The sequence below is a fragment of the Scyliorhinus torazame genome, chromosome 1, assembly GCF_047496885.1.
Source record: "Scyliorhinus torazame isolate Kashiwa2021f chromosome 1, sScyTor2.1, whole genome shotgun sequence".
Lineage (NCBI taxonomy): Eukaryota > Metazoa > Chordata > Chondrichthyes > Carcharhiniformes > Scyliorhinidae > Scyliorhinus > Scyliorhinus torazame.
The window spans coordinates 215,286,686-215,358,402 of record NC_092707.1 but is presented as its reverse complement, the minus strand read 5'-3'; the positions used below and the strand labels follow the sequence as shown (position 1 = coordinate 215,358,402).

The following is a 71,717-nucleotide window of genomic DNA, read 5'->3' as shown; positions in this document are numbered from 1 at the left end:
TGAACAAGTTCCACATTTCACTTGTGTCCTTCCCTGACAGCCTATGTTCCCAACTTATGCACTTCAATTCTTGTCTGACAACATCGTATTTACCCTTCCCCCAATTGTAAACCTTGCCCTGTTGCATGCACCTATCCCTCTCCATTACTAAAGTGAAAGCCACAGAATTGTGGTCACTATCTCCAAAATGCTCCCCCACTAACAAATCTATCACTTGCCCTGGTTCATTACCAAGTACTAAATCCAATATTGCCCCTCCTCTGGTCGGACAATCTACATACTGTGTTAGAAAAGCTTCCTGGACACACTGCACAAACACCACCCCATCCAAACTATTTGATCTAAAGAGTTTCCACTCAATATTTGGGAAGTTGAAGTCACCCATGACTACTCCCCTGTGACTTCTGCACCTTTCCAAAATCTGTTCCTCCACATCTCTGCTACTATTGGGGGGCCTATAGAAAACTCCTAACAAGGTGACTGCTCCTTTCCTATTTCTGACTTCAACCCATACTACCTCAGTAGGCTGATACTCCTCAAACTGCCTTTCTGCAGCTGTTATACTATCTCTAATTAACAATGCCAGCCCCCCCCCCACCTCTTTTACCACCCTCCCTAATCTTATTGAAACATCTATAACCAGCGACCTCCAACAACCATTTCTGCCGCTCTTCTATCCAAATTTCCGTGATGGCCACCACATCGTAGTCCCAAGTACCGATCCATGCCTTAAGTTCACCCACCTGATGCTTCTTGCGTTGAAGTATACACACTTCAACCCATCTCCGTGCCTGCAAGTACTCTCCTTTGTCAGTGTTCCCTTCCCCACTGCCTCATTACACGCTTTGGCGTCCTGAATTTCGGCTACCTTAGTTGCTGGACTACAAATCCGGTTCCCATTCCCCTGCCAAATTAGTTTAAACCCTCCCGAAGAGTACTAGAAAATCTCCCTCCCAGGATATTGGTGCCCCTCTGGTTCAGATGCAACCCGTCCTGCTTGTACAGGTCCCACCTTCCCCAGAATGCGCTCCAATTATCCAAATACCTGAAGCCCTCCCTCCTACACCATTCCTGCAGCCACGTGTTCAGCTGCACTCTCTCCCTATTCCTAGCCTCGCTATCACGTGGCACCGGCAACAAACCAGAGATGACAACTCTGTCTGTCCTGGCTTTTAACTTCCAGCCTAACTCCCTAAACTCATTTATTACCTCCACACCCCTTTTCCTACCTACATCGTTGGTACCAATGTGCACGACTTCTGGCTGCTCCCCCTCCCCCTTAAGGATCCTGAAGACACGATCCGAGACATGCAGACTCAAAGGGCCGAATGGCCTCCTTCTGCATTGTAAATTCAATGATAATCTATGATTAATCTAGGACAAGGGTTCGGCACAACATCGTGGGCCGAAGGGCCTGTTCTGTGCTGTATTTTCTATGTTCTATGTTCTATGTTCTATCCCTGGCCCTGGCACCCGGGAGGCAACATACCTTCCGGGAGTCTCGCTCGCGACCACAGAATCTCCTATCTATTCCCCTAACCATTGAATCTCCTACAACTATTGCTTTTCTATTCTCCCCCCTTCCCTTCTGAGCCCCAGGGCCAGACTCAGTGCCAGAGACCTGGCCGCTAGGGCCTTCCCCCGGTAGGTCATCCCCCCCAACAGCATCCAAAACGGTATACTTGTTTTGAAGGGGAACGGCCACGAGGGATCCCTGCACTGTCTGCCTGTTTGTTTTCTTTCCCCTGACTGTAACCCAGCTATTCATGTCCTGTACCTTGGGTGTGGTTACCTCCCTCTAACTCTTCTCTATCACCCCCTCTGCCTCCCGGATGATCCGAAGTTCATCCAGCTTCAGCTCCAGTTCCCTAACACGGTCTTTGAGGAGCTGGAGTTGGGTGCACTTCCTGCAGGTATAGTCAGCGGGGACACCAGTGGTATCCCTCACCACCCACATCATACAGGAGGAGCATGCAACTGGCCTAGCCTCCATCCCCTCTTACCTTACAGAATATAGCTGCCCTGTGGACCAACAGGATCTCCGCCCTCCGACTCTGCTCCCAGTCACCTGCACTTTCTGTAAACTCCTGGCTCTCTTCTCACTCTTTGCGGAAATGTAGGAAACAAAATGAAAGGAGCACCTTACTCCCTCCTCACCTAACTCCCTCAGTCACCAAACTCTCACTATAGCACTCCCTCAGTCACCAAACTCTCACTATAGCACTCAAATGCACCAAATTCAGCACTCCCTCAGTCACCAAACTCTCACTATAGCACTCAAATGCACCAAATTCAGCACTCAGTGCAAACAAAGTCTGCACTGTAGGGGATCACTTTTATACTGTGAATCTAGCCTCTGAAAACTGGCCTAATCCAATTAACTAATTAACAAGCTCCAGCTGCAAGTGCCTACAAGTAGAAGCTTTGTTTAAAGCTGATTGAAAATTCACCTTCTTCTAAACCAAACAGCAATTTTTAAGTTAATTAACTAAATAAAAGAAAGACTAGACTTTCGATAAAAATGAAGCCTTATACTCCCTCAGTCACCAAACTCTCACTATAGCACTCAAATGCACCAAATTCAGCACTCAGTGCAAACCTTATCACAGCTTTCAGGCAGTCAAATGCCTGTTGAAACTCCACTGAAATTTTCGATGTTTCTTCAGCAAGTCCATCAGTTGCATTAAATGTTCTTTCCATGTCTGGCTGAAAATTATTAGATCATCGATGTATACCACACAACTGGGTAATCCTGAAACAACTTTGTTAGTTAACCTTTGAAATGTGGCTGGGATGTTTTTCATGCCAAATGGCATAACTTTGAATTGGTATACACCATCTGGAGTCACAAAAGCTGAAATCTCCTTCGCCCTTTCAGTAAAGGTACCTGCCAGTAAGCTTTAAGTAAATCCAGTTTGGAAATAAAAGCTAATTGTCCCACTTTCTCAATGCAATCCTCCAAACGTGGGATAGGATAAGAGTCTGTTCTTGTAACTGCATTAACCTTTCTATAGTCCACACACAACCGTTGGGTACCATCTGGTTTAGGTACCATCACGATGGGTGAGCTCCATTGGCTGCAACCCACTTCAATTACACTATTTTTAAGCATACTCTCAATTTCTTTGTTCACATGTGCCAAATTTAAAGGGTTAAGTCTATATGGATGCTGTTTGATTGGAACAGCATTTCCCACATCTACATCATGTATAGCCATTTTAATACTTCCCAATTTATCTCCACAATCTTGCCCATGTGATATCAGTAATTCTCTCAGGTCAGTCTGTTTTTCCTCTGGAAGGTAACTTGACAATTTATCCCAATCTTTAAGAACATCCTCATTTTCCAATTTAATTTGAGGTATGTCAAATTCACAGTCACCTGGATTTGGTTCGTCACCTTGAGTTAGAATCATTAAAACCTCCTTTTTCTCTCCGTCCCTTTCAAAGTACCTTTTAAGCATATTCACATGACACACACGGTGAGTTTTCCTTCTATTTACCACATAATTCACCTTACTTAATTTTCTTTCAATCTGATAAGGTCCACAAAACCTTGCTTTTAAACGTTCACCTACCACTGATAATAATAGTAAAACTTTATCTCCACTGGTAAAACTACGAACTTTGGATTTCTTGTCCGCTACCCGTTTCATCAAATTTTGTGCAACTTTTAAATGCTGTCCAGCCAATTCACCGCTCGATTTAATCGATCCCTAAAATTTGACACGTAATCCAATAATGTAAGTTCAGATTTCTCACTCACCAATTTTTCCTTAATCAATTTAAGTGGTCCTCTTACCTCATGACCAAAAATTAGTTCAAAAGGACTGAATTTGGTTGACTCATTAGGTGCATCCCTAATTGCAAACAGTACAAATCGAATTCCGTTATCCCAATCCTCTGGATAATCGTTGACAATAAGCCCTCAACATTGTCTTTAATGTCTGATGCCACCTTTCTAACGTTCCCTGCAATTCTGGATGGTACACAGTTGATTTAAATTGTTTTAATCCTAAGCTATCCATAACTTCTTTGAATAACATTGAAGTAAAATCTGATCCTTGATCCGATTGTATTTCTGTGGGTAGTCCATATCGAGTAAAGAATTGAAGTAACTCCTCCACAATCTTTTTAGCTGTAATATTGCGTACTGGAATGGCCTCTGGAAACCTAGTAGACACACCCATTATCGTCAAAAGATTTGATTCCCACTTTTCGTTTTAGGAAGCGGTCCTACGCAATCAATGAAGACCCTTGTAAAAGGTTCCTTAAATGCTGGAATGGGTAATAAGGGTGCTGGTTTTATCACTGCTTGAGGTTTCCCTATCACTTGACATGTGTGACATGATCAACAAAATTTAACTATATCTTTATGTAGTCCAGGCCAATAAAAATGTTTTTGTATTTTCGCTTGTGTTTTCCTTACTCCCAAATGACCTCCCACTGGTACCTCATGTGCAACTCGCAACACCTCCTTTCTATACCCTACCGGCAACACTACTTGATGAACTTCTGCCCACTTTTCATCCGCATGCATATGTAAAGGTCTCCATTTTCTCATCAAGACATCACTTTTATGATAATAACACTCTGGTATACACGCTGATTCCTCTTCCGTGTATGCTTTCTGATATCTTTCTGTTGTAACTCCGCCAATTTTCCTCAACTAAAAATATCCGCCTCAACCTCCACCTGTTCTTGTTCTTTTTCAACCATCTGATCAAAAATCGTTTCTGATAATTGCACTTCATCTTTATCTTCACTCTGATTTCTCCTCTTGTCTTAACCTGTGACTTTGCGACATTGTTACTACACAATCCAGAAAAATCCCAGGATATTCGTCCTTCAACACTTCAGTTGTCTGATTTTCCACTGGCTTATCAACCACAGTCGGCATCCCTCCCACCTGCTATCCAGCTATATCATTACCCAAGATGAACTGTATTCCTGGACAAGATAGTTTATCTATTACTCCTACTACCACTTCACCACTCTTCACTGGACTTTCCAACCTTACCTTGTATAATGGAACACTACTCCTCTCACCCTGAATTCCACATATTACCACCTTTTCTGGCAATATTCTACCCAAACTACATTACTCTTCATCTCTTACCATTAAAGATTGACTAGCTCCCGTATCTCTTAAAATTGCGACTTCTTTACCTGCCCCTCCTGATACACATGAGTAAACTTTACCCACACAAATAAATTCTTTAAAGAGATCTGGCACTTCTTATCAAGCACCTCTTGATCAGGCTGTACAATCTTTTGCACCTCCTTCACTTCACTTGGGCTTTTGTTTACCACTTTAACAAACCCCACTGTCTTATCCTGTTTTACCATATCAGCCTTCCCAGTGCTATTCTTCAACCACCAACACTGTGACTTTACATTTCCTAGTTTATTACAGTGAAAACATTTGAAACTTTTCATTTCTTTTCCACCCTCCTGGATTTCTTTTTTAATCGGAGGTACTCACTCATTATTGTAGCCATCTGGGATGGCCACGTCCCGATTACAAAATGGACACCCGCAAAAAATGCAGGGAAAGATGCTAATAAACAAGCTGGTGCAAGCTCTATCTGTTGATTAGAACCTTAAACTCTCAGACAGGACAGAAACTACCCAACAATCTACATACTAATGAGCCATCTCTGGGGACAAAGGGGAAACATTTAGATACACAATGTTAAGGCAGACTCCCCGGCGCCAGAAGAAGCTAAGACAAAGCAGACTGACAGTCACCAGGACACACCCAGCGATGAGGGAACCACCCCTCTATTGGAGGAAAATCGATACCGATGATTGGGAAAGACCCAATTAGTTGAGGTCAAGTTCAAGGCCCGCCCAAAAGCACTCGAAGCCCTTTTTGGTATAAACGGTATCCCCCAAGGGAGAACGCCCTCCTTTGGCTTTGGCTCTCACCGAAGAGAGAGACCAGCCTAGCAGCTGCATCAGATCAAGTAAGTCCCAAGTCAACGCACGTTACGAGATAGATGCTCCTAGTTGCTACCCTGTAAACAGCTCAACCCAGCAGCCTCAGAACCGAGCAACGGCCATTGTTCCTCTGACTGAGTGGGCACCCGAAGCTAAGTATATGCTTTAGTAATAGTGGTAGTTTAGTTTGTAGAGTTTATGCATGAGTAGATTTGACTGTGTGTAAATAAATGAGCATTGCTTTTGAGCTTACTAACTGGTGTATCGAGTCATTGATCAGTATTCGGTTCTGAACCTTGTGGCGGTGTCGAAAGATACCTGGCAACTCTTGAGCAAACGTGATTAAATGGAGCCAAATTAAGAGCCAACCAAAAGTTAGCAACATTATCTACCATCAGATCACCTTTACCTTTACCACTTGAGTATTTCTCATGTCCCCAGTTTCCATCCTTCACAGGCTGAAACTGATGTCGGAAACCAAGCTTTGATTTATGAACTAATTCATAATCATCTGCCATTTCTGCTGCTAATCTCACAGTTTTAACCCTCTGCTCTTCCACATGAGTTCTCACTACATCAGGAATTGAATTTCTAAACGCCACCAAAAGTATAATTTCTCTGAGAGCTTCATACGTTTGGTCTATTTTCAAAGCCCTTATCCACCTATCAAAATTACTCTGTTTGATCCTTTCAAACTCCATGTATGTTTAATGAAAAATTATTTCCTTAAATTTCTAAACCTTTGTCTGTAGGCTTCAGGCACCAGTTCATATGCACCTAAAATGGATTTTTTAACCTCCTCATACGTCCCAGATATCTCCTCCGATACTTATGCAAACACTTCACTACCCTACCTACCAGCTTTGTTTGAATCAGTAATACCCACATGACCTGTGGTCATTTCATTTGTTTAGCAACATTCTCAAATGAAATGAAAAAGGCTTTCCTCCTTTGCGCCAAACCTTGGACATATTTAAATAGATCCCCACCAAGCCTTCGACTTTGACGCTCTTTCTCTTTATCCTCATCACTGTCCTCAAACTGTTTGTTGCCCTTTAAATCCACCAATTTTAACTGATTGTCATCTTTGATGGCCATTTTCCGAAGTTCAAACTCGCTTGCTCTATCTTTTTCCTCTCTCTATTTCTTTTTCCTCTCTCTCTTTCTTTTGCTAGGGTGATTCTTTCCATTTTCCTTTCTTCTCTCTCTTTTTCTTTTCCCTCTCTATCTCTTTCGTATTCAAGCTGTTTTAATTCTTTCTCATGTTCTATTTGTTTAATTTGTAACTGAATTTTTGCCACTTCCAATGAGTCAGACTGTATCTCAGGCAACTTTAAATGCTTAGCCACCGCCATAATTACCTCATCTTTTTGCATTTTGTCAGGTAATGTTAACTGCAATGATTTGCCAAATCTAACAGTCTGAACAAACAAAGAAATGTACAGCACAGGAACAGGCCCTTCGGCCCTCCAAGCCCGTGCCGACCATACTGCCCGACTAAACTACAATCTTCTACACTTCCTGGGTCCGTATCCTTCTATTCCCATCCTATTCATATATTTGTCAAGATGCCCCTTAAATGTCCCTATCGTCCCTGCCTCCACTACCTCCTCCGGTAGTGAGTTCCAGGCACCCACTACCCTCTGCGTAAAAAACTTGCCTCGTACATCTACTCTAAACTTTGCCCCTCTCACCTTAAACCTATGCCCCCTAGTAATTGACCCCTCTACCCTGGGGAAAAGCCTCTGACTATCCACTCTGTCTATGCCCCTCATAATTTTGTATACCTCTATCAGGTCGCCCCTCAACCTCCTTCGTTCCAGTGAGAACAAACCGAGTTTATTCAATCGCTCCTCATAGCTTATGCCCTCCATACCAGGCAACATTCTGGTAAATCTCTTCTGCACCCTCTCTAAAGCCTCCACATCCTTCTGGTAGTGTGGCGACCAGAATTGAACACTATACTCCAAGTGTGGCCTAACTAAGGTTCTATACAGCTGCAACATGACTTGCCAATTCTTATACTCAATGCCCCGGCCAATGAAGGCAAGCATGCCGTATGCCTTCTTGACTACCTTCTCCACCTGTGTAGCCCCTTTCAATGACCTGTGGACCTGTACTCCTAGATCTCTTTGACTTTCAATACTCTTGAGGGTTCTACCATTCACTGTATATTCCCTACCTGCATTAGCCCTTCCAAAATGCACTACCTCACATTTGTCCAGGTTAAACTCCATCTGCCATCTCTCCGCCCAAGTCTCCAGACAATCTAAATCCTGCTGTATCCTCAGACAGTCCTCATCGCTATCCGCAATTCCACCAACCTTTGTGTCGTCTGCAAACTTACTAATCAGACCAGTTACATTTTCCTCCAAATCATTTATATATACTACAAAGAGCAAAGGTCCCAGCACTGATCCCTGTGGAACACCACTGGTCACAGCCCTCCAATTAGAAAAGCATCCCTCCATTGCTACCCTCTGCCTTCTATGGCCTAGCCAGTTCTGTATCCACCTTGCCAGTTCACCCCTGATCCCGTGTGACTTCACCTTTTGTACTAGTCTACCATGAGGGACCTTGTCAAAGGCCTTACTGAAGTCCATATAGACAACATCTACTGCCCTACCTGCATCAATCATCCTAGTGACCTCCTCGAAAAACTCTATCAAGTTAGTGAGACACGACCTCCCCTTCACAAAACCGTGCTGCCTCTCACTAATACGTCCATTTGCTTCCAAATGGGAGTAGATCCTGTCTCGAAGAATTCTCTCCAGTAATTTCCCTACCACTGAAGTAAGGCTCACCGGCCTGTAGTTCCCGGGATTATCCCTGCCACCCTTCTTAAACAGAGGAACAACATTGGCTATTCTCCAGTCCTCCGGGACATCCCCTGAAGACAGCGAGGATCCAAAGATTTCTGTCAAGGCCTCAGCAATTTCCTCTCCAGCCTCCTTCAGTATTCTGGGGTAGATCCCATCCGGCCCTGGGGACTTATCTACCTTAATATTTTTTAAGACACCCAACACCTCGTCTTTTTGGATCACAATGTGACCCAGGCTATCTACACCCCCTTCTCCAGACTCAACATCTACCAATTCCTTCTCTTTGGTGAATACTGATGCAAAGTATTCATTTAGTACCTCGCCCATTTCCTCTGGCTCCACACATAGATTCCCTTGCCTATCCTTCAGTGGGCCAACCCTTTCCCTGGCTACCCTCTTGCTTTTTATGTAAGTGTAAAAAGCCTTGGGATTTTCTTTAACCCTATTTGCCAATGACTTTTCATGACCCCTTCTAGCCCTCGTGACTCCCTGCTTAAGTTCCTTCCTACTTTCCTTATATGCCACACAGGCTTCGTCTGTTCCCAGCCTTTTAGCCCTGACAAATGCCTCCTTTTTCTTTTTGACGAGGCCTACAATATCATTCGTCATCCAAGGTTCCCGAAAATTGCCGTATTTATCTTTCTTCCTCACAGGAACATGCCTGTCCTGTATTCCTATCAACTGACACTTGAAAGCCTCCCACATGTCAGATGTTGATTTGCCCTCAAACATCCGCCCCCAATCTATGTTCTTCAGTTCCCGCCTAATATTGTTATAATTAGCCTTCCCCCAATTTAGCACATTCATCCTCGGACCACTCTTATCCTTGTCCACCAGTACTTTAAAACTTACTGAATTGTGGTCACTGTTACCGAAATGCTCCCCTACTGAAACATCTACCACCTGGCCGGGCTCATTCCCCAATACCAGGTCCAGTACCGCCTCTTCCCTAGTTGGACTGTTTACATATTGTTTTAAGAAGCCCTCCTGGATGCTCCTTACAAACTCTGCCCCGTCTAAGCCCCTGGCACTAAGTGAGTCCCAGTCAATATTGGGGAAGTTGAAGTCTCCCATCACCACAACCCTGTTGTTTTTACTCTTTTCCAAAATCTGTCTACCTATCTGCTCCTCTATCTCCCGCTGGCTGTTGGGAGGCCTGTAGTATACCCCCAACATTGTGACTGCACCCTTCTTATTCCTGATCTCTACCCATATAGCCTCACTGCCCTCTGAGGTGTCCTCTCGCTGTATAGCTGTGATACTCTCCTGAACAAGTAGCGCAACTCCGCCTCCCCTTTTACATCCCCCTCTATCCCGCCTGAAACATCTAAATCCTGGAACGTTTAGCTGCCAATCCTGCCCTTCCCTCAACCAGGTCTCTGTAATGGCAACAACATCATAGTTCCAAGTAGTAATCCAAGCTCTAAGTTCATCTGCCTTACCCGTAATGCTCCTTGCATTAAAACATATGCACTTCAGGCCACCAGACCCGCTGTGTTCAGCAACTTCTCCCCGTCTGCTCTGCCTCAGAGCCACACTGTCCCTATTCCCTAGTTCTCCCTCAACGCTCTCACCTTCTGACCTATTGCTCCCGTGCCCACCCCCCTGCCATACTAGTTTAAACCCTCCCGTGTGACACTAGCAAATCTCGCGGCCAGGATATTTATGCCTCTCCGGTTTAGATGCAACCCGTCCATCTTATACAGGTCACACCTGCCCCGGAAGAGCTCCCAGTGGTCCAGATAACAGAAACCCTCCCTCCTACACCAGCTGTTTAGCCACGTGTTTGTCTGCTCTATCTTCCTATTTCTAGCCTCACTGGCACGTGGCACAGGGAGTAATCCCGAGATTACAACCCTCGAGGTCCTGCCTTTTAACTTTCTGCCTAGCTCCCTGAACTCCTGCTGCAGGACCTCATGCCCCTTCCTGCCTATGTCGTTCGTACCAATATGTACAACGACCTCTACCTGTTTGCCCTCCCCCTTCAGGATTCCCTCTACCCGTTCGGAGACATCCTGGACCCTGGCACCAGGGAGGCAACATACCATCCTGGAGTCTCTTTCACGTCCACAGAAGCGCCTATCTGTTCCCCTGACTATAGAGTCCCCTATAACTATTACTCTTCTGCGCTTTGACCCTCCCTTCTGAACATCAGAGCCAGCCGTGGTGCCACTGCTCTGGCTGCTGCTGTTTTCCCCTGATAGGCTATCCCCCCCGACAGTATCCAAAGGGGTATATCTGTTCGAGAGGGGGACAACCACAGGGGATTCCTGCACTGACTGCCTGCCCTTTCTGGTGGTCACCCATTTCTCTGCCTGCACCTTGGGTGTGACCACACTTACATAACTGCGATCTATGACGCTTTCCGCCACCTGCATGCTCCTAAGTGCATCCAATTGCTGCTCCAACCGAACCATGCGGTCTGTGAGGAGCTGCAGTTGGGTGCACTTTCTGCAGATGAAGCCATCCGGGACGCTGGAAGCCTCCCGGACCTGCCACATCTCACAGTCAGAGCACAGCACCCCTCTAACTGACATTGCGTCAATTAATTAAAATTAAAATTTGTCTTTTTTTTTTATAAATACTTTTTTTAAATTACAAAGTTACTGTCAACTATCTGTTTCCTAGCACTAGATTTCTAATAGAAATGCGATAGCTAACTATAATATCCTCCGATCTCTGGCTTAGATATCCTCTAAATTATAATTAAGTTATTATGTTTAATTAGTTCCCAAATACTCAAAAAAATTGCTTTTAGTCTCTGTCGATATGATACTGTGTGTGACCGTCTCCACCCCCAAAAACGTCAGAGCCTCTGAAAGAGCCATTGTCCACAACACACTCCCTACTTAAACTGAAATACCACACCTGAAAAGCAACCACAATATGCTCACCTCACACTGTCTTTAAGTTCACTAAGCCAATCCAATAGATAGACTTTTATCCCGGACGAGCCCCCAATTTGTTATGGGCCAGGGTTTAGAGAACCCCAAAGTGTATCATGGAGTTCACCTGACCCACAACTTTTAATAGATTGTGGTTATGGGGAGCACATGGCCCACTCTGCAGGTGTGATGCAAACTGAGATCTGCAGTACTTTTAAATTAAAACAATGTTGATTTATGAAACCAGTTAACTCTTTATAAACCCACAGGAAACATCTGAACAACTTCCAACACCAATAAATTCCCAAAAGAATACAGTACTCTCTAAGTCATTCTTAAACTTTCCTTATTAACATACATAAGACAAAAGACCCTTTTGTCACAGAGATCAGGTTTAAATTTACTACTGAGAGAGTTTGAAAACACCAAATGAACATTCATAAGCTTGCAGAGATTCATACACATCCTGCTGTGATTTCAGCTTCTCCAAAACTAAAATGAAACCAAACACACCCTGCAGCAAAAAGCCTAAAACGAAAGTAAAAAGCTGACCGACAGCCCAGCTCCACCCACTCTCTGACATCACTGCAGTAGTAAACACCCATTTCTTAAAGGTACTCTCACTACAGATATTTATATACACACCCATTTCTTAAAGGTCCTCTTACATGACAATACCAGTACCAAAGAAGAACAAGGTAGCGTGCCTCAACGTCTATCGAAGGTGGTCCTGACGTGTGTTATCATGAAATGCTTCAAGCGGCTAGTCATGAGACGGATCAACACCAGCCTCCCAGATGGTCTCGATCCATTGCAGTTTGCCTATCGCTGCAACCGGTCCACCGCAGGTGCCATCGCCCTGGCCCTAGAATCAACACTCAATGATGCACCGTCAATTACCACAAGACGAGAATGGTGGAACAATCGAGGCTTTATTGAACAAGATGTTGTGCCTCCTGTAGCTGGAACCAGAATGGCTGCAGCGCCGGAGAGCACACACTTTTATACGCCGCCTGATGGGCGAGCCAGCAGGCAGGGATTTATCATTGTACCTCTAATATACGGGCAGTGCCGTAATACATGGTGGTGATGTGTCCGCCGACTTGGTCACCTGCGACTCCGGGAGCGTGTTGTCCTCATCACCCCTGAGTGGAACCAGTGGGGAGGACGGATCCTGCTGGGGTGGGGGTAGCGGTAAGGTTTGCTGGATGGAGGGTGAGTGGCGCAGGGGTGAATGAAGCAACCTGGGGGGAGGGGGGGGGGGTCAGGTCGGGGGTCGTGGGTGGGGATCCAGCGGGTACCAGGTCCCGGAGGGAGACGGTGTCTTGGCGCCCGTCGGGGTGTGCCACGTAGGCGTACTGCAGGTTTGCATGTAAGAGGTGGACTTTTTCGACCAAGGGGTCCGACTTATGGGTCCCCACATGCTTCAGGAGGAGGACGGGTCCAGGAACTGTCAGCCATGTTGGGAGCGAGACCCCGGAGGTGACTTCCTGGGGAAGGCAAACACACGTTCGTGAGGGGTCTCATTAGTCGCTGTGCAGAGGAGCAAATGGATGGAGTGGAGCGCGTCGGGGAGGACCACCTGCCAGCGGGGGCTTTTTAGACCGCAGGGCCAGCAGGACGGCCTTCCAGACCGTCCCGTTCTCCCTCTCCACCTGCCCGTTTCCCCAGGGGTTGTAGCTGGTCGTCCTGCTCGAGGCAATGCCCTTGCTGAGCAGGAACCGACGCAGCTCATCGCTCATGAACGAGGATCCACGATCGCTGTGGATGTAGGTGGGGAAACCGAACAGAGTGAAGATGCTGTGCAGGGATTTGATTACTGTGGCAGAAGTCATATCGGGGCATGGGATGGCGAAAGGGAACCGGGAGTACTCATCAATCACATTCAGGAAATATGGGTTGCGGTCGGTGGAGGGGAGGGGCCCTTTGAAGTCCACGCTGAGTCGTTCAAAGGGGCTGGAGGTCTTCACCAGGTGCGCTCGATCTGGCCAGTAGAAGTGCGGCTTGCACTCTGCGCAGACTCGGCAGTCTCTGGTGACGGTCCTGACCTCCTCAATCGAGTAGGGCAGGTTGTGGGCCTTGATAAAATGGAAGAACCGGGTGACCCCCGGGTGGCAGAGTCATAGGAGAGCCCGGAGTCGGTCCACTTGTGCGCTGGCACATGTACCGCAGGATAGAACATCAGGGGGCTCGTTGAGCTTCCCCGGGCAATACAAGATCTCATAATTATAGGTGGAGAGCTCGATCCTCCACCTCAAGATCTTGCCATTTTTGATCTTGCCCTGCTGTGTATTATTAAACATAAAGACAACCGACCGTTGGTCAGTGAGGAGAGTGAATCTCCTGTCGATCAGGTAATGCCTCCAATGACGCACAGCTTCCACAATGGCTTGGGCTTCCTTTTCGACAGAGGAGTGCTGAATTTCGGAGGCATGGAGGGTGTGGGAAAAGAAAGCCACGGGTCTGCCTACCTGGTCGAGTGTGGCGGCCAGAGCCACATCCGATACATCGTTCTCTACCTGAAAGGGGAGGGACTCGTCGATCGCGTGCATCGTGGCCTTGGCGATGTCTGCCTTGATGCAGTTGAAGGCCTGGCGGGCCTCAGCCGTCAGGGGGAAAACTGTGGACTGAATGAGTGGGCGGGCCTTGTGTGCATAATTAGGGACCCACTGGGCATAATAGGAGAAAAACCCCAGGCATCGTTTCAGGGCCTTGGGGCAGTGGGGGTGAGGGAGTTCCAGGAGGGATCGTATGCGGTCGGGGTCGGGCCCTAGGACTCCATTTTCCACTACATAGCCAAGGATGGCTAAGTGGTTGGTGCGGAACACGCATTTCTCCTCATTGTATGTGAGATTAAGGAGTTTGGCGGTATGGAGGTATTTTTGGAGGTTTGTATCGTGATCCTGCTGATCGTGGCCACAGATGGTGATGTTATCTAGGTACGGGAAGGTGGCCCGCAGTCCGTACCGGTCAACCATTCGGTCCATCTCTCGCTGGAAGACCAAGACCCCATTAGTGACGCCAAAGGGAACCCCAAGGAAGTGATAGAGGCGGCCATCTGCTTCAAATGCAGTGTATTGGCGGTCCTCCGGGCGGATGGGGAGCTGGTGGTAGGCAGACTTCAGGTCCACTGTGGAAAAGACTCGATACTGCGCAATCTGATTGACCATGTCAGATATGCGTGGGAAGGGGACGCGTCGAGCTGCGTGTACCGATTGATGGTCTGACTGTAGTCAATAACCATCCTGTGCTTCTCCCCAGTGTTCACTACCACTACTTGAGCTCTCCAGGGGCTGTTGCTGGCCTCAATGACCCCCTCCCGCAGAAGCCGTTGGACCTCCGACCTGATGAAGGTCCCGTCCTGGGCACTGTACCTAGTGGCGATGGGTTTTCAGTCCGGGGTGAGGTTCGCAAACAGGGAGGGGTGGATCGACCTTAAGGGTCGTGAGGCCGCAGACGGTGAGGGGCGGGTAGGGGTCTGCCGAATTTTAAAGTAAGGCTTTGGAGGTGGCACTGAAAATCCAGGCCAAGTAAGAGGGCAGCGCAGAGGTGGGGGCGGACGTAGAGCCGGAAGTTGCTGAACTCTACGCTTTGGACGGTGAGAGTCGCGATACAGTACCCCCGGATTTCAACGGAATGGGATCCGGAGGCCAGGGAGATTTTCTGGGTGATGGGGTGTACCGGGAGGGAGCAGCGCCTTACCGTAGTGGTGTGTATGAAGCTCTCTGTGCTCCCGGAGGCAAAGAGGCAGGTCGTCTCGTGCCTATTAATCTTCACCGTCGTCCTCGCGGTCGTGAGGTTGCGGGGCCGGGACTGATCCAGGGTGATAGAGGCGAGCTGTGGAAGATGCTGGGAGGTCCCGGGCTGGTCAGCGGTGGCAGAGCTGGCGATGGTGGATGTAGCGGTAGGCGATGAACGGCCAGACGAGCAGGGGTCCTGAGGCGCAGTCCAAAATGGTGCCGAAGATGGCGGCGCCCACAGGCCGCACGTGGCTTGCGGTGAGGAAGATGGCGGCGCCCCTGGGTCGCATGTGGGGGGTGTAGAAACGACGGGTCTGGAAACAGCGGCGACCGACCGGGCCTGGCAAACAGAAACAAAGTGTCCTTTCTTCCCACACCCGTTGCAGGTCGCGCTCCGCGCCGGGCAGCGCTGCCTGGGGTGTTTGTTTTTGTTTGCAAAAATAACACTTTGGCCCCCCAAAGTTGGCTGGCTGCCGCGCGGCGCAGGTTTGCGATGAGCTGGAGTCGGCAGCTGGTGGGGCCCACGATGCCCACGAGGGTGCCACGCGGTCGGCGGCGTAGGACTGAATGTTACGGGAGGCCACTTCTAACGAGTTAGCGAGCTGCCGAGTCCCTGAGTGTACCCACTTCCAGAAGCCGCTGGCGGACGTACGCAGACTTCATGCTCGTGACGTAAGCGTCTCTAATTAAGTTTGGTGTGCTGGACTGCCGAAACTGCCTGGCAGTCACAGTTCCTACCTAGGATCTGCAGGGCACGCAAGAAATCGTCCAGTCTCCTACCTAGGATCTGCAGGGCACGCAAGAAATCGTCCAGTCTCCTACCTAGGATCTGCAGGGCACGCAAGAAATCGTCCAGTCTCCCCGGGGAGTTGCTGTCTCGTGGCCAGGAGCTGCCTGGCGTACACTTAGGTTCACCGGTCGAACGTAATGTCTCTTCAAGGTAGACTACCCTTGCAGGTAGGGCAGTAGATGTTGTCTATATGGACTTCAGTAAGGCCTTTGACAAGGTCCCTCATGGTAGACTAGTACAAAAGGTGAGGTCACACGGGATGAGGGGTGAGCTGGCAAGGTGGATACAGAACTGGCTAGGTCATAGAAGGCAGAGAGTAGCAATGGAGGGATGCTTTTCTAATTGGAGGGCTGTGACCAGTGGTGTTCCATAGGGATCAGTGCTGGGACCTTTGCTCTTTGTAGTATATATAAATGATTTGGAGGAAAATGTAACTGGTCTGATTAGTAAGTTTGCAGACGACACAAAGGTTGGTGGAATTGCGGATAGCGATGAGGACTGTCGGAGGACACAGCAGGATTTAGATTGTCTGGAGACTTGGGCGGAGAGATGGCAGATGGAGTTTAATCCGGACAAATGTGAGGTAATGAATTTTGGAAGGTCTAATGCAGGTAGGGAATATACAGTGAATGGTAGAACCCTCAAGAGTATTGAAAGTCAAAGAGATCTAGGAGTACAGGTCCACAGGTCACTGAAAGGGACAACACAGGTGGAAAAGGGAGTCAAGAAGGCATACGGCATGCTTGCCTTCATTGGCCGGGGCATTGAGTATAAGAATTGGCAAGTCATGTTGCAGCTGTATAGAACCTTAGTTAGGCCATACTTGGAGTAGCGTTCAATTCTGGTCGCCACACTACCAGAAGGATGTGGAGGCTTTAGAGAGGGTGCAGAAGAGAATTACCAGAATGTTGCCTGGTGTGGAGGGCATTAGCTATGAGGAGCGGTTGAATAAACTCAGTTTGTTCTCACTGGAACGAAGGAGGTTGAGGGGAGACCTGATAGAGGTATACAAAATTATGAGGGGCAGAGACAGAGTGGATAGTCAGAGGCTTTTCCCCAGGGTAGAGGGGTCAATTCCTAGGGGGCATAGGTTTAAGGTGAGAGGGGCAAGGTTTAGAGTAGATGTACGAGGCAAGCTTTTTAGCAGAGGGTAGTGGGTGCCTGGAACTCGCTACCGGAGGAGGTAGTGGAAGCAGGGACGATAGTGACATTTAAGGGGCATCTTGACAAATATATGAATAGGATGGGAATAGAAGGATACGGACCCAGGAAGTGTAGAAGATTGTAGTTTAGTCGGGCAGCATGGTCGGCACGGGCTTGGAGGGCCGAAGGGCCTGTTCCTGTGCTGTACATTTCTTTGTTCTTTGTTGTTGTTTTGTAGACTAGTACAAAAGGTGAAGTCACACGGGATCAGGGGTGAGCTGGCAAGGTGGATACAGAACTGGCTAGGTCATAGAAGGCAGAGAGTAGCAATGGAAGGATGCTTTTCTAATTGGAGGGCTGTGACCAGTGGTGTTCCACAGGGATCAGTGCTGGGACCTTTGCTGTTTGTAGTATATATAAATGATTTAGAGGAAAATGTAACTGGTCTGATTAGTAAGTTTGCAGACGACACAAATGTTGGTGGAATTGCGGATAGCGATGAGGACTGTCAGAGGATACAGCAGGATTTAGATTGTTTGGAGACTTGGGCGGAGAGATGGCAGATGGAATTTAATCCGGACAAATGTGAGGAAATGCATTTTGGAAGGTCTAATGCAGGTAGGGAATATACAGTGAATGGTAGAACCCTCAAGAGTATTGAAAGTCAGAGAGATCTAGGAGTACAGGTCCACAGGTCACTGAAAGGGACAACACAGGTGGAGAAGGGAGTCAAGAAGGCATACGGCATGCTTGCCTTCATTGGCTGGGGCATGGAGTATAAGAATTGGCAAGTCATGTTGCAGCTGTATAGAACCTTAGTTAGGCCACACTTGGAGTATAGTGTTCAATTCTGGTCGCCACACTACCAGAAGGATGTGGAGGCTTTAGAGAGGGTGCAGAAGAGATTTGCCAGAATGTTGCCTGGTGTGGAGGGCATTAGCTATGAGGAGCGGTTGAATAAACTTGGTTTGTTCTAACTGGAACGACGGAGGTTGAGGTACCATTGATAGAGGTCTACAAAATTATGAGGGGCATAGACAGAGTGGATAGTCAGAGGCTTTTCCCCAGGGTAGAGGGGTCAATTGCTAGGGGGCATAGGTTTAAAGGTGAGAGGGGCAAGGTTTAGAGTAGCTGTACGAGGCAAGTTTTTTTTTTTTTTTACACAGAGGGTAGTGGGTGCCTGGAACCCGCTACCGGAGGAGGTGGTGGAAGCAGGGACGATAGTGACATTTAAGGGGTATCTTGACAAATACATGAATAGGATAGAGGGATACGGAGCCAGGAAGTGTAGAAGTTTGTAGTTTAGTCGTGCAAGCATGGTCGGCACGGGGTTGGAGGGCCAAAGGGCCTGTTCCTGTGCTGTACATTTCTTTGTTCTTTGTTCAGGAGCTCCATCGCTTCGGAGTAGGTGGGCGCATCCCGGATGAGGGGAAAAATGTCAGGGCTCACCCGTGTGTAGAGGACTTGGAGCTTCTGTGGTTCCGAGGGTTCTTCAGCGGCTGCTCTGAGGTAGCCTTCAAAGCAGACTAGCCAATGGTCGAAGGTGGACGTGGCATTGGCTGCTTGAGGGCTCAGCTGCAGGCGATCAGGCTTGATGCGCAGCTCCATCGTTTAAAAAATCTTGTTCAATAAATTGATGCACCGTCAATTACCACAAGACGAGAATGGTGGAACAATCGAGGCGGAGCCAGCAGGCAGGGATTTCCCATTGTACCTCTAATATACGGGCAGGGCCGTAATACATATAATATACCACTAGTGGTGACTACCACACTCAAACACGTCGACAACAAGGACACCTACGTCAGACCGCTGTTCATCAGTGACAGCTCCGCCTTCAACACCATTATCCCGACAAGACTAATAACCAAACTCTGCAATCTTGGACTTGATCCCTCACTGTGCAGCTGGATTCTTGGTTTCCTCACCAACAGGATGGGTAACAACACCTCCTCCACAATAGTCCTCAACACCAGACCCCCAAGGATGTATGCTCAGCCCTCTACTGTACTCCCTATACACACACGACTGTGTGGCAAGATTTAACTCCAAATCGATCTATAAGTTTGCGGATGATATGACTGTGGTGGGTTGTATCTCAAACAATGACGAATCAGACTACAGGAGGGAGATAGGTCACTTGGTTGCATGGTGTACCGAAAACAACCTTTCTCTAAATGTTGGAAAGACCAAGGAACTGATCATCGACTTCAGAAAGCATAGCACGACACACACACCCATCTGCATCAATGGCTCGAAGCAGAGATGGTCGAAAGCTTTAAGTTCCTGGAGGTCACCATCACCAACAGTCTGTCCTGGTCCACTCACGTTGATGCAACAGTCAAGAAAGCCCAACAACATCTCGACTTCCTACGGAAGCTAAAGAAATTCGGCATGTCTGCATCGACTCTCACAAACCTCGACAGATGTGCCATAGAGAGCATCCTATCCGGTTGCATCACAGCCTGGTATGGCAACTGTTCGGCCCAAGATCGCAAGAAACTGCAGAGTGTGGTGAACTCAGCTCAAAGCATCAAACAAGCTTTCCACCCCCATATTGATTCTGTATACATCCCCCGTTGCCTCAGGAAGGCAGAAGCATTGTCAGAGACCCCTTCCACACAGGCTTTGCCCTCTTCCAGACCCTTCCATCAGGCAGAAGATACAGAAGTCTGAAGACTCGCACATCCAGACATAGGAACAGCTTCTTCCCCATAGCTACTAGACTCCTCAACGACTCTCCCTCGGACTGATTTGTTCCCTGTAACAACACTATTCACAACACCCTATCTGTTCTTGCTCATGTATTTGCTTTGCTTGGCCATTGTTCCGAACTGTAGCCAATCACTTGCTGCTTTATGGGCTCTCATTCTCTCCAAATTCCAGCCATTCTATGACCTCTCTCTTGTTGCTTTATGGGTTCACTCTCTCATCCACCATACTCATGTTACTTTTGGGGTTCTCTTTTTCTCCAGACTCCAGCTACTCTCTCTCTCTCTCCAAACACTTGCTGCTTTACGCTCTCTCCCTCCAAACACCTGCTGCTTTATGGGCTCTCCTTCTCTCCAAACTCCAGCTACTTTATGTGAGAAATGAACATTTTTGTGTTGTTTTTACATGTATAAACTCTGGTTCACAATTAAGATGTCAACAATGAAGCATGATGGGAAAATGTACCAGGATGACCTTCGGGGAAGAACGGGATGTACAATAACAGAAATTGCTAAGCAAGGGGGAAGATAGCAGATGCAAGCAGGGGACCTCATTCTTATCTTTAACTGACGGTCCAAGGATATACCAGGAGCAGACAGAAATCACTATGCAAGGGGGAGGCCAAATAAGGGATCACTGATAAAGGAACTGCCTTTTCTACAGTTTGTGGGATGTGTTTCTCACGGATTGTATATAACAAAGTGATGCTGTGTGAATTCTTTGTGTCTGCTATTGCTTACTGGCGGCACCCGCTCTTGCAAGATCGAAAATAAATACTTCTTCAGAATTTGACTAAGTGTAAATCTTTTATTAAGTGAGCAGTGTTTCTCACATTTATGTGCTCTCTCTCCAAACTCCAGCTGCTTTATGCTCCCTATTTCCAAACTCCAGCTACTAGATGAGCTCTCTCTCCAAACTCAACTTATGCTGCTTTATGGGCTCTCTCTCTCTTCCACCATACTCACGTTGCTTTTGGGGCTCTCGTTCTCTCCAAACTCCACCTGCTATGAGACCTTCCTCTCTCCAAACGCTTGCTGCTTTATGCTCTCTCCATATTCTCAAATTCCTGCTGCTTTATGGGCTCTCTTTCTCTCCAAACTCCAGCTATTTTATTGGTTCCTTCTCTCTCTCTAAACTCCAGGTACTTTATGACCTCTCTCTCTAAATTGCTGCTTCTTTATTACTCGGTATTGTTGTGTTGGAGAGCGCAATGGAGCGTTCAGGGAACAGCATGTGGAGTGTCAATAGGATGAAGGAAACAGAGTATAAGTGAAGATATGTATCTGGAGTAAGTGTCTTTTACCTGAGCAATTCATTTGCTGGTGTCTCTCTCTTTTTCCTCACATTCAGTTAACATATGCTGCCTCATCTGCTGAATATTTCAGGCATTGTCTATTTTTATTTTCAGATTCTCGGTATTTTGCTTTTGGATCCAGAAGCTCATTAAATAAACAATTTCTTCCGTGACTTCGATTCAGATTTCAGGCCTGAGGCCTCCTCGTTGCCATGACACCGGCGCGGCGCAGGTGCGCATGCGCACTGGCCCCCGGAGCCGCTGAGTGACGCCGCCATTTTGGAGCCTCCTCTCCTTGGGTCAGTGACCTTTAACCCGACTCTGCCGGTCTGGCTCGCGCCGCCGGTTCCACGTGAGTTAACATTCGATTCCAGCTGCCCGCCCCGCCCCCTCCGGCCGCTTCCACCGGCCTCCGCCTGCCCGGCCCCGTCCCCTGGCTGCACCCGGCCTGCACCACTGCCCGGACTGCAGCACCAACACCAGGGACCCCCAAACCACAGACGCCCAACTCAGGGGACCCCTGACCCCTTTGCACTCCAAACCACAGACCACCAAGTCCCGGGACCCCAAAATCTCAGATCCCCAACTCCCGAGACGCCCAAACCACAGATCCCATGGGCGGCACGGCAGCACAGTGGTTAGCACTGTTGCTTCACAGCTCCATGGTCCCAGGTTCGATTCCGGCTTGGGTCACAGTGCGGAGTCTGCACGTTCTCCCCGTGTCTGCGTGGGTTTCCTCCGGGTGCACCGGTTTCCTCCCACAGTCCAAAGATGTGCTTTTAGGTAATTTGGACATTCTGAATTCTCCCTCTGTGAACCCGGACAGGCGCCAGAATGTGGCGACTCGGGGATTTTCACGGTAGCTTCACTGCAGTCTTAATGTAAGCATACTTGTGACAATAAAGATGGTTATTATTACAATTTCAGGGACCCCCAAACCACAGGCCCCAATTCCAGGAAGCACACCCCCCCCCCCCCCCCCTCAACGACAGAGCCCACCCCCTGATGACAGAGACCCCCTTCCCGCCGACTCCTCAGCCCTGCCCCACCGGGCCGACACCTCAGACCCTTCCCCCCCCCCCCCCACCCCTCTGCTCACACCACAGAGCCCCCCTCAGACGACAGAGCCCCCCCCGCAAACGACAGAGCCAACCCCCACACGACAGAGCCACAGCCCCCCCCCGGACGACAGAGCCCCCCCCCCCCCCCCACGGACGACAGAGGCCCCCCCCTCCCTCCCAGTCGACAGCACCCCCCCCCCCCCCCACCGGACGACAGAGCACCCCGCCGACACCCCAGACCCCCCCCCCCCCAGCCGAATCCCATGACCCCTCTGCCGACACTCCAGACTCCCCTGCTGACTCCCCAAACCTCCCTGCCGACTCCCCAGACCCCCTGCCGACTCCCCAGACCCCCTGCCGACTCCCCTGGCCCCCTGTCGACTCCCCAGGCCCCCCTGTCGACTCCCCAGGCCCCCCTGTCGACTCCCCAGGTCCCCCGCCGACTCCCCAGGCCCCCCGCCGACTCCCCAGCCCCCCGCCGACTCCCCAGCCCCCCCTGCCGACTCCCCAGCCCCCCCTGCCGACTCCCCAGCCCCCCCTGCCGACTCCCCAGCCCCCCCTGCCGACTCCCCAGCCCCCCCTGCCGACTCCCCAGCCCCCCTGCCGACTCCCCAGCCCCCGCTGCCGACTCCCCAGCCCCCCCTGCCGACTCCCCAGCCCCCCCTTCCGACTCCCCAGCCCCCCCTTCCGACTCCCCAGCCCCCCCTGCCGACTCCCCAGCCCCCCCTGCCGACTCCCCAGCCCCCCCTGCCGACTCCCCAGCCCCCCCTGCCGACTCCCCAGCCCCCCCTGCCGACTCCCCAGCCCCCCCTGCCGACTCCCCAGCCCCCCCTGCCGACTCCCCAGCCCCCCCTGCCGACTCCCCAGCCCCCCCTGCCGACTCCCCAGCCCCCCCTGCCGACTCCCCAGCCCCCCCTGCCGACTCCCCAGCCCCCCCTGCCGACTCCCCAGCCCCCCCTGCCGACTCCCCAGCCCCCCCTGCCGACTCCCCAGCCCCCCCTGCCGACTCCCCAGCCCCCCCTGCCGACTCCCCAGCCCCCCCTGCCGACTCCCCAGCCCCCCCTGCCGACTCCCCAGCCCCCCCTGCCGACTCCCCAGCCCCCCCTGCCGACTCCCCAGCCCCCCCTGCCGACTCCCCAGCCCCCCCTGCCGACTCCCCAGCCCCCCCTGCCGACTCCCCAGCCCCCCCTGCCGACTCCCCAGCCCCCCCTGCCGACTCCCCAGCCCCCCCTGCCGACTCCCCAGCCCCCCCTGCCGACTCCCCAGCCCCCCCTGCCGACTCCCCAGCCCCCCCTGCCGACTCCCCAGCCCCCCCTGCCGACTCCCCAGCCCCCCCTGCCGACTCCCCAGCCCCCCCTGCCGACTCCCCAGCCCCCCCTGCCGACTCCCCAGCCCCCCCTGCCGACTCCCCAGCCCCCCCTGCCGACTCCCCAGCCCCCCCTGCCGACTCCCCAGCCCCCCCTGCCGACTCCCCAGCCCCCCCTGCCGACTCCCCAGCCCCCCTGCCGACTCCCCAGCCCCCCCTGCCGACTCCCCAGCCCCCCCTGCCGACTCCCCAGCCCCCCCTGCCGACTCCCCAGCCCCCCCTGCCGACTCCCCAGCCCCCCCTGCCGACTCCCCAGCCCCCCCTGCCGACTCCCCAGCCCCCCCGCCGACTCCCCAGCCCCCCCGCCGACTCCCCAGCCCCCCCGCCGACTCCCCAGCCCCCCCGCCGACTCCCCAGCCCCCCCGCCGACTCCCCAGGCCCCCCGTCGACTCCCCAGGCCCCCCTGCCGACTCCCCAGGCCCCCCTGCCGACTCCCCAGGCCCCCCTGCCGACTCCCCAGGCCCCCCTGCCGACTCCCCAGACCGCCCAGCCGACTCCCCAGACCGCCCTGCCGACTCTCCAGACCGCCCTGCCGACTCCCCCGACCGACTCCCCAGACCCCCCCTTCCGACTCCCCAGAACCCCTACAACTCCCCAGACCCGACTCCCCAGCCCCCCCTCCCGACTCCCCAGGCCCCCCTCCCGACTCCCCAGGCCCCCCTCCCGACTCCCCAGGCCCCCCTTCCGACTCCCCAGGCCCCCCTTCCTACTCCCCAGGCCCCTCTTCCGACTCCCCAGACGCCCCTGCCGACTCCCCAGACCCCCCTGCCGACTCCCCAGACCCGCCTGCCGACTCCCCAGACCCGCCTGCCGACTCCCCAGACCCGCCTGCCGACTCCCCAGACCCGCCTGCCGACTCCCCAGACCCGCCTGCCGACTCCCCAGACCCGCCTGCCGACTCCCCAGACCCGCCTGCCGACTCCCCAGACCCGCCTGCCGACTCCCCAGACCCGCCTGCCGACTCCCCAGACCCGCCTGCCGACTCCCCAGCCCCCCCTGCCGACTCCCCCGACCCCCCTGCCGACTCCCCCGTCCCCCCTGCCGACTCCCCAGACCCCCCTGCCGACTCCCCAGAACCCCTCCAACTTCCCAGACCCGACTCCCCAGGCCCCCCTCCCGACTCCCCAGCCCCCCCTGCCGACTCCCCAGGCCCCCCTGCCGACTCCCCAGGCACCCCCTTCCGACTCCCCAGAACCCCTACAACTCCCCAGACCCGACTCCCCAGGGCCCCCTCCCGACTCCCCAGGGCCCCCTCCCGACTCCCCAGGCGCCCCTCCCGACTCCCCAGGCCCCCCTCCCGACTCCCCAGGCCCCCCTCCCGACTCCCCAGGCCCCCCTCCCGACTCCCCAGGCCCCCCTCCCGACTCCCCAGGCCCCCCTCCCGACTCCCCAGGCCCCCCTCCCGACTCCCCAGGCCCCCCTCCCGACTCCCCAGGCCCCCCTCCCGACTCCCCAGGCCCCCCACCCGACACCCCAGACGCCCCTGCCGACTCCCCAGACCCGCCTGCCGACTCCCCAGACCCGCCTGCCGACTCCCCAGACCCGCCTGCCGACTCCCCAGACCCGCCTGCCGACTCCCCAGACCCGCCTGCCGACTCCCCAGACCCGCCTGCCGACTCCCCAGACCCGCCTGCCGACTCCCCAGACCCGCCTGCCGACTCCCCAGACCCGCCTGCCGACTCCCCAGACCCGCCTGCCGACTCCCCAGACCCGCCTGCCGACTCCCCAGACCCGCCTGCCGACTCCCCAGACCCGCCTGCCGACTCCCCAGACCCGCCTGCCGACTCCCCAGACCCGCCTGCCGACTCCCCAGACCCGCCTGCCGACTCCCCAGACCCGCCTGCCGACTCCCCAGACCCGCCTGCCGACTCCCCAGACCCGCCTGCCGACTCCCCAGACCCGCCTGCCGACTCCCCAGACCCGCGTGCCGACTCCCCAGACCCGCCTGCCGACTCCCCAGACCCGCCTGCCGACTCCCCAGACCCGCCTGCCGACTCCCCAGACCCGCCTGCCGACTCCCCAGACCCGCCTGCCGACTCCCCAGACCCGCCTGCCGACTCCCCAGACCCGCCTGCCGACTCCCCAGACCCGCCTGCCGACTCCCCAGACCCGCCTGCCGACTCCCCAGACCCGCCTGCCGACTCCCCAGACCCGCCTGCCGACTCCCCAGACCCCCCTGCCGACTCCCCAGACCCCCCTGCCGACTCCCCAGACCCCCCTTCCGACTCCCCAGACCCCACTGCCGACTCCCCAGGCCCCCCTGCCGACTCCCCAGGCCCCCCTGCCGACTCCCCAGCCCCCCCTTCCGACTCCCCAGACCCCCCTTCCGACTCCCCAGACCCCCCTTCCGACTCCCCAGACCCCCCCCCTCCGACTCCCCAGACCCCCCCTCCGACTCCCCAGACCCCCACTGCTGACTCCCCAGATCCCCCTGCCGACTCCCCAGGCCCCCCTGCCGACTCCCCAGGCCCCCCTGCCGACTCCCCAGGCCCCCCTGCCGACTCCCCAGGCCCCCCTGCCGACTCCCCAGGCCCCCCTGCCGACTCCCCAGGCCCCCCTGCCGACTCCCCAGGCCCCCCTGCCGACTCCCCAGGCCCCCCTGCCGACTCCCCAGGCCCCCCTGCCGACTCCCCAGGCCCCCCTGCCGACTCCCCAGGCCCCCCTGCCGACTCCCCAGGCCCCCCTGCCGACTCCCCAGGCCCCCCTGCCGACTCCCCAGGCCCCCCTGCCGACTCCCCAGGCCCCCCTGCCGACTCCCCAGGCCCCCCTGCCGACTCCCCAGACCCCCCTGCCGACTCCCCAGACCCCCCTGCCGACTCCCCAGACCCCCCTGCCGACTCCCCAGACCCCCCTGCCGTCTCCCCAGACCCCCCTGCCGACTCCCCAGGCCCCCTTGCCGACTCCCCAGGCCCCCCTGCCGACTCCCCAGGCCCCCCTGCCGACTCCCCCGACCCCCCTGCCGACTCCCCCGACCCCCCTGCCGACTCCCCCGACCCCCCTGCCGACTCCCCAGAACCCCTCCGACTTCCCAGACCCGACTCCCCAGGCCCCCCTGCCGACTCCCCAGACCCCCTGCCGACTCCCCAGACCCCCGCCGACTCCCCAGCCCCCCCTGCCGACTCCCCAGAACCCCTCCAACTTCCCAGACCCGACTCCCCAGGCCCCCCTCCCGACTCCCCAGGCCCCCCTGCCGACTCCCCAGCCCCCCCTGCCGACTCCCCTGCCGACTCCCCTGCCCCCCCTGCCGACTCCCCAGCCCCCCCCGCCGACTCCCCAGCCCCCCCCGCCGACTCCCCAGCCCCCCCCTGCCGACTCCCCAGCCCCCCCTGCCGACTCCCCAGCCCCCCCTGCCGACTCCCTAGCCCCCCCTGCCGACTCCCCAGCCCCCCCTGCCGACTCCCCAGCCCCCCTGCCGACTCCCCAGCCCCCCCTGCCGACTCCCCAGCCCCCCCGCCGAATTCCCAGCCCCCCCGCCGAATTCCCAGCCCCCCCGCCGACTCCCCAGCCCCCCCGCCGACTCCCCAGCCCCCCCGCCGACTCCCCAGCCCCCCCTGCCGACTCCCCAGCCCCCCCTGCCGACTCCCCAGCCCCCCCTGCCGACTCCCCAGCCCCCCCTGCCGACTCCCCAGCCCCCCCTGCCGACTCCCTAGGGCCCCCTGCCGACTCCCCAGCCCCCCCTGCCGACTCCCCAGCCCCCCCTGCCGACTCCCCAGCCCCCCCTGCCGACTCCCCAGCCCCCCCTGCCGACTCCCCAGCCCCCCCTGCCGACTCCCCAGCCCCCCCTGCCGACTCCCCAGCCCCCCCTGCCGACTCCCCAGCCCCCCCTGCCGACTCCCCAGCCCCCCCTGCCGACTCCCCAGCCCCCCCTGCCGACTCCCCGGCCCCCCCTGCCGACTCCCCGGCCCCCCCTGCCGACTCCCCGGCCCCCCCTGCCGACTCCCCAGCCCCCCCTGCCGACTCCCCGGCCCCCCCTGCCGACTCCCCAGGGCCCCCTGCCGACTCCCCAGGGCCCCCTGCCGACTCCCCAGCCCCCCCTGCCGACTCCCCAGCCGCCCCTGCCGACTCCCCAGCCCCCCCTGCCGACTCCCCAGCCCCCCCTGCCGACTCCCCAGGGCCCCCTGCCGACTCCCCGGGCCCCCCTGCCGTCTCCCCGGGCCCCCCTGCCGTCTCCCCGGGCCCCCCTGCCGTCTCCCCGGGCCCCCCTGCCGTCTCCCCGGGCCCCCCTGCCGTCTCCCCGGGCCCCCCTGCCGTCTCCCCGGGCCCCCCTGCCGTCTCCCCGGGCCTCCCTGCCGTCTCCCCGGGCCCCCCTGCCGTCTCCCCGGGCCCCCCTGCCGTCTCCCCGGGCCCCCCTGCCGTCTCCCCGGGCCCCCCTGCCGTCTCCCCGGGCCCCCCTGCCGTCTCCCCGGGCCCCCCTGCCGTCTCCCCGGGCCCCCCTGCCGACTCCCCAGGCCCCCTCACGACTCCCCAGGCCCCCCTGCCGACTCCCCAGACGCCTCTGCCGCCTCCCCAGACCCCCCCCCCCCGCCGACTCTCCAGACCTCCGCCGACTCCCCAGACCCCCCCCCCCCCCCCCCCCCGCCGACTCCCCAGACCTCCACCCCCCCCCCCCGCCGACTCCCCAGACCCTCCCTGGTCTCCACCCCCACTGAGTCCCCAGGCCCCCCCCCCGTCTGCTGACTCCCCAGACCCCCCCTCCCACCGACTCCCTAGACCCCCCCAATCCCACACAACCCAGATGCACAAAACACCGATCCTCCAAACCACAGATCCCCAGCACCCCAGACCCACAAATCTCGCTCAGCTTCCCCCCGCCCCTCCCCAAGCTCTCTGCCCCCTTCACATTCACTTGCCCAACCCTCCTCTCCACAATCCGACCTGTCCCTCTTCCCCTTTCATCTGTCCAGCTCCTTTGATTCATTACAACAATGATTATACTACAAAAGTATTTCAGTTCCTCGAAAGAGTTTTGGCGTGGCTAGTGTTTGTGAAAGGGCTATATAAATTCAAGTTCTTTTTCTTCACCTGGACTCTCTTTCCCCCTCTCTATTTCTCCAGCTTCGCTCTACTCCCCTTATTTTACCCTTCTCCGCCCCTGGACTCTCCCATCTCTCCCCTCCTGTCTCATATCCCTCCCCCCTCCATATCCCCACCCCATAACCCTCCCAATTCACACCTCCCCCTTCCTCTGTGTCTCTTCATACCACATGTATTATGAAATCATAAGAGCACTGGACGGAGTAGATATGGGGAAACTGATCCCATTGGTGTTAGAACCAGAGGACACTGTTTTAAGGCAACAAAAAAAACTTCATGCAGCGAGTGCTTGGGATCTGGAATGCACTTGAAAAAAATAAACTTTAGAGTAGCCAATGATTTTTCTTTTCCAATAAAGGGGCAAATTTGTGTGGCCTATCCACCTAACCAGCACATCTTTGGGTTGTGGGGGTGAAACCCACGCAAACATGGGGAGAATGTGCAAACTTCACACAGACAGTAACCCAGGGCCGGGATTCGAACCCGGGTCCTCAGCGCTGCAGTTGCAGTGCTAACCATTGTGCCACATGCCGCCCTTGGAATGCACTTTGAGGGTAGTGGAAGCAAATTCAATTGTGGCTTTAAAAGGGCACTTGAATGAGCTAATGAAGGGAAGGGTTTTGCAGGGAAAGGGAGGGGTGTGGGACTAGCTCAATAGTTCTTGCCTCCCCCGTTGTAATCATTTTATGAACATCAGCTTCTTTAATCTCACCACAAAACTGAAATCTCATATCTGCAGAATGGTAGCACTGGTTAGCACTGCTGCCTCACAGCATCAGGAACCCGGTCCAATTCAGGCTTTGGGTGTGTGGAGTTTGCACTTTCTTCCTGTGTCTGGGTTTCCTCCGGGTGCTCACCCGGTTTCCACCCACAGTCCAAAGATGTGCAGTTTAGGTGGATTGGTCAGGCTAAATTGCCCCTTAGTGTTCAGGGATGTGCAGGTTAGATGGGGTTACTGGGATAGGGTGAGGGAGTGGGCCTAGTTTGGTTGCTCTTTCCAAGGGTTGGTGCAGACTCGATGGGCCGAATGGCCTCCTTCTGCACTGTATGGATTCTCAGAAAATTGCATCATCTCTGAAACATTAACATCCTTCTCAAACCGATGTTCTCCCAAATTGAACACCATACCAGTTGAGGCTGAACTAGTGTTATAAAGGTTCATTATAACCTCATTGCTTTTAGACTTTATTCTGCTATTTAGGAAGCCTGGATCCCATTTGCCATTTTCATGATTTTCACCATCTGCCCTGACACCTTCAACAATTAGTGCACAGTTGGCTGGACAGCTAGTTTGTGATGCAGAGCGAGGCAGCAGTGCAGGTTCAGTTACTGAATTGACTGAGGTTATTCATGAAGGCCCCGCTTTCTCAAACTTGCCCCTCGCCTGAGGTGTGGTGATCCTCAGGCTAAATCACCACCAGTCAGCTCTCCCCCCTCAAAGGGGAAAGCAGTCCTTTGGTCTGCTGGTCATCTGGGACTATGTCAACTTTACTTTTACTTTACCCTAGGTATCTGTTTCTATAGCAACTTTACAAATGTACCCTTTATTTTATATTGTGCATCCTCTTTCTTCCTACTAAAGTATCATTTCAAACTCTGCATTAAATTTCACCTGCCACCTGTCTGTCCATTCCAGCCTGTCTATATTCTTTTGAAGTCTATAAGTATCCTCCTCACAGTTCACAATTCACGTTATGTAAAATTGCAACTTTAAGTGAAATGACTTCATGTGAATCATAGGTTCCCATGGGAATCGACGTTAAAGTCAGAGTTAGCTTCCTTTGAACATTTCTCAATGGAAAAAAACAATGTACAAGTTGAAATACTGCACCGTGCATTCTTAGCTGAAATAACTATAAATTGTATAAAGAAACAATAAACTGTGCCAAATACTGCATAAGTTCTAATTACATAACACTCACCAGTCCCTCTTGGGCAATTTGTCGGGGTGGTGGATGTCTTGTTTCCACTACAGTTGGTTGGGCTTGAGATGGCTGATTATCCAATGTGTGATCTCTAGACTCTGCTACTATACATGTGGGTCAGGTGTTGTTTGGAAGGTCAGTTCGATGAATAATTTGTAGGCCTTTGCACCCGCTGTCATTTTCACTTCACCCCTGAACATTCAAAGGTCACTGCTGCCTGGTGAACATGACCTTTAGTCTTGGGTTTCTGACCCTGGTCCTCAAATGCTTTTATCCGCAGTCGGCAGAGGGCTTAGTTAACATATTGTCAACAACAATGAATTCCGTGCTCAATGTTTGTCCCAAATTGATCTTTATTGACTAAGGCTGATGTGCTGTGGGGACTGCTTGTTTTCTGGGTGTAGATAGTAAAGGGCCCATTTTCTCATAGTTTTTATCTTCTGCATACTCAATGACTAAATTTGGAGCGATTTTAGTTTTGAATTGATGGTGTAGGTTGAACAGTCAGTTCCTGGTGGAGTTAATGGAACAATGAGTCATGATCGCTAACAAGCTTGAATATGTTTTCCATGGACTGTTGGACGGTTTTCTTCTGGTGAATCTGCTTGGAGCAGTTAATACCATCATTGATCACACCGTTCACCTTGACACTCATTTGGGTTATCTTCTGTGAAGATTTCCACTGCCTGCTCCATGAGTTCGGAAGCTCTTGTTAGCTGTTGTGGTGACAAAATTCGCAGAGTCTTCTCGTCAGTTTCTGACTCTCTAGTTTCAAAGGACTGACTTCTTTGCCTCACCTTCAGCCTGACTCGGGGCTCAAAGATTAATCACAATCAGGCTCCTGAAGAGTATTTTTGACCCAAACAAGCTCTGAGATATGGAAAACAATTTTACTTGTTACAGTATCAAATGCTTCTCTCGCACAGACTTTAAAATGGCTGTGGAAGGGTCATTTGCACCCGAAACATTAACTCTGTTTCTCTCCACAGATGTTACTAGACCTGCTGAGTTTATGCAGCATTTTCTGTTTTTATTTCAAATGTCTTGGCTGCCTCACCTGATGAAAAACTCCACAGCATGTGCAAAATCTAAATCAGCTTGCAGAATCAAGAGATGGGCCTTTTCTGCACAGAAATTAACTGCCTAGCTTCTACTTCCTCCTTGCAAAATAAACCTTTTGGTTTGAATGTTTTTTGTTGCGAAATTTGATTCCAAATTATTTTGAAGAAAAAAAACATTCCCTGGAGTGCAAATGTCTCCAGTCGCACTTGCTTCAGAATGGCGGCAATCAGGTCACGGGACCCAATGTCACATTGATGCACAACAACATTGTGAAATGACACAAACAATTGAAGTCACAAATCAAGAATATTTGCCATAAAACTACGCAACTTCAAAACAATGATTGAAAGGGGCTTAATGCACTTCCAGGTTTTGGACCATCTGCAAATTTTGAAACTCGTGTACACCCAGGTCTTGATAGTTAACGTATATCAAGAAAAGGAATGGTTCTCATATCAACCCCTGGGAGCTCCACTGTGTACATTCCTCCAAACTGCAAAACTGCCATTCACCATTCTGATATAGAAGCAAAATACTGCGGATGCTGTACATCTAAAATAAGAACAAAGTGCTGGAAAAAATTCAGCAGGCCTGGTAGTTTCAAGACCATTTTGACTCTTCGGAACACAGCCTTTTGGAAATCCCTATACACCAACTTACCCTCTACTCGCATCAGAAACTCAAATCAGATTTGCGTTCAACAGGTCTTAATAGATCTGTTCTGGGCTTTCCTTCATTAATCCATACTTGTCCACGTGACTGTTAATTTTACCCCATATTATTGTTATTAAACGCTTTTCCATTACCAAGATTGCCAGTAGATGTTGGGTTTTTCCTCAGAGCCTTTGTTGTTTATGGTACAACATTTCTAAAACTCCAATTGTCTGGCAGTGTAACAAAGGAAGAATGGAGAATTATGGCCCATGCGTCTGCAATTTCTGCTGTTGCTTTCCTTAGCATTTTCAGATGCATCCCATCCAGTCCAGGTGACTTATCAACTTTAAATACAGCTAGCCTTTCTAATACCTCTTGATCATAGTTTTTTGAAGAATAAAGGGTTATGGTGTTCGGGTGGGAAAGTGGAGCTGAGTCCACAAAAGATCAGCCATGATCTCATTGAATGGCGGAACAGACTCGAAGGGCCAGATGGCCTACTCCTGCTCCTAGTCCTTATGTTTTTATGCCTGTGCTTCACCATGGGAGAGCAGCTCATTGTGTATTTAAATTCTTGTCCATTCACAATCTTCCTATTCTCAAAACATTTTGGTGTCCTGATTTTTGAGTCATCAATGGGCTGTTAAGATTCAGAGCTGCAAACCAGCTGGTAGCCTCTATTCATCTTCCAGCACCTTTTTACACCTTGTGTGTACCTGCATCATTGCATTGCATACTGTCTGCTTGAACTTCTTCTGACTCTAATTCGGGGAACTATTTTCAGAGCTTTTTGTAAGCCATTTTCTATACATTCTCTGTAACTTTCTCTTTTATTTCTTCAAATTCGATCTATGACAGTCTTATTCTTTCATGTTACCCCATCCCATACTTAACCAACATTGCTCCAAGGTTCACTTCAACTCAATCTACACCACGATCACACTTCCCAGCTCGCCCAGTCGGGAATCAATTTGGTTGTAGGGGACAGAGAGCAAGGAGTATAGGTATTGCTGAGAAAAAGGAGACATGCTGTGGAAATGTTTTTATTTTCATCAGGACACAACCACAAGAATACCAAATTTTAATGGGAACAACAATTTATATTGCATGAACAAAGGGTGCTGATTGGTTGGCAAGTGGACTCTGATTGGTAGAGTTATTGGTGTCGAGAATGCACCAGAGAACATGTAACACCAAGCTTTTGTTTAAATTCAAAAAAGGCTTTGGTTGTGGAATTGCCACGAGCAATAAACCAGGGAACAGATTTCCCCTGTGCTTTTGTCCCATTGAAAAATATGCGATGCCCAGACATATTTTTTCAGTTTGCAAAAGAGAGCCCTGTGTATATTACCTGTTGTGAACAGCCAAAGGGACATGCTGTTTAATACAATCCACCAGTCATTGGGACATACAGGCTACACACCTGCTATCAAAGCAGCAGTCAACTTTATATACCACTTTGCTGTTAAGTGCGGTAGGCAGGACATTTTTTTGTATTACCGGCAACATCCTGTTAGTGGAGAATACCACTCGTGAAGGGTCTGCATAAATGTTTGAGACCCCTTTCAAGGATAATCTGAGGTACTAAAGCTCAAAGCTACCAAACGACTAATGATAATAAGCATGTGCACCAATTAGCAAAATGTGGGTTCTGCACTAAGACCTCAACTATTATGAATATTACGAAGGGTTACAGAATCAAGATGACCAGGTGGAGTTAAGGTGCAGATCAGCCATGATATGGTGAAACATGCTTGGGGCCTGAATGACCTCTTCCAATCCCTGTGTTACCCTCACTATCGAATTGCCTGGCCTGGCTCCAATCTATAGGAGATGTCCTAATCATAGAATTTACATTGCAGAAGGAGGCCATTCGGCCCATTGAGTCTGAACCAGCCCCTGGAAAGAGCACCCCAATTAAGCCCAGGCCTCCACCCTATCCCAGTAATCCCACCTAACCTTTTTGGACACTAAGGGCAATTTATCATGGTCAGTCCACCTAATGTGCACGTCTTTGGACTGTGGGAGGAAATCGGAGCACCCGGAGGAAACCCACGCACACACGGGGAGAACTTGCAGACTCCGCACAGACAGTGACCCAAGCCGGAATCGAACCTGGGACCCTGGAGCTGTGAAGCAATTGTGCTAACCACTATGCTACTGTGCCGACCATTGTATCAAGGGTCTACCTCACTCTCCTCTTTCACTCTGCGCACCATCCCATCTAGGCACCACCTTCTCCCATCTGCTCCTGATTCACTTTTTGGATTTCTTCATCATGTGGTTTATATCCCGATTACGTCTCCTACATCCTTACCTCAAAGGTTCGATATTTCATAGAATTTCATAGAATTTACAGTGCAGAAGGAGGCCATTCGGCCCATCAAGTCTGCACCGGCTCTTGGAAAGAGCAACCTACCCAAGGTCCACACCTCCACCCTATCCCCATAACCCAGTAACCCCACCCAACACTAAGGGCAATTTTGGACACAAAGGGCAATTCTGGACATTAAGGGCAATTTTATCATGGCCAATCCACCTAACCTGCACATCTTTGGACTGTGGGAGGAAACCGGAGCACCCGGAGGAAACCCACGCAGACACGGGGAGGATGTGCAGACTCCGCACAGACAGTGACCCAAGCCGGAATCGAACCTGGGACCTTGGAGCTGTGAAGCAATTGTGCTATCCACAATGCTACCGTGCTGCCCTAAATATTAATTCAAGTTATTTTAATTTCCCACGTAAACATTCTTATCCTGCTTTGCTCCTGACCCCAACCCTACCCCAGCCCCTATTTTGTCCGCTTTTTTCTTTTAAACTCAGCCAGCTCTTTACTTACTGTGGGTAATGTTTAGAATTATGTGGGTATTATGAATTTAGCCATGCAGTATCCCTTGTGGGATCATGCTGCTGTGATTTGCCTGCTCCTCGAGGTAGGCAATATAACAGTCCAATGAAGTAGATCCTGAAGCTGTTTGGAACCTTCACTTTCTGACTGCTGGGAGATACACATGAGGACATGTGTAACTTGATGTATTTTCTTATATAGGGAGGCAGATGGAGACTCCAGACAGCTTCGATCAGCTGACAAACTGCCTGAAACCAGTGGAGCTTTTAAATGGGTAAGTACTCATTGAGCTCCCCAGAATAATTTATGGCGCTTAATACCCTTTTATAATCGGCACTTTGATGATAACATACGGTCTGTGCCATTTTCCTAACGTAGGGGGCTAGTCCGGTTGGTATAAGTGGTGGGGGTTGTATTTATAATTTGCTAAGCTATTTTTAGAGATTTTATGGGTCTGCTCATGAGTGCAGTGAATGTGGAAGAGTTGCGCTGTTTACAGTACTACACCGTGACCCATATTGACTCAATCCAGGAAGTCCAGCGTGCCGGGCAAGAGACTCTGGGCAATCATCCCCTCTCTCTATATTCACATCTAATGACTGACATAGCTTGTTAGATAGCTATACATTTAATTGCCAATGTGTCTGGTTAGAGTTTCCTGGCCATTCACTCTAGTCTGTACACTGCAACCAGGACTGCTCAGCGCAAATCCCACATGCTGTTTAGTGTTTCTGTATTATGAATCCTGTGTACGATAGGAGTATTGCTTTGCAGTTCCGGCTCCAAATAGGCTGAAGCCTTTATTGGCAGGCTGGATTACAATAACTGGGCTAACTATCAGGTAGCTGTTATTACTCGTGGGGGGGCACGAGTGGGAAATTTGCAGACGACACAGAAATTGGCCATGTAATGGATAGTGTAGAGGATAGCTCCAAAATGATACAGATGGGTTGGTGGAGTGTGCAGGAAAATGACAGAAGGAGTACTACTTGGATAAGTGTGAGGTAATGCATTTAGGGATGTCAAATAGTACAAGGGAATACACAATAAACGGGAATATACTGAGAGGGGCAGATGAAGTGAGAGATTTTGGCGTTCAAGTGCACAGGTCCCTAAAGAGAGCAGTACAAGTAGATAAGGTTATAAAGAAGGCATATGGAATGCTCTCCTTCATTGACAGAGGTATAGAATCCAATAGTAGGGCTATAATGATGGAGCAGTATGAGACACTGGTGAGGCCACAACTGGGGTATTGTGTGCAGTTCTGATCACCACCTTACAGGAAGGATGCAATTGCTCTGGAGAGAATGCAGAGAAGATTTACTAGAATGTTGCCAGGGCTGGAGAATTATAACTATGAGGTGTTTGGATAGGTTGGGGTTGATTTCCTTGGAACAGAAAAGGCTGAGGGGTGACACGATTGAGATATACAAAATTGTGAGGGGTAGAGATAGAGAAGGCAGGAGGAACCTTGGTAGATATGGACAGGATGGCAAGTGGGCGGATAAGTGGCAGATGGAATTTAACCCTGAAATGTGTGAGGTGATACACTTTGGAAGGAGTAATTTGACGAGGAAATATTCAATGAAAGGTCTGACACTGGGAAGTTCCGAAGAACAAAGGGACTTTGGCGTGTTTGCCTATATATCCCTGAATGCAAAAGGGCAGGTTAATAGGGTGGTGAAAAAGGCATATGGGACACTCGTTTTTATTAATTGGGACATAGATTACATAAGCAGGGAGGTCAAGATAGAGCTGTGTAGAACTTTGGTGAGGCCACAGCTGGAGTTCTGTGTGCAATTCTGGTTGCCACATTGTCGGAAGGATGTGATTGCACTGGAGGAGGTGCAGAGAAGATTCACCAGAATGTTGTCTGGGATGGAACATTAAGTTATGAAGAGAGGTTGGATAGGCTTGGGTTGTTTTCTGTGGAGCAGAGAAGACTGAGGGGCGACCTGATTGAAGTGTACATAATTATGAGGGGCACGGACAGGGTGGATAGGGAGCAGCTGTTCCTCTTAGTTGAAGAGTCAGTTACGAGGGGGCACAAGTTCAAAATGAGAGGCAGGAGGTTTAGGGGGGATTTGAGGAAAAGCTTTTTTACCCAGAGGGTGAAGACGGTCTGGAATGCACTCCCTGGGAGGGTGGTAGAGGAGGGTTGCCTTACATCCTTTAAAACGTACCTGGATGAGTACTTAGTATGTCATAACATTCAAGGCTATGGGCTAAGTGCTGGCAAGTGAGATTAGGTGGGCAGGTGAGGTCCTTTCATGCGTTGGTGCAGACTCGATGGGCCGAAGGGCCTCTTCTGCACTGTGGTATTCTGTGTTTGGGAGTTCAAAAGCATGGGGTTATCGATTCAAACTAAGTGGCAGAAGGATTGGAGGGGACATGAGGGAAAACCTTTTTACACAGAGGGCACTAGGGGTCTAGAATTCGCTGCCTGAGTTGACCCTAAACTTTTTAAAGAGTACTTGGATCTGTAGGGCATTGGGCCGTGTGCAGAAAGATGGGATTAAAAAGGGTACTGGGGTTGGCATGGACAAGATAGGCTGAGTGGCCTTTTTCTGTGTTCAATCTTTTCTGTGGTTCTATCGGCTCACGTGTCATTTTTTTCCCACTTTTTAAAGCTTGTCTTCTAATGGAGGACCTGGGATCAACAGCCAAACAAGAGAGCATTGCAGTTCAAAGAGACAGAGAAGAAGAGCTCAAAATTTCACAGACAACGATTTACAAACCCTCCTGAATGAGATACAACCAAGGAGAGACAGATTGCTTGGTGTGCATGGCAGGAAACCTCAGAAACCTATTTCTCGTGCCATGTGGAGGGAGGTGGCAATGACGCTGAATGCCACCTCTCTCACCTCCAGGACTGCAGACCAGTGCCGAAAAAAGTTTAATGACCTGACGAGGGCAGGCAAGGTAACACACTGGACAAAAACAGAAAATGCTGGAAATACTCAGGTCAGGTATACAAAATTGTATGGGGTAGAGATAGAGTAGATAGGAGGAGCCTGTTTCCCTTGGCAGAGAGTTCAAAAACCAGGGGTTATAGATTCAAGCTGAGTGGCAGAAGGATTAGAGGGAACATGGGAGGAACACATTTTTACGCAGAAGGTGGTGGGTGCCTGGAATTCATGCCTGGGTTGATGGTGGAGGCAGAGACCCGAAACTCTTTTAACAAGTACCTGGATCTGCACCTTAAGTACTGTAAACTGCAGGCAATGGGCCGTGTACGGGAAGATGGGATTAAAAAGGAACCTGGCTGTCTTTGGATCGGCATGAACATGATGGGCTGAATGGCCCCCTGCTGTTCTGTGTCATTTCTATGGTTCTAGGTGGCATCTGTGGAGGGAGAAAAATTTGCCTTTTCATGTTGAAGTCTTTTCATCAGAACTTTAAAAGTTAAAAACACTGAACAAGTGAAAGGAGAGAGGCCGGGAAAAACAACAAGATTGTTGAACTCAATTTTTAGTGTCCAATCCAAATCACAACCTTTGCCTTCAATTTGTTCTCTTTCTCTTTGCAGCATTTGGTTTTACTTTCAATTTTCTCTTGTTTTTGCTTTTGGACAGTCATCAGTCCGCCATTCACACCTCCTCCAGGCACATCTTGACTCAAAGACAGAAAATGCTGGAAAATCTCAGCAGGTCTGTAAGGAGAAAAGAGCTAACGTTTTGAGTCCAGATATCCCTTTGTCAAGCTAAAAGGCATAGAAAGTGGGAGATATTTATACTGTAGGGTGAGGGAATGAAAGATGAATCATAGCCACAGAAACCAAGGGAACACCGTGCTAATGGCAGTCCCCAGAGAGAACTCTTTCCCTTTGGTTTCTGTGGCTATGACTCATCTTTCATTCCCTCACCCTACAGTATAAATATCTCCCACTTTCTATGCATTTTATCTTTGACAAAGGGACATCTGGACTCAAAACGTTAGCTCTTTTCTCTCCTTACAGATGCTGCCAGACCTGCTGAGATTTTCCAGCATTTTCTCTTTTGGTTTCAGATTCCAGGATCTGCAGTAATTTGCTTTTATCCAGTGGCTTTTTGTTCTGTTACCAGTTCCTTCGGACATTCTCCAACATCTCTGTTGTTGTCTAATCTTTTCTGTCTTCCCTGCTTCTCTTAAAGCCTGATGTTATCTTTTTTTCTACTTTTCTTGAAAATTCATCAAACTGGACAATAACCTTGATTCTCTCTCCAGTGAACTGAGTATTTTTGTTGTTTTTATTTCAGATTTCCAGCATCCACAGTGTTTTGCTTTTGTAACACACTGGGCACTTTGGTGCCATCATGTTGTTCATCCTCCATTACTACATAGCTACTCATGCACACGACATGTGGTAAAAGGGAGGTGGGGGCTCTGACTTGGGGTCTCATAGTATGTGTTGTCCAGTCCCTGACTGTAGTTCCTTGCATGCAAAACCTTAAACATCTTCCAGAACTTTAACTACAAGATCTAGAACTCCAGTTGTTTGATTCCAAATGGGAAAGCGTTCTCAAATGCTCACTGAAACCTCATGACCCATGCTTTTTACAGGAGAAACTTATGCACAATGCCCGTGAGAGGCAGGAATGCAGAGGAGGCATCCCCAACATTAAGGAGCTCACCCCATATGAGGAGCAGGCTGTGGAGCTGCTGGGCAGGCAGTGTGGTCTTGCCGTGGTGGCAGATGGAGAAATCGGTGTAACAGTGCAGACTTCAGGTTAGTGTCAATGCCTCTGGAGAGACACTGTAGTATCCCAGTGCACAGCGGTTAGCACTGCTGCCTCACAGCACCAGGGACCCGGGTTCAATTCCAGCCTTGTCTGTGTGGAGTTTGTACGTTCTCCTGTGTCTGTGTGGGTTACCTCCGTACTGTAGTATCCCAGTGCACAGCGGTTAGCACTGCTGCCTCACAGCACCAGGGACCCGGGTTCAATTCCAGCCTTGTCTGTGTGGAGTTTGTACGTTCTCCTGTGTCTGTGTGGGTTACCTCCGGGTGCTCCGGTTTCCTCCCACAGTCCAAAGATGTGCAGGTTAGGTGGATTGGCCATGCTAAATTGCCCCTTAATGTCCAGGGATGTGCAGGTTAGGTTATGGGGATAGTGTGGGGGAGTGGGGCTTGGGTGGAATGCTCTTTCGGAGGATCGGTGCAAACTCGATGGGCAAATGGCCTCCTTCTGCATTGTAGGGATTCTATAATTCTATACTCCAACCGCTTACCACAGGCTCACTCCTCAAACCCTTGGGCGTTATGTTCAGAGATTCTTAGTTTATTCTCTTTTCCTGCAGAGCCTTCACAGCAGTGGGGGCCAGAGGATGATGATGACGATGATGATGATGATGAGGACGAGGAGAAGCTATGCTTCCTCATTGATTATGATGATGAGGAAGAGGATGATGAGAACAAGCCAGATCGTGAGTCCTTGCAACTTGATTCAGCTCCATGTTCCTCTGTCCCGATCCCCTCAGTCTCGCCACCTCCATCTCTGGCTTTCTCACTCCCACGCTCGGGCTCAGATATGGTCACACGAGCACAGTTAGATGACGTTAGCGAGGAAGTGGCACTGGGTGATTCCCAAGGCATGAGGGAAACGGAGGAGTGGGGAATGGGTGATGATATACCACTTCCCCAGAGGAGGCCGAGGAGAAGGATGCCCCTGACTTCAGAGCCCTGGGAGTCTGATTTCATTGGCACTCGCCCAAAGAGAAGGATGTTCAGTGAGCATCATACTTATGTGCAGGCTCTGCGTTCTGTCTTCGAAGATGTGCAACATCTGACGGCTGTGACTTTGGAGTCTACAGCCCTCATTTGCAACAGCATCAAGGAAGCTTTCACATCACTGCAGACATCAATGGAACATGTGGCAGCTTCATTGGAATCTGCAGCTCACCCCCACCTCAGAAATATCCAGGAACCAGTCCATGCCCCCACCCCCACAGAAGTGCAAAGTGCTGCACTGGCAGTAATAGGGGAGCGAATAGACAGTACCCTACGTGTTGGTTTTCAGACTCTGGGGGCTGGGATACAAACTGCTGTGTCTCAGGGTTTTCAGGATTTGATAGCTGTAATTAGACCAACCATCCCACTAGTTAATGGGAATGGAAATCAAGGTCCTAGTGCAATGGCGATGCCTGAAGGTAACCTGCCCAGAGCAGCTGGCTCTCAGGTCAGCCACACCTGGCAGGCCTCTGACCTATCATCTCACAGGAGCAGGCCAGCAGACTTTAGAAGGCGATACCAAACTGCCCATGATGAATCTCAAGAGATACAACCAGCGGCGGCTCCCTGCCAGGAGCAAGCTGCCCTAGGAGGAGGGCCACCACAGTCCCATGAGCCTTTTGTAGCACAGGAGCAGCCAATCACCTCCTGTGATACTCACGTTGCACCGAGGAGAAACAGTAGAATAGGAGACAGAAAAGCCCGTTTAGGTACTCCGGGAAAACACTCTGTGAAAAGAAAGTAGGATGAAGTGTTTACTTTTGGTTGATTAGAGAAAAAAAAGGAGAAAGTGGACTTACTTTGTGCTCAGATATTCAATCAAATAAGATTTGAATGGTCATGTAGAGCCAACAAAGTATCATGTGACGATGTAAGATGAGGACCAGAGTGAAGCAGTTATGAAGGAAAGGAGGACGAATTCTTGAGTTGTGATAAAGGTGCTGGCCTAAGATGAGAAGACTTCAGTGCTCAGTTTCGTGTAGTCACCAAGATGTCCTTGCAGCAAGCGTCAGCCTGATGCTCTCCTCCATATTGGTCTGCCTCCAGAACAGCAAGGCTTAACTCCCATGACATGTACCTGGCCTCTTTGTTTAGATTGCTATGTGTGCAGGCCACAGCAAGCATTTGCTGTATGGAGTACATGAGCTAGAGTGTACTGAAGAGCCCTGCTGCTTTTACGACCTGGATGGTCTTGTCAGTGACCATTCTGGTAAAATTATTGATCCTCACCACTCACCTCTCAGTGAGGTCATTAACCATGGAAGCAAGGCCTAGACTTTGTCCCTCAAAGCTATCATTGACCCTATTGATGAACAAGAATTCCTCTGAATGTATTCATCATGGCAACTTCATGCACATCTCTCATTGAGAATTTTTTGCATGCTGTTACACATAACCTTAGCATTCACCCAGTGAAAGCTACATCTACTCATGAAACTGAGTTGGTGGGGCAGTCCGGAATATCAGTGACAGCAGGGGTTCCTGGTGACCATGGGAGCTTGTAAAGCCACATTGATGCCAAGCTGGGCTATATTACACTGATCCCCTGTGCTTTCCTGAAATGACCGAGACAACTCAAAAGTTAAATATGGTCATCACTTTCACAGTTGCAGACAGAGCTGTGTGGACTAGTGATCTTGGCTGTAGATCTTCACACAATAACTGCCTTGTTCTTCTACGGACTGCTTGAAAGGTGCTCTCCTCACACAGTACTCCTCATTAAAGTCTGCATAAACTGTGTAGCCTGTAAATTATTTAAGGGGAGGGTAATATATTCTCAGAAGCTGCCTCAGTCTTCTTTCTTTCATCCTCTCCTGCTCCTATTCTGCCATTATAATGGAAGATAAAGGTTCAAACCTGGTTCTGAATATCTCATTGGGGGACAAAAGCATTCTTGGGGCTTCAGACCCTCAGGCCATTAGAAACATATCTAGTGTCGGGGGGGGGAGCAAAATCTCAATGTACTTCACAAATCATCCAGCTGCAGGAACTTGCTGACTAAGTTCTTGTCCCTCGTAAGGGTCAAAGATTCTTCACTTCCACCAGTCTCAGTTGATCCTTGGAGCCACTGAGCTTCCAGAAAATTTGTTTCTGTTTTCAGATTTAGCACATTGGAAGTGTCACTCGCAGAAATCCGCTGCTCCAATTCTGCTGCCCTCATACCAATAAATTCAAATGATTAACCATGATCTAATTGAATGGCGGAGCAGGCATGTCAGGCTAAATGACCTATTCCTGTTCCTATCTTCCTCACTTCAATGGGGCTTGGTGGTGGAATGTTGGGAGGACCAGCACGCGATCAGGAACTGGGCTCCACTGATTTGAAGTTGAAAAACCAGCAGAATTAGCTTCTGCCTCAATCTGTAGGATACTACATTCAATTGTCCTGATTTGGCACCTCATAACGGCAAGAAATCTCAGGGCTCGACTTTATTGAGCTTCTGTTTACACATATGCCTTTACCACCTCAACGCTTCATTTCTGTAATGCCATTTTTGCTTGTCTCCTTGATTCCACTTTTCATAAGTTACAGCAAGTTCTGAATGCCATTCCGTGTTTCTGATCCACACACATTCTCATACTCCCATCATCCTACCTTTTCTAAGATCCACTGCCTCCCTGTCCCTCTTTGAAACAGTTATAGGATTATTAATCATACTTCTAAGTCCCACTCTTTACCCTAACACTACCTTCCTGATCTCTCAGTCATATATTCATGACCTCCACACCTTATCAAATGCCTACTGTTCCAACAATTATATCCTTACCCTCCTGTTTTATTACCTCCCTGCTCTCAAAAGTTGTCTCAGAGCACATATTCTGACCCTTCCTTAATTCCTAATGAATCATTCCCAAGGAAGTTGGGGATTTTTTTTTTTGGAACATCAAATGTTTTGGCCCAGTACGCAGTCCTGTCTGTTTTCTGTCCTGCTCAGAGTTGCAGTCTTACAGACAATTTTTAAAGTATACAGAAAGACTTATGTGAACTATTAGAGTTCAGGAGAAAAAACTGGCCAAAGATTAACAGTGTGAGATGAACAGTCACATTGCCACATTAAATTTAGTGCCGCCTCTCCTCAGGAAATTCAATACATTGGATAGAGTTCATCGTAGCTGGTCTATGAAGAAGTGGGTTACAATGGCCCAATGGCTGGACAGCCCAAAATTAGATTTTGCATTAAATGCATCTGCTATTGTTTTGCCCATTTAATTGACGGCTCTGATGTCTTGATTACTCTAATTTCAACTGCACTGCTCCCTTGCAATCAGCTTTTTTAATAATATCAGAATCATAGAATCATACAGTACAGAAGAGACCCCTTCGGCCTGTCAAAACTTCACCGACAAAAACAAAACAACACTGGATTTCAAAGAATTTACAGTGCAGAAGGAGGCCATTCGGCCCATCGAGTCTGCACCGGCTCTTGGAAAGAGCACCCTACCCAAGGTCCACACCTCCACCCTATCCCAGTAACCCCACCCAACACTAAGGGCAATTTTGGACACTTAAGGGCAATTTATCATGGCCAATCCACCTAATCTGCACATCTTTGGACTGTGGGAGGAAACCGGAGCACCCGGAGGAAACCCACGCAGACACGGGGAGGATGTGCAGACTCCACACAGACAGTGACCCAAGCCAGAATCGAACCTGGGACCCTGGAGCTGTGAAGCAATTGTGCTATCCACAATGCTACTGTGCTGCCCTAATCCCACTTCCCAGCATTTGGCCCACAGCCTTGACTGTTATGACATTTCAAGTGCTCATCCAAGTACTTTTTAAAGATTGTGAAGTTTCCTGCCTCAGCTACCCCGCTAGTCAGTGAATTCCAGATTCCCACCACCTTCTGGGTGAAAAACCCTTTCCTCCAATCCCCTCCTGCCTTTCACCTTAAAATTATGCCCCATTGTTATTGACCCTTCAACTGAGGGGAATAGCTGCTTTATATCCACCTTGTCCATGCCCCTCATTATATTACACCTCAAACAGCTCCATTCTCAGCCTTCTGTGCACCAAAGATAACAACCTGAGCTTACCCAGCCTCTCTTCATAGCTAAAATGCTCCATCCCAGGCAACATCCTGTTGAATCTCCTCTGCACCCTCTCTAGTGCAATTACACCTTTCCTATACTGTAGTGTCCAGAATTGAACACAATACTCCAGCTGTGGTCTACCCAAAGTTTAATACAGCTCCAACATAACCTCCCTACTCTTATGATCTATGCCACGACTGACAAAGGCAAGTGTCCTGTGTGACTTCTTAACTACCCCATTAACTTGCCCTACCACTTCAGGGATCTGTGGACAAGCACCCCAAGATTCCTCTGAGATTTTGAGTGTCCTGGCATTAATTGAATACTTCCTTGTCATCTTACTCCTTCCTTTTCAAGGTTAAGTTCCATCTGCCATTGATCGGAGCAATCCACCGAAATCCTCCTGTAGCCTAAGACCTTCTTCACTGTCAACCACCCGGCCAATATTCGTGTCATTTGCAAACTTCCTTTTCACCGTCTGCCCATATTTTCTTCTATGTCGTTTACATATATCACAATTATCATAGAATCGTAGAATTTATAGTGCAGAAGGGAGGCCATTCAGCCCATCAAGTCTGCACCGGCTCTTGGAAAGAGCACACTACTTAAGCCCACACCTCCACTCGATCCCAGTAACCCCAGCTAATCTTTTTTTTTTGGACACTATGGGAAATTTAGCATGGTCAATCCACCTAACCTGCACATCTTTGGACTGTGGGAGGAAGCCAGAGCACCCGGAGGAAACCCACAGTTACTGGAGTTACTGTTTAAGTTTGACACAACATTGTAGTAATCAGGAAACATTGCACTTCCTGCTCCATTGTGATACTCGTGACCTCGTGCCCCGCCCAGAGTCATGAGATATTCCCATTGTGTACACCAGAGTCGGTGTCATCGTCTTCAATCTCTGTCCCAGGGACAGTGCAATATTCCGCATCCCATACCCCAGGTTCAGTGCAATACGCCTTTTCCATACACCAGGGTCCATGTGATACTGGCCACTCCATATGCTAGGATCAGAGCGATACTCCCCACTCCCTGCCCCAGGGTCAGTGTAATACTCCCCACTTCCTGCCCCAGGGTCAGTGTGATACTCCCCACTTCCTGCTTCAGGGTCAGTGTGATACTCCCCACTTCCTGCCCTGGGGCCAGTGTGATACTTCCCAATCCCTGCCCCAGGGTCAGTGTGAAACTCCCCACTCCCTGCCCCAGGGTCAGTGTGATACTCCCCACTTCCTGCCCCAGGGTCAGTGTGATACTCCCCACCCCCTGCCCCACGGTCAGTGCGATACTCCCCACTTCCTGCCCCAGGGTCAGTGTGATACTCCGCATTCCCTGCCCCAGGGTCAGTGTGATACTCCCCACTTCCTGCCCTGGGGTCAGTGTGATACTCCCCACTCCCTGCCCCAGGGTCAGTGTGATACTCCCCACTCCCTGCCCCAGGGTCAGTGTGATACTCCCCACTCCCTGCCCCAGGGTCAGTGTGATACTCCCCACTCCCTGCCCCAGGGTCAGTGTGATACTCCCCACTCCCTGCCCCAGGGTCAGTGTGATACTCCCCACTCCCTGCCCCAGGGTCAGTGTGATACTCCCCACTCCCTGCCCCAGGGTCAGTGTGATACTCCCCACTTCCTGCCCCAGGGTCAGTGTGATACTCCCCACTTCCTGCCCCAGGGTCAGTGTGATACTGCCCACTCCCTGCCCCAGGGTCAGTGTGATACTCCGCACTTCCTGCCCTGGGGTCAGTGTGATACTTCCCACTTCCTGCCCAGGGTCATTGTGATACTCCCCACTCCCTGCCCTGCAGTCAGTGTGATACTCCCCACTCCTTTCCCCATGGCCAGTGTGATACCCCTCACTCCCTTCCCTGCGTTCAGTGTGATACTCCTCACTTCCTGCCCCAAGGTCAGTGTGATACTCCCCACTCCCTGCCCCAGGGTCAGTGTAATACTCCCCACTCCCTGCTCGAGGGTCAGTGTGATACTCCCCACTCCGTGCCCCCGGGTCAGTGTGATACTCCCCACTCCCTGCCCCAGGGCCAGTGTGAAACTCCCCACTCCCTGCCCCAGGGTCAGTGTTATACTCCCCACTCCCTGCCCCAGGGGTCAGTGTAATACTCCCCACTCCCTGCCCCAGGGTCAGTGTGATACTCCCCACTTCCTGCCCCAGGGTCAGTGTGATACTCCCCACTTCCTGCCCCAGGGTCAGTGTGATACTCCCCACTTCCTGCCCCAGGGTCAGTGTGATACTCCCCACTTCCTGCCCCAAGGTCAGTGTGATACTCCCCACTCCCTGCCCCAGGGTCAGTGTAATACTCCCCACTCCCTGCTCCAGGGTCAGTGTGATACTCCCCACTCCGTGCCCCCGGGTCAGTGTGATACTCCCCACTCCCTGCCCCAGGGCCAGTGTGAAACTCCCCACTCCCTGCCCCAGGGTCAGTGTTATACTCCCCACTCCCTGCCCCAGGGGTCAGTGTAATACTCCCCACTCCCTGCCCCAGGGTCAGTGTGATACTCCCCACTTCCTGCCCCAGGGTCAGTGTGATACTCCCCACTTCCTGCCCCAGGGTCAGTGTGATACTCCCCACTTCCTGCCCCAGGGTCAGTGTGATACTCCCCACTTCCTGCCCTGGGGCCAGTGTGATACTTCCCAATCCCTGCCCCAGGGTCAGTGTGATACTCCCCACTCCCTGCCCCAGGGTCAGTGTGATACTCCCCACTCCCTGCCCCAGGGTCAGTGTGATACTCCCCACTTCCTGCCCAGGGTCAGTGAGATACGTCCTGCCCCAGCGTCAGTGTGATACTCCCCACTCCCTGCCCCAGGGTCAGTGTGATACTCCCCACTCTGTGCCCCAGGGTCAGTGCGATACTCCCCACTTCCTGCCCCAGGGTCAGTGTGATACTCCCTGCCCCAGGGTCAGTGTGATGCTCCCCACTTCCTGCCCCAGGGGCAGTGTGATACTCCCCACTCCATGCCCCAGGGTCAGTGTGATACACCCCCTCCCTGCCTCAGGGTCACTGTAATACGCCCCACTCCCTGCCCCAGGGTCAGTGTGATACTCCCCACTTCCTGCCCCAGGGTCAGTGTGATACTCCCCACTTCCTGCCCTGGGGCCAGTGTGATACTTCCCAATCCCTGCCCCAGGGTCAGTGTGATACTCCCCACTCCCTGCCCCAGGGTCAGTGTGATACTCCCCACTCCCTGCCCCAGGGTCAGTGTGATACTCCCCACTTCCTGCCCAGGGTCAGTGAGATACGTCCTGCCCCAGCGTCAGTGTGATACTCCCCACTCCCTGCCCCAGGGTCAGTGTGATACTCCCCACTCTGTGCCCCAGGGTCAGTGCGATACTCCCCACTTCCTGCCCCAGGGTCAGGGTGATACTCCCTGCCCCAGGGTCAGTGTGATGCTCCCCACTTCCTGCCCCAGGGGCAGTGTGATACTCCCCACTCCCTGCCCCAGGGTCAGTGTGATACACCCCCTCCCTGCCTCAGGGTCAGTGTAATACTCCCCACTCCCTGCCCCAGGGTCAGTGTGATACTCCCCACTTCCTGCCCCAGGGTCAGTGTGATACTCCCCACTTCCTGCCCCAGGGTCAGTGTGATACTCTCCACTTCCTGCCCTGGGGTCAGTGCGATACTCCCCACTCCCTGCCCCAGGGTCAGTGTGATACTCCCCACTCCCAGCCCCAGGGTCAGTGAGATACTCCCCACTTCCTGCCCTGGGGTCAGTGCGATCCTCCCCACTTCCTGCCCCAGGGCCAGTGTGATACTCCCCACTCCCTGCCCCAGGGTCAGTGTAATACTCCCCACTCCCTGCCCCACGGTCAGTGCGATATTCCCCACTCCCTGCCCTGGAGTCAGTGTGATACTTCCCACTTCCTGCCCAGGGTCATTGTGATACTCCCCACTCCCTGCCTGCAGTCAGTGTGATACTCCCCACTCCTTTCCCCATGGACAGTGTGATACCCCTCACTCCCTTCCCTGCGTTCAGTGTGATACTCCCCACTTCCTGCCCCAAGGTCAGTGTGATACTCCCCACTCCCTGCTCCAGGGTCAGTGTGATCTTTCCCACTTCCTGCCCCAGGGTCAATGTGATACTCCCCACTTCCTGCCCCAGGGGCAGTGTGATACTCCCCACTCCCTGCTCCAGGGTCAGTGTGATACTCCCCACTCCCTGCCCCAGGGTCAGTGTGATACTCCCCACTCCCTGCCCCAGGGTCAGTGTGATACTCCCCACTCCCTGCCCCAGGGTCAGTGTGATCCTCCCCAGTCCCTGCCCCAGGGTCAGTGTGATACTCCCCACTTCCTGCCCCAGGGTCAGTGTGATACTCCCCACTCCCTTCCCTGCGTTCAGTGTGATACTCCCCACTTCCTGCCCCAGGGTCAGTGTGATACTCCCCACTCCCTGCTCCAGGGTCAGCGTGATACTCCCCACTTCCTGCCCCACAGTCAGTGTGATACTCCCCACTTACTGCCCTGGGGTCAGTGCGATACTCCCCACTTCCTGCCCCGGGGTCAGTGTGATACTCCCCACTCCCTGCCCCAGGGTCAGTGTAATACTCCCCACTTCCTGCCCCAGGGTCAGTGTGATACTCCCCACTCCCTGCAACAGGGCCAGTGTGAAACTCCCCACTCCCTGCCCCAGGGTCAGTGTTATACTCCCCACTCCCTGCCCCAGGGGTCAGTGTAACACTCCCCACTCCCTGCCCCAGGGTCAGTGTGATACTCCCCACTTCCTGCCCCAGGGTCAGTGTGATACTCCCCACTTCCTGCCCCAGGGTCAGTGTGATACTCCCCACTTCCTGCCCCAGGGTCAGTGTGATACTCCCCACTTCCTGCCCTGGGGCCAGTGTGATACTTCCCAATCCCTGCCCCAGGGTCAGTGTGATACTCCCCACTCCCTGCCCCAGGGTCAGTGTGATACTCCCCACTCCCTGCCCCAGGGTCAGTGTGATACTCCCCACTTCCTGCCCAGGGTCAGTGAGATACGTCCTGCCCCGGGGTCAGTGTGATACTCCCCACTCCCTGCCCCAGGGTCAGTGTGATATTCCCCACTTCCTGCCCCAGGGTCAGTGTGATACTCCCCACTCCCTGCCCCAGGGTCAGTGTGATGCTCCCCACTTCCTGCCCCAGGGTCAGTGTGATACTCCCCACTCCATGCCCCAGGGTCAGTGTGATACTCCCCACTCCCTGCCCCAGGGTCAGTGTGATACACCCCCTCCCTGCCTCAGGGTCAGTGTAATACTCCCCACTCCCTGCCCCAGGGTCAGTGTGATACTCCCCACTTCCTGCCCCAGGGTCAGTGTGATACTCCCCACTTCCTGCCCCAGGGTCAGTGTGATACTCTCCACTTCCTGCCCTGGGGTCAGTGCGATACTCCCCACTCCCTGCCCCAGGGTCAGTGTGATACTCCCCACTCCCAGCCCCAGGGTCAGTGAGATACTCCCCACTTCCTGCCCTGGGGTCAGTGCGATCCTCCCCACTTCCTGCCCCAGGGCCAGTGTGATACTCCCCACTCCCTGCCCCAGGGTCAGTGTAATACTCCCCACTCCCTGCCCCACGGTCAGTGCGATATTCCCCACTCCCTGCCCTGGAGTCAGTGTGATACTTCCCACTTCCTGCCCAGGGTCATTGTGATACTCCCCACTCCCTGCCTGCAGTCAGTGTGATACTCCCCACTCCTTTCCCCATGGACAGTGTGATACCCCTCACTCCCTTCCCTGCGTTCAGTGTGATACTCCCCACTTCCTGCCCCAAGGTCAGTGTGATACTCCCCACTCCCTGCTCCAGGGTCAGTGTGATCTTTCCCACTTCCTGCCCCAGGGTCAATGTGATACTCCCCACTTCCTGCCCCAGGGGCAGTGTGATACTCCCCACTCCCTGCTCCAGGGTCAGTGTGATACTCCCCACTCCCTGCCCCAGGGTCAGTGTGATACTCCCCACTCCCTGCCCCAGGGTCAGTGTGATACTCCCCACTCCCTGCCCCAGGGTCAGTGTGATACTCCCCAGTCCCTGCCCCAGGGTCAGTGTGATACTCCCCACTTCCTGCCCCAGGGTCAGTGTGATACTCCCCACTCCCTTCCCTGCGTTCAGTGTGATACTCCCCACTTCCTGCCCCAGGGTCAGTGTGATACTCCCCACTCCCTGCTCCAGGGTCAGCGTGATACTCCCCACTTCCTGCCCCACGGTCAGTGTGATACTCCCCACTTACTGCCCTGGGGTCAGTGCGATACTCCCCACTTCCTGCCCCGGGGTCAGTGTGATACTCCCCACTCCCTGCCCCAGGGTCAGTGTAATACTCCCCACTTCCTGCCCCAGGGTCAGTGTGATACTCCCCACTCCCTGCCCCACGGTCAGTGCGATATTCCCCACTCCCTGCCCTGGGGTCAGTGTGATACTTCCCACTTCCTGCCCAGGGTCATTGTGATACTCCCCACTCCCTGCCCTGCAGTCAGTGTGATACTCCCCACTCCTTTCCCCATGGCCAGTGTGATACCCCTCACTCCCTTCCCTGCGTTCAGTGTGATACTCCCCACTTCCTGCCCCAAGGTCAGTGTGATACTCCCCACTCCCTGCTCCAGGGTCAGTGTGATCTTTCCCACTTTCTGCCCCAGGGTCAGTGTGATACTCCCCACTTCCTGCCCCAGGGTCAGTGTGATACTCCCCACTTCCTGCCCCAGGGTCAGTGTGATACTCCCCACTTCCTGCCCCAGGGTCAGTGTGATACTCCCCACCTCCTGCCCCAGGGTCAGTGTGATACTCCCCACTTCCTGCCCCAGGGTCAGTGTGATACTCCCCACTTCCTGCCCCAGGGTCAGTGTGATCCTCCCCACTCCCTGCCCCAGGGTCAGTGTGATACTCCCCACTTCCTGCCCCAGGGTCAGTGTGATCCTCCCCACTCCCTGCCCCAGGGTCAGTGTGATACTCTCCACTCCCTGCTCCAGGGCCAGTGTGATACTCCCCACTTCCTGCCCCAGGGTCAGTGTGATACTCCCCACCTCCTGCCCCAGGGTCAGTGTGATACTCCCCACTTCCTGCCCCAGGGTCAGTGTGATACTCCCCACTTCCTGCCCCAGGGTCAGTGTGATCCTCCCCACTCCCTGCCCCAGGGTCAGTGTGATACTCCCCACTCCCTGCCCCAGGGTCAGTGTGATATTCCCCACTTCCAGCCACAGGGCCAGTGTGATACTCCCCACTCCCTGCCCCAGGGTCAGTGTTATACTCCCCACTCCCTGCCCCAGGGTCAGTGTAATACTCCCCACTCCCTGCCCCAGGGTCAGTGTGATACTCCCCACTTCCTTCCCCAGGGTCAGTGTGATACTCCCCACTTCCTGCCCCAGGGTCAGTGTGATACTCCCCACTTCCTGCTTCAGGGTCAGTGTGATACTCCCCACTTCCTGCCCTGGGGCCAGTGTGATACTTCCCAATCCCTGCCCCAGGGTCAGTGTGAAACTCCCCACTCCCTACCCAGGGTCAGTGTGATACTCCCCACTCCCTGCCCCAGGGTCAGTGTGATGTTCCCCACTTCCTGCCCCAGGGTCAGTGTGATACTCCCCACTCTGTGCCCCAGGGTCAGTGCGATACTCCCCACTTCCTGCCCCAGGGTCAGTGTGATACTCCCCACTCCCTGCCCCAGGGTCAGTGTGATGCTCCCCACTTCCTGCCCCAGGGTCAGTGTGATACTCCCCACTCCATGCCCCAGGGTCAGTGTGATACTCCCCACTCCCTGCCCCAGGGTCAGTGTGATACACCCCCTCCCTGCCTCAGGGTCAGTGTAATACTCCCCACTCCCTGCCCCAGGGTCAGTGTGATGCTCCCCACTACCTGCCCCAGGGTCAGTGTGATACTCCCCACTTCCTGCCCCAGGGTCAGTGTGATACTCTCCACTTCCTGCCCTGGGGTCAGTGCGATACTCCCCACTCCCTGCCCCAGGGTCGGTGTGATACTCCCCACTCCCAGCCCCAGGGTCAGTGATACTCCCCACTCCTTTCCCCATGGCCAGTGTGATACCCCTCACTCCCTTCCCTGCGTTCAGTGTGATACTCCCCACTTCCTGCCCCAAGGTCAGTGTGATACTCCCCACTCCCTGCTCCAGGGTCAGTGTGATCTTTCCCACTTCCTGCCCCAGGGTCAATGTGATACTCCCCACTTCCTGCCCCAGGGTCAGTGTGATACTCCCCACTCCCTGCTCCAGGGTCAGTGTGATACTCCCCACTCCCTGCCCCAGGGTCAGTGTGATACTCCCCACTCCCTGCCCCAGGGTCAGTGTGATACTCCCCACTCCCTGCCCCAGGGTCAGTGTGATACTCCCCACTCCCTGCCCCAGGGTCAGTGCGATACTCCCCACTTCCTGCCCCAGGGTCAGTGTGATACTCCCCACTCCCTTCCCTGCGTTCAGTGTGATACTCCCCACTTCCTGCCCCAGGGTCAGTGTGATACTCCCCACTCCCTGCTCCAGGGTCAGTGTGATACTCCCCACTTCCTGCCCCAGGGTCAGTGTGATACTCCCCACTTACTGCCCTGGGGTCAGTGCGATACTCCCCACTTCCTGCCCCGGGGTCAGTGTGATACTCCCCACTCCCTGCCCCAGGGTCAGTGTAATACTCCCCACTTCCTGCCCCAGGGTCAGTGTGATACTCCCCACTCCCTGCCCCACGTTCAGTGCGATATTCCCCACTCCCTGCCCTGGGGTCAGTGTGATACTTCCCACTTCCTTCCCAGGGTCATTGTGATACTCCCCACTCCCTGCCCTGCAGTCAGTGTGATACTCCCCACTCCTTTCCCCATGGTCAGTGTGATACCCCTCACTCCCTTCCCTGCGTTCAGTGTGATACTCCCCACTTCCTGCCCCAGGGTCAGTGTGATACTCCCCACTCCCTGCTCCAGGGTCAGTGTGATACTCCCCACTTCCTGCCCCAGGGTCAGTGTGATACTCCCCACTTACTGCCCTGGGGTCAGTGCGATACTCCCCACTTCCTGCCCCGGGGTCAGTGTGATACTCCCCACTCCCTGCCCCAGGGTCAGTGTAATACTCCCCACTCCCTGCCCCACGGTCAGTGCGATATTCCCCACTCCCTGCCCTGGGGTCAGTGTGATACTTCCTGCCCAGGGTCATTGTGATACTCCCCACTCCCTGCCCTGCAGTCAGTGTGATACTCCCCACTCCTTTCCCCATGGCCAGTGTGATACCCCTCACTCCCTTCCCTGCGTTCAGTGTGATACTCCCCACTTCCTGCCCCAAGGTCAGTGTGATACTCCCCACTCCCTGCTCCAGGGTCAGTGTGATCTTTCCCACTTCCTGCCCCAGGGTCAGTGTGATACTCCCCACTTCCTGCCCCAGGGTCAGTGTGATACTCTCCACTCCCTGCTCCAGGGTCAGTGTGATCTTTCCCACTTCCTGCTCCAGGGTCAGTGTGATACTCCCCACTTCCTGCCCCAGGGTCAGTCTGATACTCCCCACATCCTGCCCCAGGGTCAGTGTGATACTCCCCACTTCCTGCCCCAGGGTCAGTGTGATACTCCCCACTTCCTGCCCCAGGGTCAGTGTGATCCTCCCCACTCCCTGCCCCAGGGTCAGTGTGATACTCCCCACTCCCTGCCCCAGGGTCAGTGTGATATTCCCCACTTCCTGCCCCAGGGTCAGTGTGATACTCCCCACTCCCTGCCCCAGGGTCAGTGAAATACTCCCCACTCCCTGCACCAGGGTCAGTGTGATACTCCCCACTCCGTGCCCCCGGGTCAGTGTGATACTCCCCACTCCCTGCCCCAGGGCCAGTGTGATACTCCCCACTCCCTGCCCCAGGGTCAGTGTTATACTCCCCACTCCCTGCCCCAGGGTCAGTGTAATACTCCCCACTCCCTGCCCCAGGGTCAGTGTGATACTCCCCACTTCCTTCCCCAGGGTCAGTGTGATACTCCCCACTTCCTGCCCCAGGGTCAGTGTGATACTCCCCACTTCCTGCCCAGGGTCAGTGAGATACGTCCTGCCCCAGGGTCAGTGTGATACTCCCCACTCCCTGCCCCAGGGTCAGTGTGATGTTCCCCACTTCCTGCCCCAGGGTCAGTGTGATACTCCCCACTCTGTGCCCCAGGGTCAGTGCAATACTCCCCACTTCCTGCCCCAGGGTCCGTGTGATACTCCCCACTCCCTGCCCCAGGGTCAGTGTGATGCTCCCCACTTCCTGCCCCAGGGTCAGTGTGATACTCCCCACTCCATGCCCCAGGGTCAGTGTGATACTCCCCACTCCCTGCCCCAGGGTCAGTGTGATACACCCCCTCCCTGCCTCAGGGTCAGTGTAATACTCCCCACTCCCTGCCCCAGGGTCAGTGTGATACTCCCCACTCTGTGCCCCAGGGTCAGTGTGATACTCCCCACTTCCTGCCCCAGGGTCAGTGTGATACTCCCCACTTCCTGCCCCAGGGTCAGTGTGATCCTCCCCACTCCCTGCCCCAGAGTCAGTGTGATACTCCCCACTCCCTGCCCCAGGGTCAGTGTGATATTCCCCACTTCCTGCCCCAGGGTCAGTGTGATACTCCCCACTTCCTGCCCCAGGGTCAGTGTGATACTCCCCACTCCCTGCCCTGCGGTCAGTGTGATGGTCCCTTTCTGGAGTCAGCCTGTGATTTCCCCATTGACCGTGCATGGCTCTGGTCCAGGGATCTCTGCTACATATCGTCTAGATGCTCAGGTGCTGCTGCTTACTGGTGCCGCCATTCCTCCTCTGTTGTGTTGCTTCCCAGTGACTATGGCAGTTCCTAGAAATGAAATACTTAATCCAAGTGCCAGCCTGAGTCCTTGTCGATCTTTCATTAACTTGGAAATTAAGTTGTGATTTGTGGAAAGAAAGACTTTATTCCTTCTTGGTCAGTTCATCTGTTGACCTTAACAGTGTTGGATTTATGCAATGTATTTGAAACTGAATGAAGCACTCCATGGTCCCTGCAGATTGTGTGCCACATGCAACGATCATAATGAATGTAGCAGGTTACAGAGAACAAGGGCTCCACTCCAAAGAGTGAGAATTCACGCCAGCGGGTTCAAAAACATGAGTAGCTGCAGTACAAAGTACACAATACCTGGTTTGACATTCCCTGCTGGGAATCCAGGATGAAGTTATTAAACTGCTGGGCAGTGCTGTTCAGTGACACTGGTCACTCTTCATAGAAGAAAATCCCATTATGAATGGGGCTGAACTCAGCTAAATGTAGACTGATCTTTCAATCACTGTTTTAAGTGGAGAGGCTGAGAGGAAAGACTGCGCAGCTCAATGAAACACTGTTTGAAGTGACAAATGACTGTAAACCAGTTATAGTAATTATTTGGATTATGGAGCAAACTGATCATTATGCCCAGATTCCACTATGCCAAGATTTTGGAAACTTTATGACTCTGGAATGGTTTAAGTATTGTGTAAATCAAGTATTGTAATGTTACTTGCTGTGGTTGTCTGTAGTTTCTTATTTGTAAATAAATTGGAATATTACTTTTAGTCTGTAGACCAAGTGTGTGATACTTATTGTTTCCTGGACAGCAAATGGCGGGGAGCAGCTAATGTGGAGGCAGACACCCTCATAACATTTAAGAAGTATTCAGATGTGCACGTGAGATCCCAGGGCATCCAAGGCTATGGGCCAAGTGCTGGAAAATGGGATTAAAATAGTTAGGTGGTTGTTTTTGACCAGCGCAGACTCGATTGGCTGAAGGACCTTTCGTGCTGTATGACTCTAGATTCTTCGAATGCATTTCGATTTCTAGTTTTAAGAAATATGCATCCTCCTTATTCTTCCTATCAAATGCACCACTTTGCATTTGACTGTATATTGAACTAATTTACCAATTACACGCTCAATTTGCAAGTTTAATAATGCTTCCTTGTATTTTGTCACAGTCTTCAGAATTAACAGAATCCCTCAATTTGGTGCCCACATATTTTGAAATTGTACTTCCAATCTCCGAGTCAAATTCAAGAATGATACTGGGGTGAAAAGAATTATGTTATGAGAGATGGCTTATATTTTCATGAGTATAAAAGATGAGTAATTTAATTGCTGTGTTTAAGATTGTTACACGCAGGAGGGGGATTCTCCTCTCACCGCCCGTCTGCAAACAGAAAGGTGTTTTGATTTGCTTCTCCTACATAAGCGGTGTCATATTTCTCAACCCTCAGTTTTGGTATGATCGAATTTTGCATCACCCTGCGGCAACCTCGAGGTAGGATGACCTCCAGAGGGTTAGATTTTTTGCACACATTCAAAGCATGAGGGGAGGGTCGCAATGTTGCCTCCTTGATTCTGGAAAAGGTTATGGGGATAAGGCAGGGGAGTGGGATAAGGTAGAAAGCTCTTTTAGAGAGCCAGTGTAGACTTGATGGGCCAAGTGGCCTTCTGCACTGTAAAGATTCTGTAATCCGTTTAGATTCATACAGTAAAACAGGGATAAAGAAAAGAAAGACTCCAGTGCAGAGACCACGACAAAAATGAAATATTGTTTCACATGGGTACCAAAGTCCAGAATCCAAGTTTTACAAAATATACATTTATCATAGAATTTTTATCATAGAATTTACAGTGCAGAAGGAGGCCACCCGGCCCATCGAGTCTGCACCGGCTCTTGGAAAGAGCACCCTACCCAAGGTCAACACCTCCACTCTATCCCCATAACCCAGTAACCCCACCCAACACTAAGGGCAATTTTGGACACTAAGGGCAATTTATCATGGCCAATCCACCTAACCTGCACATCTTTGGACTGTGGGAGGAAACCAGAGCACCCGGAGGAAACCCACGCAGACACGGGATGTGCAGACTCCACACAGACAGTGACCCAAGCCGGAATCGAACCTGGGACCCTGGAGCTGTGAAGCAATTGTGCTATCCACAATGCTACCATGCTGCGGTAATATTGAATTTTTATAAGCAAGGATTGACCATATTATCAACAATCAAACAGCAAAGATATAAAAGTACAAAGTCAAAAAGATATATTCACATCTATCCTCAAAATTGCAACATAAAACTTAACCCAGCTAAAAACGAAACCCCCTAACAGCTCACAATGTCTAAATCTTTAAGAAAGGGGATAAATGGTTGTCACCTCAGGTAGAACCTCCCCACCATGTCTATGATACACATAATATTTTCCAAATGTAGAAATGATATCAGTCGCCCAACCAGGCAGATGCACTGGGCGTGGTGGGAGACCCCCAGCCAAGCAATATTCACCTCCTGGCCACCAAAGAGGCAAAAGCGAAAACATCCGTCCCTGACCCAAGTGAGTCTGAGACCCCAAATTTGGCTACTGATGGACACGGTTCAAGGACCACCTGAAGAATCTCCGAAAAAGTGTTAAAAAAGGAAACCCAGAAGCCAGCAAGTTTGGGACAAGACCAAAACCTGTGAGTGTGATTAGCTGGCAACGGTCACACTTGTCTTCCACATCCTGGAAAAACCCGCCCATCTTCGCTTTAGTCTAACGCATTCTATGCAATACTTTAAACTGAATTAGATTCTGTCAGGCGCAGGAAGAAGTGGAATTCTGTAAAGGGCCTCATCTGTAAGCATAGGACCAAGTTCCCTCTCCCATCTTCCCTCACTTCCTTCAAAGGGGCTGGATCCGATGAAAGGATAAGGCTATGCAGATCTGAAATAGAACAAGAACAAAGAAAATTGCAGTATAGGAACAGGCCCTTCGGCCCTCCCAGCCTGCGCCGATCCAGATCCTTTACCTAAACCTGTCGCCTATTTTCCAAGGATCTACTTCCCTCTGTTCCCCGCCCGTTCATATATCTGTCTAGATGCATCTTGAATGATGCTATCGTGCCCGCCTCTACCACCTCCACTGGCAAAGCGTTCCAGACACCCACCACCCTCTGCGTAAAAAACTTTCCACGCACATCTCCCTTAAACTTTCCCCCTCTCACCTTGAAATCGTGACCCCTTGTAATTGACATCCGCACTCTTGGAAAGAGCTTGTTGCTATCCACCCTGTCCATACCTATCATAATTTTGTAGACCTCAATCAGGTCCCCCCTCAACCTCCGTCTTTCCAACAAAAACAATCCTAATCTACTCAACCTTTCTTCATAGCTAGCACCCTCCATACCAGGCAACATCCTGGTGAACCTCCTCTGCACCCTCTCTAAAGCATCCACATCCTTCTGGTAATTTGGCGACCAGAACTGTGCGCAGTATTCCAAATGTGGCCTAACCAAAGTCCTATACAACTGTAACATGACCTGCCAACTCTTGTACTCAATACCCCGTCCGATGAAGGCAAGTATGCTGTATGCCTTCTTGACCACTCTATCGACCTGTGTTGCCACCTTCAGGGTACAGTGGACCTGAACTCCCAGATCTCTCTTTACATCAATTTTCCCCAGGACTCTTCCATTGACCGTATAGTCCGCTCTTGGATTAGATCTTCCAAAATGCATCACCTCGCATTTGCCTGGATTGAACTCCATCTGCCATTTCTCTGCCCAACTCTCCAATCAATCTATATTTTGCTGTATTCTCTGACAGTCCTCCTCACTATCTGCAACTCCACCAATCTTAGTATCATCTGCAAACTTGCTAATCAGACCACCTATACCTTTGTCCAGATCATTTATGTATATCACAAACAACAGTGGTCCGAGCACGGATCCCTGTGGAACACCACTAGCCACCTTTCTCCATTTTGAGACACTCCCTTCCACCACTACTCTCTGTCTCCTGTTGCCCAGCCATTTCATTATCCATATAGCTAGTACACCCTGAACCCCATACGACTTCACTTTTTCCATCAACCTTCCAGGGAAACTTTACCAAACGCCTTACTGAAGTCCATGTATATGACATCTACAGCCCTTCCCTCATCAATTAGCACTTCCTCAAAGAATTCTATTAAGTTTGTAAGACATGACCTTCCCTGCACAAAACCATGCTACCTAGCACTGATAAGTCTATTTTCTTCCAAATGTGAATAGATCCTATCCCTCAGTATCTTCTCCAACAGTTTGCCTACCACTGACGTCAAGCTCACAGGTCTATAATTCCCTGGATTATCCCTGCTACCCTTCTTAAACAAAGGGACAACATTAGCAATTCTCCAGTCCTCCGGGACCTCACCCGTGCTAAAGGATACTGCAAAGATATCTGTTAAGGCCCCAGCTATTTCGTCCCTCGCTTCCCTTTTGAACCTGGGATAGATTCCATCCGGACCTGGGGACTTGTCCACCTTAATGCCTTTTAGAATACCGAAAACTTCCCCCTTCCTTATGCCGACTTGACCTACAGTATTTAAACATCCATCCCTAGCCTCAACATCCGTCATGTCCCTCTCCTTGGTGAATACTGATGCAAAGTACTCATTAAGAATCTCACCCATTTCCTCTGACTCCACGCATAAATTCCCTCTTTTGTCTTTGAGTGGGCCAATCCTTTCTCTAGTTACCGTCTTGCTCCTTATATACGAATAAAAGGCTTTGGGATTTTCCTTAACCCTGTTAGCCAAAGATATTTCATGACCCCTTTTAGCCCTCTTTATTGCGAGTTTGAGATTTGTCCTACTTTCCCGATATTCCTCCTAAGCTTCATCAGTTTTAAGTCGCCTAGATCTTATGTATGCTTCCTTTTTCATCTTAGCTAGTCTCACAATTCCACCCGTCATCCATGGTTCCCTAATCTTGCCATTTCTATCCCTCATTTTCACAGGGACATGTCTGTCCTGCACTCTAATCAACCTTTCCTTAAAAGACTCCCACATTTGAAATGTGGATTTACCATTAAACAGCTGCTCCCAATCCACATTCTCTAGCTGCTGCCGAATTTTGTTATACTTGGCCTTTCCCCAATTTAGCATTCTTCCTTCAGGATCACTCTCGTCTTTGTCCATGAGTATTCTAAAACTTATGGAATTGTGATCGCTATTCCCAAAGTAATCACCGACTGAAACTTCAACCACCTGGCCGGGATCATTCCCCAATAGCAGTTCCAGTATGGCCCCTTCCCGAGTTGGATTATTTACATACTGCTCTAAAAAACTCTCCTGGATGTTCCTTACAAATTCTTCTCCATCTACGCCTCCAACACTACATGAGTCTCATTCAATGTTGGGGAAGTTAAAATCTCCCATCACGACCACCCTATTGCTCCTACATTTTTCTATAATCTGTCTACATATTCGTACCTCTACTTCACGCTGGCTTTTGGGAGGCCTGTAGTAAAGTCCTTCCTATTTCTTAGCTCTATCCATAGTGCCTCAGTGCTCGAATCCTCCATCGTGCCCTCCTTAATCACAGCTGTGATATATCTGACCAGTAATGCAACTCCTCCACCCCTTTTACCTCCCTCTCTATCCCTCCTGAAGCATTTATACCATGGGATATTTAGTTGCCAGTCTTGCCCTTCCCTCAACCAAGTCTCAGTAATACCAATAACATCATATTCCCAGGTACTGATCCAAGCCCTAAGTTCATCTGCCTTACCTGCTACACTTCTCGCATTAAAACAAATGCACCTCAGACCACCTGTCCCTTTGCGTTCATCATCTCTTCCCTGTCTACTCTTCCCCTTAGTCACATTGAGTTTATTGTCTAGTACCTTACTGGCTTTAGTTGCTGCCTCTTTACTGACATCTAACTTCCTAATCTGGTTCCCATCCCCCTGCCACATTGTTTAAAACCTCCCCAACAGTGTTAGCAAAAGCACCCCCTAGGACATTGGTTTCAGTCCTGCCCAGGTGTAGACCATCCGATTTGTAATGGTCCCACCGCCCCCAGAACCGGTTCCAATGTCCCAAATATTTTAGCCCCCTCCCTCCTGCACCATCTCTCAAACCACGTATTCATTCTGACTATCCTTGAATTTCTACTCTGACTGTCTCGTGGCACTGGTAGCAATCCTGAGATTACTACCTTTGAAATCTTATTTTTTAACTTATCTCCTAGCTCCCTAAATTCTGATTGTCGGACCTCATCCCATTTTTTCCTATATCGTTGGTGCCTATGTGCACCAAGACAACTGGCTGTTCACCCTCCCCCTTCAGTATGTCCTGCAGCCGATCTGAGACATCCCTGACCCGTGCACCCGGGAGGCAACATACCATTCGGGAGTCTCGTTTTGGACCACAGAAATGCCTGTCTACTCCCCTTATGATTGAATCCCCTATGACTATAGCCCTGCCAGTCTTTTTCCTGCCCTTCTATGCAGCAGAGCCAGCCACGGTGCCATGAGCCTGGCTACTACTGCCTTCCCCTGGTAAGTCATCTCCCCCAACAGTATGCAAAACGGTATACCTGTTTTGGAGGGAGATGACCGCAGGGGACACCTGCACTGCCTTCCTGCTCTTTCTCTGCCTTTTGGTCACCCATTCCCTGTCTCCCTCACCAATCCTAATCCGTGGTGTGACCAACTCACTGAATGTGCTATCCACGACTTCCTCAGCATCGCGGATGATCCAAAGTGAGTCCATCCGCAGCTCCAGAGCCGTCATGTGGTCTAACAGGAGCTGCAGCTGGACGCACTTCCCGCACATGAAGGAGTCAGGGCCGCGTCCCTGAACTCCCACATTGAACACGAGGAGCATAACACGGGTCTGGGATCTCCTGCCATTTTTACACTTTACCTTAACTGATTACAAATATAATATCAAATAATGAATAAGTGAAAGGAATAAAGATTTTACTTACCAATCACAATACTTACCAACACACGAAGAGTTAAATTTCTCCCAGCTACTGCAAATTGGAAAACTATCTTTACCAGCCAATCAGGTCACGGCTTTGCTGTGATATCACTCTTCAAGGTAAGATTTTAAAGAGGCAAACTTACCTTCCTGACAGACCCCTGGCCACTGCCCCCACCGAAAATCTGAAGGCCACTTCTCCTGCAAGGTAAGTTTTTAAACAGGTAAACTTACCTTCCCGACAGACCCCTGCTCCCGCCGAAAATTTGAAGGCCGCTTCTCCTGCAGCTGTGTCCCCGCCGCTCTCCTCGCGCTCTTTTATCCTATGCCCCCGCCGCTCTCCTTGCGCTCTTTCACTGTGTCTCCGCCGCTCTCCTCGCGCTTTTTCACTGTGTAAAATAGACACCTTGTCAGGATGCGCCAAGGACAAAACCCTCAAGCAAGGAGGGGGGCGGTGTTAAAGGGAAAGGAGGAAAGATCTTGCAAGAAAAGCCGCGGACTTGAAAATAACGAAAGAGGTTAGAATTGGACAACTGAAATTTGTCAACCAGCTCCTCAAAACTGGGTAATCTCCCTTCTATGAATATGCAGAAGTTCTTTTGCCTTTCAAGACTTAAATGAAGGGTGCAAGCCCAAAGGCAAACGTAGGTGATTATTGCAAATCGGGGCGAAAGAAGACAGGGAGAGAAGTTTGAAATGTTGCCGAAACTGTTTCCAAATCCTGAGGGAGGAAATCACCACAGGATTCGAGGAAAAACCTGCAGGGGAGAAAGGCAGAGGTGACGTAATCATAGCGTGAGGAGAGGAGGTGGTGCATGAGTGAGCCTCCACCCTGCCCCAGACCGAGCCAGGGTCACTAAGTCACTGCAAGAAAATTTGAATGTTGGCAGCCAAATAATACAACAAATGATTTGGGAGGGCCGAGCCTCCTGATCGTCTGTCTCTCTGGAGCAGAGCACTGGGGACTCTGGGACACTTAACTACCCAAATAAAAGCAGAAATCAATTTGTTGACCTTAGTAAAAGAATGATTTGGGCAAAGAAATGGGATATATTGAAAGACAAATAGAAATCTGGGAAGCACATTCATTTTGATTGTTTGAATCCCACCTGCCAGGGATAGAGGGAAGCTACTCCATCTCTCTTGATCCACTTTGACATCACTGATGAGGCTGGAGTAGTTTAATTTGTGAAGTGAGGTCCAATTATGGGTTGCACGGGTCCCCAGGTAACAGAAACTGGTGTCAGAGAGGTGAAATGACAATGAACTAAGTTGAGTTCCTCTGGCAGGTGGATTCATTGGAAAACACTCACTCTTACCTATGTTTAGTTTGTAGCCAGAAAAGGTACAAAACTGCATAAAGCGATATCCGGTGCTCCACTCCATTCCGACAAATACCCCTCCACTTATCAGATTCCCTCAATGTTACCGAGAGGGACTCAATCACCAAATGAAGAGCAGCAGGGAGAGAGGACAGCCCCTACCTAAGGGAAAGTAATCTGAGAATACAGTGTTTCTGCGAATATTGGCCTCAGAGGCACTGTACAACAGACGAATCCAGGAGGCAAATTTAGGGCCGAATCCAAATCTCCTGAGAATCTCGAGTAGATTGTCCCATTCCACCCTATCAAATGCCTTTTCTGCATCCAAAGACAATATAACTTAAGGTTCCGGAGCAGTGGAGGGGGAGAGGATGACGTTTAGAAGGCATTGAATATTGGTCGATATTTGTCGGTCCTTCACAAAGCCCGTTTGGTCCTCTGATACTATGCCAAGAGACAAGGCTCCAGCCGGAGTGCCAGGACCTTAGCCAGCAGCTTAACATCCATTTTCAAAAGTAAAATTGGTCGGTATGACCCACATATTACTGGGTCCTTGTTCCCCTTAAGGAGCAAAGAATTGAGGCTTGAGTGAGGGTCGGGGATAATGCACCCGAAGACAGTCGGTCGTTAAATATATCCATTATTAAAGGTAAGAGCTGTCGGGACCCAGGGCTTTCTCAGATTGCAGAAACCCAATACATTTTAAGATCTCTCCCGGGCATAAGTGGGGATCCAATTCTTGTCTCCAGCTCTCCTCAATGGTCAGGATATGCAGACCGTTCAGAAAGCTCATCATACCTGATTTGTCCGGAGGGGGTTCTGACTCATTCAGCTCAGGGTAACATGAACTGAATGCTGCATTGACCTGGAGAGGAGCAGAGAGAAGATTGCCATACATTGTTCAAATCACACGATCTATTGAGAAGCTGTCTGCCACTTGAGTTGATGAGCCTTTCTCCCCATGCTCGTAGAAGGTGCCCCTGGTGCGCCGTAACTGACGCTCAGCCTTACTAGTAGACACTAGTTTGAATTGGAAACGTAACTTTTTTCTGTGCACCAGTAGCTCTGGCATTGGGCGAGTGAGTCTTGGCAGTCCATCTCCAAGATGGAGTCCACCAACCTCTGTCGCTCCAACTGCTCTCATTTCCATGGTGTAAGCCCGATACGAAATAATTTCCCTCTTATGACGGCCTTGAGAGCCTCCCAAAGCATAGAGGGAGAGTTTGAATCTGACTTGTTGAACTTAATAAAGTCTGCTATGGAGCTAGACAAACATTGAGAATTTGTCGTCGGACAACAGAGTGGTGTCTAGTCTCCAGGGTGGGCATTGGGCAGGGCTAAAATCTAAAGGGAATCAACCAAATGTGGGCAGCGTTTGAAATGACAATCATCAAGCAGTCAGCAGCCACTACCAAAGGGAGGAGGGCTTTATCAAAAATAAAGAAGTTGATTCAAGAATATGCAAGGTGAACATGTGAAACAAAAAACACTTTATCGTTTGGGTGCAGAAAACACCATTGATGTACCCCAACCATCTGCTCCATGAAAGAGGACAGAGCCCTGGCCATCCCAGGTGGAACCAGAGATTTTGGGTTGGAACAATCTAATTTCGGGTTCAAGACACAGTTCAGGTCGCCTCCTAGAGTCATCCGATATGAATCCAGGTTGGGGAGAGAATTCACCAGCGAATTCGTCCCAGTTGGGGGCATAGACGTTTTCCAGGATTATTGGAGTCTTTGTCAGTGAACTACAGACAATATTATAGCGACCATTAGGGTCAACTATAACCTATGAGGAGGACAATTGTATTCTTTTATGAATTAAGATTTCTGTGTCTCTGGCCTTCCTGTTAAAACTGGAGTGGCAGACCTGTCCCACCCAATTGTTACAAAGCTTTGTCTGGTCTCTTACACGTAGGTGGGTTTCCTGTAAAAATACAACATCAGAATTCAGATTCTTAAATGTAAGTACCCCATCGGGTGACTTAGCCACGGCACTGGACAGGCCGAAGACTTCCATCCAAACTCGCTTTCGGGCTATTAATGATGAGGCGAAGGCAAGGGCATCTGACTTCGCCCCTGTCTGCAGCTCCGGTTAATCTGAAACTCCAAAGGTAGCCACCAAAGGTCACTGTTCCCACAAATTTTTGACACATGGGGCGAAATTCTCCGGAAACGGCACGATGTCCGCCGACTGGCGCCCAAAACGGCGCAAATCAGACGGGCATCGCGCTGCCCCAAAGGTGCGGAATGCTCCGCATCTTTGGGGGCCAAGCCCCAACCTTGAGGGGCTAGGTCAGCGCCGGAAGAATTTCCGCCCTGCCAGCTGGCGGAAAAGGCCTTTGGTGCCCCGCCAGCTGGCGCGGAAATGACATCTCCGGGCGGCGCATGCGCTGGAGCATCAGCAGCCGCTGACAGCTTCCCACGCATGCGCAGTGGAGGGAGTCTCTTCTGCCTCCGCCATGGTGGAGACCGTGGCGGAGGCGGGAGGGAAAGAGTGCCCCCACGGCACAGGCCCGCCCGCGGATCGGTGGGCCCCGATCGCGGGCCAGGCCACCGTGGGGGCACCCCCCGGGGCCAGATCGCCCCGCGACCCCAGGACCCCGGAGCCCGCCCGCGCCGCCTTGTCCCGCCGGTAAGGTAGGTGGTTTAATTTACGCCGGCGGGACATGCATTTTAGCGGCTGTACTTCAGTCCATCCAGGCCAGAGAATCGAGTGGGGGGGCCCGCCAACCGGCGCTGCGCGATTCCCGCCCCACCGAATCTCTGGTGCCGGAGACTTCGGCAACCGGCGGGGGCGGGATTCACGCCAGCCCCCGGCGATTCTCCGACCCGGCGGGGGGTCGGAGAATCTCGCCCATGATGCTGAAGAATGAGAAACAAAAGCTCATAAGCTTAGAACAAGACCAGAACATGTGGGTATGGTGCGCCGGACTTCTAGAACACCTATCATCTACTTCCGGGAAGAACCCACTCATCCATGCCCTGGTCAGATGTGTCCCATGAACTACCTTAAACTGAGTCTAGCGCACAAGGAGGTGGAGTTGACTCTGTGTAGAGCCTCGCTTGACACTCCTCCCTGCCCCCCCCCCCCCCCCCCCCCCCACTCACACACACACACATGCACACACACACTCTCCCTCCTCAAAACCCTGGCTCAGCTCCTTCTCCTACATCTCCTATCCTCATCCAGTGGAACCTGTTCCATCGAAACCAGCCAACTATAAATATCCAACATCTTCCCTTCCCCTACATCCACCACTGAAATAAACCTACCCAGAAACAAGGGCAAGGGTGCCAAGAGGAAGGAAGAAATCTCCTTGCTACAAAATCATATACCTGATAATACCGAAACAGGTTAGCTCTTGGAAGCCGGTACTTGCCCCCCACTCCTCAAAACAGCGAACTTCCCATCTATAAACAAACCCCGGAACCGCTCCAGCCCCTCCTCCCTCCATGTTCCAAATGACAAGTCCAAAGCCACCAATACAAAACAATAATTTTCACAGATTGGGGCCAGAACGACATAGCACCCAGCTTAAAATGCTGCCTAAAATGTCTCCATTTTCTCAAGGCAGCCACCACCACCAGACTGGAAGTCATTTTTCTGGGAAGAACGGAGGAGGAGCCATAACCAAGGCTCTCAAACTAGAGCCTTTGCAGGCACCGCCCTCCATCCATCCCCAGGTGGACTCTGTCTCCCTGTACCATCCCCGCACCTTCTCGATATTCACTGCCAAATAATAAAAATTGCCCTCCCCGACTGCCTGTCCCGTTGCAAAAACACCTTTGAATCAGTGGGGTCGTGCCCGCCCAAATAAAAGAAGATACCATTTTACTGACTTCCGGCAAGAACGATTTAGGAGAAAAACTGGAAAGCACTGAAACAAAAATAGAAACCTTGGGAGGATATTCAAGTTTACCATCTGAACCCCACCCACCAATGTCAGCAGGTGGCTTTCCCACCTCCCCAGGTCAGCCTTCACCAAATCACCATAATCCAGTTTATGGAGCGAAGCCCAGTTCTGGGCCACCTGGATTCCCAGCTAATGGAAGCAGGACCTGGCCAGGCGCTAGGACAACCTCCCCAGATTGGCTCCCCTCCCTGAGAGATTCACCGGAAAGCATTCGCTTTTGCCCAAGTTCAATTTATACCCCAAGAAGGAGCCAAACTTCCCTAGCAGCTTCATTATCTCCTCTACACTGGCGAGGGGGTCTGTCACATAAAGCAACAAATCGTCCGGATACAATGATACCCTATGCTCCTTCCTCCCCCTCTCTAGCCACCTGCACTTCATGGATGATCTCAATGCTATGGCCATAGGCTCGATTGCAAAGGCAAACAATAGCGGGACAGTGGACAACTCTCATCAGATGGAAATACTTCAAACTCGTATGAACTCTTGCGGTGGGGGCCCTATATGAGAGCTAAATCCAAGCAATAAATTTAGGCCCAAGTCCAAACCTCCTGAAGATCTCAAAAACAAATAACCTCACTCCACCCGACCAAACGCCTTTCCTGAATCCAATGAGGCAACCAACCCCGGCTCTGGGGTTGGAGTGGGGAACAAAACACCATTGAGCAGTCTCCGAACATTGGCCAACAATTGCCTACCCTTAACAAACCACGTCTGCTCCTCCGATATAACCCCTGGGAGGCAGGGCTCCAAATGCATAGCCAAGACCATCGCCAACAATTTTGCATCTGCATTCAATAATGAAATGGGGCGATACGATTTCCGGTGACAGGGATGTGCTGAGTGGACACGTGAAAGGTGGCTCTCCTCCTGAGAATTTGGATTTCGGCACTTTAAACTCAAAATAGCCCTCTAAAATCGGGGAAAGAACACCCCTCACCCTCTTCTAACAACACCAGGACTCGATATTCCAAGCAGCAGCAGCTCAAGGGGCCGAAAGGACGGAAAAGGCAGCAAAACTTGGAGAGACGAATCAAGGAGACGGCAAGTACGCAAGGTGACCAGGCCCCTGCCATGCCATGCACATAGCTCCCCCTCCCCAACAAACGGATGGAGGGAGTTCCTTACAAAGGATACAGAATTGGTTGGCCGAAAGAAGACAGCGAGTCGTAGTGGATGGAAAGTATTCCGCCTGGAGGTCGGTGACCAGTGGTGTCCCGCAGGGATCTGTTCTGGGACCTCTGCGCGTAGTGGTTTTTATAAATGACTTGGATGAGGAAGTGGAAGGGTGGGTTCGTAAATTTGCCGATGACACGAAGGTTGGTGGAGTTGTAGATAGTGTCGGGGGTTGTTGCAGGTTACAACAGGACATTGACATGATGCAGAGCTGGGCTGAGAAGTGGAGTTCAACCTAGGTAAATGTGAAGTGATTAATTTTGGAAGATCAAATTTGAATGCTGAATACAGGGTTAAAGGCAGGATTCTTGGAAGTGTGGAGGAACAGAGGGATTTGGGGGTCCACGTACATAGATCCCTCAAAGTTGCCACTCCGGTTGATCGGGCTGTTAAGAAAGCGTGTGGTGTGTTGGCTTTCATTAACAGGGGGATTGAGTTTTATAAAGCTGCAGGTTTTGCTGCAGCTTTATAAAACCCTGGTTAGACTTGGAAGTGCATGGTAAAATAGGACTGAGTCAGCACGGCTTTGTCAAAGGGAGGTCGTGTCTGACAAACCTGTTAGAGTTCTTTGAGGAGGTAACAAGGAAGTTAGACAAAGGAGAACCAGTGGACGTGATTTATTTAGATTTCCAGAAGGTCTTTGACAAGGTGCCGCATAGGAGACTGTTAAATAAGTTAAGAGCGCATGGTGTTCAGGGTAAGATCCTGGCATGGATAGAGGATGGGCTGACTGTCAGAAGACAAAGAGTGGGGATAAAGGGGTCTTTTTCAGGATGGCAGCCGGTGACTAGTGGTGTGCCTCAGGGGTCTGTGCTGGGATCACAACTTTTCACAATATACATTAACGATCTGGAAGAAGGAACTGAAGGCAGTGTTGCTAAGTTTGCAGGTGATACAACGATCTGTAGAGGGACAGGTAGTATTGTGGAAGCAGGGGGGCTGCAGAAGGACTTGGAGAAGCTAGGAGAATGGGCAATGAAGTGGCAAATGAAATACAATGTGGAAAAATGTGAGGTTATGCACTTTGGAAGGAGGAATCTAGGCATAGACTATTTTCTAAATGGGGAAATGCTTCGGAAAGCAGAGCACAAAGGGACTTGGGAGTCCTTGTTCACGATTCTCTTAAGGTTGATGTGCAGGTTCAGTCGGCAGTTAAGAAGGCAAATGCAATGTTAGCATTCATGTCAAGAGGGCTAGAATACAAGACCAGGAATGTACTTCTGAGGCTGTATAAGGCTCTGGTCAGACCCCACTTGGAGTATTGTGAGCAGTTTTGGGCCCCATATCTAAGGAAGGATGTGCTGGCCTTGGAAAGGGTCCAGAGGAGGTTCACAAGAATGATCCCTGGAATGAAGAACTTGTCGTATGAGGAACGTTTGAGGACTTTGGGTCTGTAATCGTTGGAATTTAGAAGGATGAGAGGGGATCTTATTAAAACATACAAGATACTGCGAGGCCTGGATAGAGTGGACGTGGAGAGGATGTTTCCACTTGTAGGAAAAACTAGAACCAGAGGACACCATCTCAGACTAAAGGGACAATCTTTTAAAACAGAGATGAGGAGAAATTTCTTCAGCCAGAGGGTGGTGAATCTGTGGAACCCTTTGCCATAGAAGGCTGTGAAGGCCAATTCACTGAGTGCCTTAAAGACAGAGATAGATCGGTTCTTGATTATTAAGGGGATCAGGGGTTATGGGGAGAAGGCAGGAGAATGGGGATGAGAAAATATCAGCCATGATTGAATGGCGGAGCAGACTCGATGGGCCAAGTGGCCTAATTCTGCTCCTGTGTCTTATGGTCTTAGACCACACTTGGAATATTGTGTCCAGTTCTGATCACCTCATTATAGGAAGGATGTGGATGCTTTGGAGAGGGTGCAGAGGAGATTTACCAGGATGCTGCCTGGACTGGAGGGCATGTCTTGTGAAGAAAGGTTGAGGGAGCTAGAGCTTTTCTCGCTGGAGCGAAGAAGGAAGAGAGGTGACTTGATAGAGGTGTACAAGGTGATGAGAGGCATGGATAGAGTGGATAGCCAGAGACTTTTCCCCAGGGTGGAAATGGCTGTCACGAGGGGACATAATTTTAAGGTGATTGGAGGAAGGTATAGGGGAGATGTCAGAGGTAGGTTCTTTACACAGAGAGTGGTGGGTGAGTGGAATGCACTGCCAGCAGAGGTGGAGTCAGATTCATTTGAGACATTTAAGCAACCCTTGGACAGGCACATGGACAGCAGTAAAGTGATGGGGTGTCGGTTAGGTTGATCTTAGATTAGGATAAGTGCCCGATGGATTCCCGGCTGACGTCTACAAAACATTCACGCCAGCATTGGCTCCGCACTTTGCTGGAGATTTTTGCAAACTCACTAGTAAGGGGCTCCCTGCCACCAACACTATCGCAAGCCTCAATATCGCTGATACCCAAGAAGGACAAAGACCCGATTGAGTGCGGGTCCCACAGACCCATCTCGCTGCTCAATGTAGACACAAAGATCCTGGCAAAACCCTGGCTAGGTGGCTGGAGAGCTGCATGCCAGATGTGGTCACAGGGGATCAGAGGGGCTTTGTCAAGGGAAGGCAGCGAACAGCGAACATCAGACACCTGCTGAAGGCAATAATG

General features: G+C 51.5%; 1 protein-coding gene across 4 annotated transcripts; it reads left to right on the top strand.

Annotated features, from left to right (window-relative positions):
• Positions 1-21,471: 21,471 nt before the first annotated feature.
• LOC140418797 (uncharacterized) lies at positions 21,472-56,518 on the top strand. 4 transcript variants are annotated; one of them, XM_072502417.1, is made up of 6 exons: positions 21,472-21,627; positions 35,483-35,555; positions 37,912-38,245; positions 39,824-39,989; positions 40,559-40,684; positions 55,968-56,518. In XM_072502417.1, the coding sequence occupies exons 2-6, from the start codon at positions 35,491-35,493 to the stop codon at positions 56,039-56,041; spliced, it is 765 nt and encodes a 254-aa protein (XP_072358518.1). In that variant the 5' UTR covers positions 21,472-21,627; positions 35,483-35,490; the 3' UTR covers positions 56,042-56,518. The 4 variants fall into 4 exon arrangements, with proteins under 4 accessions (XP_072358518.1, XP_072358523.1, XP_072358509.1 ...); XM_072502422.1 differs by having other exon boundaries at positions 21,587-21,680; positions 37,912-38,203; XM_072502408.1 differs by having other exon boundaries at positions 21,587-21,680.
• Positions 56,519-71,717: the final 15,199 nt, after the last annotated feature.

Excerpts from the sequence above, each read along its gene's own strand:
- LOC140418797 (XM_072502417.1), top strand. The coding sequence starts at position 35,491 with ATGGAGACTCCAGACAGCTTCGATCAGCTGACAAACTGCCTGAAACCA. Across the intron at positions 35,556-37,911 it reads CCAGTGGAGCTTTTAAATGG|CTTGTCTTCTAATGGAGGAC; the intron begins GTAAGTACTCAT and ends CACTTTTTAAAG. Across the intron at positions 39,990-40,558 it reads TGTAACAGTGCAGACTTCAG|AGCCTTCACAGCAGTGGGGG; the intron begins GTTAGTGTCAAT and ends CTTTTCCTGCAG.